We start from the raw sequence: 52,488 nt of genomic DNA on the forward strand, positions 1-52,488 counted from the left end.
TTTATAAGTTTACAAATATGGGTACAAGGTATTAAGGAGGTGTTTGGTTTGACTGTTTTCTGTTTTCATTTTCACTGGAAATAGAAAATGGTGATGAAAATGCGTTTGGTTGGATTTTTGAAAATATTTTCAGGGAAAATATTTTCTCAAACGAACCAAAAATTGGAAACAATAAAATCTCATTTTCAGTATTTTCAGTTGAAACTAGAAACTTCATTTTGGATAAAATGAAAACGTGGTGACAATGAATGTAATTTTAAGCAAATCTAGAAATACATTTCCTTTTGAAAACACATTTTATTTTTTGAAGGCAAAAAATAAGAAATCAAACCAAATATGTTTTCAGAATTCTAATCTTTTGAAAATGAAAATAATTTTTAAAAAATAAAAACAGAAAATGAAAATACAAACCAAACACACCCTAAATTATTCAACCCTACCCATAATCGTAATTATAAGTAGAATTTGAAATCTTTTTCAATGTCTCTTTTTTATATTAACTTTCCATCTTTAACATTATTATTATAACAACTTTTATATTTTATTAGTTAATAACAAAAACATATATAATGAAGAGTCATTCAAAGTACTTAAAACGAGGATAATAAAATATAAATATTCAAGCTGTAAAGACACAAATATTAAAGTTTGTTATCCACGTATATAAGAATTAATATTTTTTTAAACATTAAATATAAGAATTAAGAAGAGATATTATAATTAATGTCCTACTTAAATCCTACCAATTAATATTCCTAAAAACTTGAACAGTGCCTTAAGCTCCATGCATAGCATGCAAAGAAGTATTCACGCCAAGCAGAAATGCAGGTGAGAAATCCCTTCAGGCACCCCTGGGGCCTGAACGAATGAACCCAAAATCTCAAAAAAAAGTCATTAACCTGATCATTCAGATAATATATATGTCACAGTTAGTAAAGACGGTGACTTAAATTCTCCGACCACTATTACACATGTCATCTTTGATAATATTTTTAAAAATTACATGTGTGCTAATGAAAAAATTTTAATTATCAACAAAAAATAAATATTTTATAATATATATATATATATATATATATATATATATATATATGTCCGCAACGGCAATTTTTTTTTATTTATCTTCAATTAAACACGATTAATTTTCACTTCATCTTTCATCTGCTTGATTTCTTTTTTCTTTATCAAAACGACCCTAACCCATTGTTTCTAGGATCCTCCACCTGGATGTACGGAATAACTATTGACTGCATATAGGTGCAAATGATTATCGTTTTGTAGCAGTCGATCTGGTGGTAATCTTTTTAGGCCTCCACTTGAACAATTTTTTTAGTTTAGGTTTAATTACTCATTTAGTTCCTATAGTTTTTAAATTTATTTATTTTAGTTCCTATAGTTAATAAGTGACTTTTTTAGTCCCTGTAATTTATCATTTAATTCTCGATAGGTCCCTATCGTTAAATTTGTTTAACACTGCTAAATTATTGTTGTCGGTCATCCTTTCCCGGAGCTCCCTCTCTTCTAGGAGGCCCCCCGCCTTGCAACGGATACTGCACTTTCACTCCACCCTCACCATCGGCGCCCGCTGCAAAATCTGCGTCGTCGTCGACCTCTTGGACACATGCAAAGGAGTGAAATGGAGAGGAAGGTTTTGACAGCACAATGTACGGCGGGGTTTTCCGTTTGAGACATAGCACTCAACGGTGATGAATCTGAACCCGTGGTTGTTGCCGTCAACTATGAATCTGAACCCATGGTTGTTGTTGTCGTTGGAATCAAATAAGGACTCGAGGTTTATACGTGCAGGGGCCGTGCAAGATGCAAGGCAAATTAGGCATCAGCCTAAGGCCCAAAAAAAAAAAATTTTTAGACCCCTGAAATTTTTTTGTTACTAACTATTAACAAATTTTAACTGATCAAAATAAAATAATTTAGAATCTCTCTCTTCCCTAAAAATTAGTCAATCAATATCATCTTTTTAAAAATTAACCAATATCACAATTAATGTCATTTAAAGTATTTTATTTATCCCAAAAAAGTAAATCCCTATTAACTTTCCTTTAACCCATCCCAATTTCGTGACTAACGTATCTCACTCTCCAGACTCCATTATTCACGTTTTTTCATCTCCTCATCTTCTGTTCATAAAAAAAATCTATTATTCTCCTTCCCTTGAATGAAACCTATTGTCTATTGATCAAACTTTGTCTTCGCGGCTCAACCTTTCTGGATTTGACATCGTCTAGATTCTGAACGCCTATAAACCGCATACATCCCGGCGTCCCCCGTACGGAGTCTTTCATCTCCATCCCGGTGAATTGGTGGAACGATTCATTTCACGGGCATGACTCTGGGTACGCAGCAATACAACACGTATCACGTAGCACTCTTGCGTTTGACACAACATCTAAACAACAAAATCTTTGTCTGTTTCCAATTCCAGGTTCTATCGTTCTATTCATTGATCATCATTTTCTATATTTATTTTAGAGTTTATTTTAGAGTTTAGTTTATTTATATTTCTTTAATATTTAGTTAATTTTTTTATTTTGATTATTTACAAAAGAAAATGTCAAATAGAAAGTATGAATCTGGTTATGAAAAATTGAAGAAAAAATGAAAAGTTGAAAAGCTAATTGAATCTCAACGTGGTGCCCTTGATAAATTTGTTATTATTCATAAAAATGACGCAGAAGCAAGTTCAATAGGTGAAAATGTGATAGAACAATCACTGATAGATCATACTGACAACGAGGAAAATGTTATAGAACAACCACCTATAGATAATACTGACAACGATGTAGAACAACCACCTAGAGATGATACTGACAATGGTGAAAACGTGATAGAACAACCACCTATAAATAATACTGGCAACACAAATAGTCATAATTTCAATCAAGAACTAGAAAAAAATATTTTATAAATAAGAGTAGAAGGGAATGTTGAGCATAATAACACTTCTAGTGAAGTATCTACAAATATTTATGACCCAGGACTATGGAAAAATATTGATGGAAAATTTAGAGATTTAATGATAGAAAAGGGTCCTATCAGACATGACAAGTTTCAATATCCAAAAGATGAAAATAATAGATATTTCTATTCATCATGTTATCAACGAACACTATCAAATAGAGAAAAACATGATAGAAGATGGCTAGTTTATTCTAAAGATTTAGACAAAGTGTATTGTTTTTGCTGTAAGTTATTTGGTTCAACAAATGTTAGTCAACTAGCAAATGAAGGGACTAAAGATTGGAAGAATCTTGGTTCCAAACTTAAGTGTCATGATACAAATCATGAACATATAATTAATATGACCAAGTGGATTGAACTAGAAAAGAGATTGACGACAAAACAAACAATTGATAAGCATATACAAGAACAAATTAACAAAGAAAAGGAACATTGGGAAAATGTTCTACTTAAGATTATAGCTATAGTCAAATATCTTTCTAAAAATATTTTTTTTTTTGGAACAAATGAAAAGATATATGAAAAAGGTAATGGTAATTTTTTGAATTTGATTGAGATGCTTGTGGAATTTGATCCAATTATGCAAGAACATGTTAGGCGCATAAAAAGTAATGAAACTCATAATCATTTCTTGAGTAATACCATACAAAACGAGTTTATAGAAACGACAGTCTTCCAACTTAAAAAGTCAATCATAAAGAAAGTTAAAGATGCAAAATATTTTTCTGTTATTCTTGATTGTACTCCTAATGTAAGTCATCAAGAATAAATGACTCTTATCTTGAGATGCGTTGATACTTCTAAATCTCCAATTAAAATCGAGGAGTATTTTTTAGAATTTTTAAAAGTTGATGACACATCAGGAAAAGGTCTTTTTAATGAGCATGTTAATGTTTTAAAAAAATAAGGCCTTAATATTGATGATATAAGGGGACAAGGTTATCATAATGGTTCCAACATGAAGGGTAAAAATCAAGGAGTGCAAAGAAGATTATTAGACATAAATCCTAGAGCATTTTATACATCGTGTGGGTGTCATAACTTGAACTTAGTTTTATGTGATATGGCTAGTTTGTCTCCTAGAGCTATTTCTTTTTTTGGAGTTCTACAACGTATTTATTTTTTGTTTGCTTCATCTACTAAACGGTGGAAAATTTTGCAAGATAATGTATCTAAATTTTACAATATCCCTCCCCCATACCTTCACATAGCGAAGAGCCTCCGGGCAATGGGGTACGAAGTTTTTTTAGTTTAATGTATCTAAATTTTCTGTTAAATCATTATCTCAAACTCGTTGGGAAAGTAGAATAGAAAGTGTCAAAGCTATTAAGTTTCAAGCTCCAAAGGTAAGAGATGCTTTGACTGAATTATCAAAAAATTGTGAAGATCCTAAATTAAAAAGTGAAGCCATGTCTTTAGCAACTCATGAACTTGAAGATTTTGAATTTTTATTAGGAATGAATATTTGGTATGATATTTTGTTTGCTGTCAATTCTGTTAGCAAGATTCTACAATCAAAAGATATGCATATAGATGTTGCTATAGATCATTTAAAAGGTCTTATCACTTATTTAAAACATTATAGGGAAAATGGGTTTGCATTGACTTTAGAATCCATAGAAAAATGGCTATCGAAATGGATATAGAGCCAAAATTTTGTGAAAAACGTAAAATTCATAAAAAACCTCATTTTGATGAAAATATTAGTAATGAGATCACACATTCATCTGAAGAATCTTTTCGTATTGAGTATTTTTATACATATTAGATCAATCAATTAATTCTATTGAGACACGATTTGAACAATTTTTACAATATGAGACTATTTTTGGTTTTTTATTTGATTCCAAAAAAAATTAAAGCTTTAGATGAGGATGAATTGAAAAAATATTGTATTAATCTTGAAAAGTTTTTAAGGTTCAATGAATACTCTGATATTGATGGTCTTGATTTATTTTCAGAATTGAAAGTACTAAGAGAAGTGTTAAGAGAAGAAATTAGCACACCAATAGAAGTATTGAGTTATATTAAAACTTTAGATTCTTTTCCAAATGTTTACATTGCATATAGAATTTTATGGACAATCCCTCTAACAGTTGCTACTGCTGAAAGAAGTTTTTCAAAATTAAAATTGCTTAAATCATATCTAAAATCAACAATGTTACAAGATAGATTGAATGAGTTAGCTATTTTATCTATTGAAAGTGAAGTGTTAGAATTGCTTGATTATAAAACTCTGATAAATGATTTTGCAGCTAAAAAAGCTAGAAGATTAATATAAAAATTGATATTTTATATAATATACTAAGTCTCTTTAAAATTCTTGTAAAAAAAGACCCCTTTAACATTTTCGCCTTAGGTCCCAAAATGTCTGTACACGGCCCTGTATACGTGGTTGAGGGGTGGTTGAAACCATTGTTGACGGCGTTGGAAGAATAGATCTATGGCGAAAATGAGATGGAGGGGAGCGGTGATGGGGATGAAAAGAAACAAAACATTTGTCATCATCATTGAGTGCTATGTCTCAAACGAAAAATCTCGCCGTACACCGTGCCGTCAAAACCTTCCTCTCCATTTCTCATCTTTGTATGTGTGGGAGAGGTTGATGGCGACGTCGATTTTGCAATAGGCGCCGACGGTGAGGGTGGGGGTGCAAGTGCAGTATCCGTTGCAAGGCGGGGGCCTCCCGGAAGAGAGGGAGCTCCGAGAAAGGACGACCGACAATAATAATTTAACGGTGTTAAACAATTTTAACGGTGGAGACCTATTGAGAATTAAATGGTAAATTATAAGGACTAAAAAAACCACAAGGACTAAAATGAATAAGTTTGAAAACTATAGGGACTAAATGGATAATTAAACATTTTTTTATTACTTCATAAATCGGAAGGAACAAATTAAGAAAGAAATAAATAATAATTTTTTACTGTTTATTTAAAGAAAAGAAAAAAAAACAAGGGCAGGAATTTTTTTGTGGGGTATACAAAAAATTTCCCACATAATTGGTGTAAAATAAAGGAAGAGATGATATAACGTTTTTATTTTTTGTTTTTTTGAGATCCATTATTTTTATAACAAAAAATAAAAAAAATGTTAAAAGGTAATGAAGTAAAAACTTTAGTGTTTTTGCGTTAAATTTAATTATTTTATTTAGTATCAAAATATTTATTATATAATTTGTTTAGTTATTTCCTCTTTCTTTCGTTCATTAAAATAATTGGACAAATTCTTTTTCACCTCTCTTTTCTTCTTTTTATTTCTATTAATTCAAATATATATATAGTTTTCTTTTACTTTGATTCTTCGTATTTCTTTTTCCTCTTCTAATCTATATCCTTCCTAAGTTCTAAGTAATCCTAGATCGTTTGAAGAATAAGATTTTCTACAGTTAAATTTTAACTGCAAAAATCTGAACCTTTAAAATATTCCTTTTCCCATTGAAATAAAGCATATTTTGTTTTTTTTTTTACTTACGAACTCTTGAAATTATAATTGCATGAATTACATGCAGTTTAATCATGGGCTAATTTATTTAAACTTAAAAGAAAAAGTAATTTTAAAGTTTTTTTTATAAAAAAAGATAGGATTTACTTCTTAAAAAACGATAAAAAAAATTTTTAAAGAAAAAACTATTTATTTTGTTAAAAATACACTTTTGTGGGTACTAAGATTAATTTCTTTTAAATTTGAAATGAGAAACTGGTGAATTATTAAGGTCCATACTAAATTTCATAAGATTAATACACTATTTGTTTTGTAACAGGCAAGTGAAGAACCTCAAGAAGTTGGTTTTTGTAAAAAATAAAAACTTGAAATGAAGAATAGTAGTGACCTTAGAAACACCGGAGAACCAATCATCACTATAGGTCCATACCTAACTCAGAACAAAACCACATTTGTTTCATTTTCCTTTTGTGGGTACTAAGATTAATTTCTTTTTTTTAAAAAAAAAAAAAACTAAAGTTGATAAAGAGCTAGCCAAATTCTCCCATCAAAGTCATTTTCTAGATATATGATAGAATCGGGCAAATTGCCCTAAAGGGGCTTCTTTTAGAAACTATTTTTCATAATGGGTCTGTTTCTAAACAAATACCAACATGGTATTGTTTTTCTACCTAAAATCCACGCAAAGACATGCAAATCGTCAGCCCCATTGACGAGTTTTCTTTGGCTACGACACATGGCGTTTGCAGTGGTCTCGCCACTGCCATTGGCGATTTGGCCATGCAAAGGGGTCTAGCCAGTTTGACTGGCGATTTGGCCATGCTTTAAGACTGGGAATCGCCAACACCACTGGCAACTTGTGCTTGGATGGTATCGCCAACACCACTGACGATTTGAGTTCGTTTTATAAATCCCTCCCCCCTAAACACACGACGCACATTCAGTTAAACGCAAGAAGCACATTGACTTGGTGAGAAGCTTTCCCAGAATGTGTTCTTCCAATTTTCTTCCACTTCCAGTTTTCTCAAAAGTTGGTAAGTTATTTAATATTTTTTTATATTTTATTTGCTTAGTTGTTAGTGTTCTGATAATTAAATTAGTTGTTTTAGATATTATAAAATTTGTATATAATCGAATAGTTTTAGGTATTGTAAATTATTAGTATAAGTTATTAGTTTTGTATGTTACCTTAATTTTAGTTCTTAATTTTAAATGGTAAATTAGGTTTAGTTGTTTGTGTTCTGATAATTAAATTAGTTGTTTTAGATATTATAAAATTTGTATATAATCGAATAGTTTTAGGTATCGTAAATTATTAGTGTAAGTTATTAGTTTTGTATGTTACCTTAGTTTTAGTTCTTAGTTTTAAATGGTAAATTATGTTTAATTTTAGTTTGATATACTACGTTCCTTTTAGTTATTGTAATTTATTACTTTGATATCCTATGTTAATTAGTATCAATTGTTAGTTTTATATACTATGTTAGTTAGTTTTAGTTCTTAGTTTTATATATTACATTAGTATTAGTTTTAATTGTAAGTTATTATTTAAATATATTTAAATTTTGTATGCTACGTTAGTTATATGATACCTTAGTTTGTATTAATTTTGTATATATATTATTTTAATTTTTGGCTACAAATATATATATATATATATATATATATATATATATTATGTTATTTATTTAAACTTGTGTTTGTATGTAATTTAATTTATTTATAGAATATATTTAAATAATATTTTATATTTAAATTATGTTATATATTTAAATTTTGTGCTTGGTGGGTATCTAAAATAGTTTTAGTTGTAGGTAGTGTATGTTATTATTTAAATATATTTAAATTTTGCTATGTTATATATATATATATATATATATATATATATTTTTAATTTTATTAGTTGTATAATACATTTTGTTATTTAAATATATATTCTGTTATTTATTCAAATTTTAATTATGTGGTATGCATATTTCATTAATTTTTTGTAAATGTAGTTAATTTTTTTTGTTTACAAATAATGTACAAATTTTATTGTCAATTTATTATATTATATTATATTTTGCAGTATCAATGACATATTCGTCATGTTCATCAAATATACAAATTAAGTCTGGTCCAATTGATGGTGATGTTTTATGGATGCAAACTAAGCATGTTTCAAAACATATTTGGGATAGGGAAGAAGACAGAAAATTACACATCAGACGAGTTGTTCTCACGTATCAAGGGCAATAACAAATACCAGAGAAAATTATTCCTCTACTTCGGCAATATGGTTTTTATTGGATTATGAAGATGAAATACTTAAAATAAATGCGTCACTGATTAGTGCCTTGATTGAAAGATGGAGACCCGAAACACATGTGTTTCACATGAGACGTGGAGAGTGTACTATTACTCTTCAAGATGTGTATGTTTTGTTAGGTCTCCGTATGGATGGGGCACCATTAATTGGTCCACCAAATCTTGATTTGGCTGATTTTTGTGAAGAATTGTTAGGAGTCAGACCACAAGAAGGTGAACTTCAAGGTAGTGTGGTTAAATTAAGTTGGTTGGCTCACCATTTCAAATAACCATGACGGTAACGTACAACAACTACAATGGTTTACCCGTGCATGGATCCTTAGATTCATAGGAGGTGTCCTATTTGTTGACAAAGGCAGTAGCAAAGTTTTCCTAAGGTACTTGCAATTTTTACGTGACTTTGGACAGTGCAGCACGTATGCATGGGGACCTGCCGTGCTTGCTTATTTATATAGAGAGATGTGCAGCGCCGCCGATTACATCTTAATCCAAATGTGGGCATGGGAACGATGCACAACTTTGTCTCCAAAGAGGACTCCTTCCGTAATAGAAAATAAACCACTCGGACACAGGTTAGTCGTTTAGAAAATTTGATTTCATTTAAAGATAATTATGTGTAACGTGCCGGCAATAATGATTTCATAATTTTTTGTAGGTGGTTGCGACGTGGAAATCAACATATTGGCAATGATGATCTGATAGTTTTTTGTCGCAAGTTGGATATCATGAAACGACATGAGGTAAAAACATCGTAATGTATTGGTTAAATAATAAATAATATGTCATGTTTCAGTAAAAATTAATAACTGTGTTGTTATATGCAGTTTCTGTGTGAGCCTTGCACAACAAATGTTATGTCAGCATTGCCTCCAATTTGTTTGGTTGGAAGTGTAGCGTGGTGTGCGGTGATGCCACTCATTTGTTTCCATGTTGTTGAGTAGCACCAACCCGATAGAATTTTGAGACAATTTGGAATGCAACAACCTATTCTCGGGTCCTTCGTAACCCCTGAATATTCATGGCATAATACTAAAAGGCAAACAAGATGAAAATTAGGGGCAACTGTTCACCCTAATGATCATTCAATGGAACAATCAAGCTGATTTTAGGGTCGACGGTTATCCTTGACAAGAGGGCCTATTGAGCTTTAACTCGAACTACATGGTCTGGTATAGGCGAAAAATAAAGATGTTTGTTGACCCAAAAAATGCAAACACATCTACATTGGTATTTTATTGTTTTTTTGAATATTTAACTTCAATTTTTTTTAAATCATGGCCATTAATTTGCTCACCCTAATAATTGCAGGCTGAAGTTGCGGAGACATTACAATACATGGTGTCTCCTCAGGAGAGGAATACATGGACAATTGATGATCTCGTGCCTTATATGGAGAAAATAATAATTTTATCGGAAGATCAATAGAGAATCACTGAGTCTGTGTCACATGGTCCAACATCAGAGCATCAATTTCCAACACAAGAGTTTCATATTCTCCAGTCAAGTGTTGAAACTTAAGGCATAGGCAGGCGAAGGGTGGTTGTTGAAGCGGAAGAATATTCTCAATAAATGATGAAGCGAGGCCATGGAATGTATTACACGTTCACCAACATTTTTTCAATATACGACATAGATGTCACTACTACAAAGTAGGCTTTCTACATCGGTTATAGAAGTCTTTCTACATCGGTTTTGACGCGTCATCATAGGCGGCGATGTAAAAAGTCCGTCATCCTACTACAATGGTTGAAGGACCGTCTTAGAAAGGGTTGGGTTCGAAAACGGGTTTCAGCCGAAACCCGATGTATTCTACATTGGTTATTAGGATAACTGATGTAGAATTCTACATCGGTTATCCTAATAACCGATGTAGAATGGTCATGATGCTACATCGGGTTTGGCGACAAACATCGTAGAAGGCCACCCCTTGGTAAAGCATTCTACATCGGTTTTCGTAGTAACCGATGTAGAAATGTCAAGATACTACATCGGTTTTTCGAATAACCGATTTAGAATTATTTTTTTTAATTTTTTTGCTTTTTTCTACTCTAAAATCACTATCCTTCCCAAAAACTTACAAGGCCCCCTCATGTTATCATAATATAGTAATATGTATATGTTCTTGTATTAATGTGGCAATTAGAATATACAAATGACATGGACTAAACCAATACATGGACTTCAAAATTAAGAACGAACTAAATTGGAATATTAGCAGCATTTAGCTTACTAGCGATAAAATGTTCCACTAACTAAAACTACAGGCCTGTTTCATTATCAATCAAAAGATGAAAAACACATACCTCACAATTTTTTTCTTAAAGAAAAATTTAAATTCAATATGTATACTCCAGACAAGTTCAAAGATCATATTATGGCTTGCCACATCATAATAATGAGATAAATTGTGACTCATGACCATATATAATGCTCCATCAAATGCAACAAATCCAATACTATGATCAGAACGAAATTTGATTAAAACCTTATCATCATCCAAAATGTTTTCTTAGAAAATTGCAAAGCATTATGCACTGATCTTTCTTTAGGGTTGATTTTTTCCTTGACCACAACCCGTTCACTATTGAGCTATGATGTAGCCATCTCTAGAAAAGGCAAAGGTAAATTAGGATTGAACCTGCCAATTGTTAAATAAATTAAATATTAGTGTTTTTTTAGAAAATAATAAGTTAAACTATTTATTTAGTCCCTAGCCTGTAATTGTTTTCATTTTAAGTTTTAGTTTGTAGATGAGAAAACTATAAATTTTAGTCCTTTCACATGCATAAAAGTTCAGTTTTTATTCTTAATGTTTTCATTTTAAGTTTTAGTTTGTACATGAGAAAACTATAAATTTTAGTCCATACACATGCATAGAAGTTCAGTTTTTATTCTTAATACCAAAAAAAGACTTTCTAGCTATGTAAAATTGCTATAAAAACTTTTTGTCGGTGATAAACCACTACAGACAAACTATGTAGAGAGTAGAGACTAAAACACATAATTTTTTGCTCAACTAAAACTTAAAAATAAAAATAAACATACGTACAGATCATGTAAATAGTTTAAACTAAATAATATTTTCACGTTTTCTATATTTTTATTCTTATGGTAAGCGGTAAATATATGTTATTTTTTTTCATATATAGAAATGTTAGAAGTAAGAAGTTCCTATGCAATTTAACGAATGACTTTAATATACTCTGAAGTTGCAATTAACAAAGTTTCTTAACTTTAATATACTCTGAAGTCTCCCCTGTTCCACAATGTTGCCAGCTTGAGAAAGAGCTTCCTGGCTCTTGCCAGAGAGCTTAGCCAAGGTGACAGTGTGAATGCCTCCAATCACAGCTATCATAGGGACAACAGCAAGAGTCACCAAAGCCAATTGCCACACAGCAGTGAAACCCACAACAAAGCCAGAAACAAAGGTGGCCATGTAGTGAATGAAATTCCCCAACTGCACAAGAACCATAAAAAAATGAAAATTGAGAAAAACTAGTCCAAATCTAGTAACAGAAACAAAAAAAAAGGAACTTGTTGAATTTGGCACTGCACCTTCTCACTAATGGCATCCTGGACCATGATAGCATCGGTGTTGATGACAAAAACTATGTCGGATGTCCGAACCTCGGTGTCGAAGAATTGAATGTCCTGGTTCAATACAGCCTCTAGATACTTGATTCTCATCGTGGTTGATTGCCGCTCCCCGCTCCATATCCAACACGAAATCTCTGCAACAACAACAACTACAGTAATAACTTCAAACCCATCAAAATCAAAATCCAAAGCCAGACAAACACAAACAAAGAATCAGTGAGACAATTGAATTGAATTGCAACTCAATTCACTGACCTGCCCATGAAGAAGCCCATATAGCAGCCCCCACCACCAGGAAGTAAAATGCATACTGCAAAAAAAAATAAAAATAAAATATCACACAAATGTTAATTTATTCTGCAAAGTTTTTTTAAGCTTTTTATTTTTTTATTATCAGAAAATATTAATTTGTTAATTTTGTTAGAAATGTCAGTTTGCCCTTTACCATAAGTCAAGTTTTCTAAGTTCAATGGCATCCTGCTTACCCCAACAGTCATATATACATTCAATGTGAATCATAGAAAGTAACCAATTAAGTTTTCTAATCACATACAGACGTACTGAAAACAGAATGAGACAAAATCAGTCAAGTCTTGTCAAGCTCTCTCTCTCCTCATTATATATATATATATATATATATATATATATATATTGTTTGATTGTAATAAAAGCTAAGCTAGTGAGTGAGCAGTTTTTTCCTCACAAAATCAAAGCTTCAAGTATCATCAAAATCAAAATATTTAGATGATGATAACAAAAAAGGTAATTGCATCAGCTATTTAAATAATACAACAAAATCAAACCTGTCAAGTCATCAGCAGGCACATAGATAACTTGGACAGAGGTTTTTAGACACAACTAACATTCATAGATTAGAGAAAGACATTTGAAAAAGCATCATTGAAGGCATGCATATAAGAGTGGAACACAAAACAATCACAAAATTAATATGTTGTTTATAAAAATATCCAATTAATGGAACCAGTACCTTTTTATCTTTAGTTTTCTTAGTTAAATTATGATCATCCTTCCTTCTCTTGCTATTTTCTTTCTTCTACAAGAAAATGGAGAAAAAAATGCCATTATAATAACATATCTCAGAATATAAGTATAAAAGCAATCCCAAAAATAACAGTAAGCTTCTTTATTTCTCTTTGCATAATTAAGGTTGGTGGGGAGTGATTAATCTCTTTAGGAACTTATCAAAAAATGTCATTATAATAAGACATCTCAGAAACTAAGTATAAAGCAATCCCAGAAATAACAGTAAGCTTCTTTTTTTCTTTTTGTATTATTAAGGGTGGTGGGGAGTGATTAGTCTCTTTGAGAAGTTATCAAAAAAAGTGTGTTACACCATTCTAATGGAGGAACCAATCACCATTTACCCTTTTCATTCACAAAGCAAAATTATGATCTAGCACAATTTTTATATTTTTAGTTAATTGATGACAGTTATAACAACAGCAAACCTTTTCACTAAGAACATCTTGAATTACGAGGCTGTCGCTGGAGACGCTAGTGATGATCTCTGAGGTGCTCGTGACATATATGCAAATCAAAGTACTCCACATCTTGTCTGAGTACTGCTTTCAGATACCTGCATCTCATTCTCGCCGCTTGTCTTTCGCTTGTTCTTGTCCAACAATAACCCTCTGAACCAGAATATATAATAATAATAATAATAATAATAATATAATTATTATTATTATTAATTAAAGAAATAAAAAAGATGATACAACAATATCATTACTTTAATTTGCATGGCGTGAATTGAAAGAGAAAAGGAAAAGGAAAAGGAAAAATGATTGCATAATCGAAACTCACCGAGGAAGCAAACCCCAAAAGAGGCACCAGCCAAATATAACCAAGCCACTGCATTCTGCATAACCAATAAAGCCAAGAAAGTTAACAAAGTTATCAGTAAGCTTCTCTTTCGTGTTAAGTTCTTTCCATGTGATGAAAAATTATTAGATAGCTTCAGATCACCGTGTATCTATGGTTTCAATTAATTTCCACATGACATAGAGATTAATTAAGATTATATGATGATATGGAACTATATAATAATTTCTTGTGTGCATAAAGAGAGATATGAAAAATTGAACCTTATTGATGTTATGGATGAAAGTGTTTCCATCCATGTTAGAGGAAATTCCAATGTTATTCATCATGCGGCTACTGATATACAACACTAGAGGGGTGGCCAAGCCTTCCCCAACTGCCCCAATAGTACCTAAAACCATAAGAAACAAATCTTTGCCATCGGCATGCATGAAAATGGACCTAAACCCAAGAGACCCATTTTTCTTGTTTGTTTTTCTCTCCTGGCCAACCATAGCTACCACACTTTTCTGATCCCTGCCCATTTTTAGACACACCCTTTTTCTTGAGAAACAAACAACAGTGAGATTCGGAGACCCACTTTCTTCAAACTAATAGAGCATGTTTTTCTTTTTTCGCTGCCTTCTTGGCTTGCTTCCAAAACCAACTTTTGTTTCATGGCCTTGAACTAAGTTGTTGCGACATTCTGATGAATTTATAGGAATCAGTGTGGGCAAAAGTGTGGTGGGGCAAAACTCATTGGGACCAGAATAGCTAGGGTCAGGGTTATTGGGGGAATTCTTAATAGCATGTGGAGAGGTTTAGTGTGCTGTTGAGGATGGAGGAACATGTGATGTGAGGAGGGGAATTTGCTCCTGTTTGACTTTATAATCATCACACTGCAAAAGCATCGGGACATTTTTCATAGCCATATATATATACTGCTACTACTTTTATAAAAGCATTTTCTCATCTTATACCACTTTCAAAATTATTTCCCAAGATATGCCACTTTTACTGCTTTTGCTGACACAATTCTTCTTCTTCTTTTTTTTTAAATAAAGGATTGGTGAATTTTGGGCCCTTTTTTCCGTATATTTTTATTATTTATTAACTAACATTTGATCTGACCTTTGTTATCGAAAGAAATCCTTAAGTATAAGCTTAAGAAGAACCCATCAGGGGTTGCCCAGAGAAAATTGGCATTTTAAAGCGAAATATTCTTAATACTGTATTGTCTTTAAATTATTCATAAAGTACAAATATAATTTGTTTATATATAACATTTATAAAAAATTGTTTAGATTTTTTTATTTTGCTTTTCAAGATGTGGAGTATATTATTTTCCAATGATCGGTTTACCTAACTTATTAAATCATGTTTGCTTATTTAATAAGATTTAACAAAAAAATCTCTTTTGACTTAATGCTAAAGTTCTAATCATTCTCCATGTGTGAATGAAAGAAAAAGTCTATTTACAGTATGTAATTTCTAAAGCGTGTAATACGGAGATGCTATTTCATGAAAAGCAGTAGAGAAGTATAGAAATCTACATAATGCTGCAGCCATGAGACTAACCTCCACAAGCCAATCAACCAGAATTCGACGCATGCTAGGATTAATATCTTTCTGCAACTTCTCCATGTAGTTGGTCAATGGTTTCCTTTGAAGCTAGAGTGATTTCACCAAAACTCATCGTCAATATTTTTTGTAGTGAAAGTAACCTCTTTTCTCAGCATTATAAGAGTATTACATTGTAAAGTTCTTTTGTGCAGCAATATTAATATTATAATAATACTATTATGTTACAAAACAAAATTAGCTCTCCGCCATCCAAGAACACTTGCTATTTTGCTACCAGTGAATGTTATATTCTGAAAGAACTTTGTTATAAATGCAATCAGACTGTGAAAATAACAGAAAAGGCATAAATAAGATCCTTGAACTTGAAAAAACAGAAAATAACATTTTGCATTCTCCAACTTTTAATCATAAGAAATAAGCAATTCAGTTCAATTAGTTAATAAAAAACAAGCAACTAATATATTTTTGAGAAAGCAGAGCATGTCTGCTAAAAAGTTCAACAACCTCAATGTTAAAGCCTATGTATCAAGTAGCATTTAGTGCTTTGTATGTTCAATCAGAGAGTTACATAAATTTCATTTGCCAATTAGTAATTTAGTATGTCATACTATATGCCTAAAGTCTGTTGCATACTAGTAACATGAGTTATTGAAAAACCTCTGTTTGGAGAGTTCTGGAGTTCATCAGATTTCATAGAGTTTTGCGTTGAAAGTGTGGTGTCTGCTGATACACCTTCTCTTACGGTGTCATTTGATTCAACCATCTTTATTGGATAATTCTTTAGCTAACTTTGGTCCAACATCGTCATGTGAGGATGAAACGTCAGTGGAAACACTTGAGGCAGCAAGCTTGGTGTTTTTCTTTGTACAAACTCCTTTGGCCTACATAATGGATAGTCAACCAGCATCACTAACTACACTAATGATATCTCAGACTTAGGTGTAGATGAATAACAACTTTTTAAAATTATAAAAATCATTTTGTGATGAGAAAAATCAAGATAACGTTAGCTTTCCCCAAGTGTCCCCTAAATATGATACACCAGAATTTTAACAGCCAATCAGCTATGCAATTCCCCAAATGGTTGGCAAAAGAAGAAAAAGAAGCACCGTAGTTGATTTACCTGGTTCAGAAAATGATATCCTGCATGTAAAGTTTGAACCACTGACCTCCTGAAAGGGTTTCAGAATAGAATCATCATAACCATTGTTAGTAGCTGCTGTATTTATATCTGCTATCAACTTCTCTGTGAAACCCCTCTCGGCAAAAAAGGCAGAACAGAAAACACTATATAGCCCAGATAGAGGAAGGTGTCATGATATTTCAATCCCACAAAGTCATATCTGAAAATTGAAATAGAAAAACTTTCCTTTTTTATAAAATGTTGTTTTGCTGAACATCTTTTAAAATAGTAAAAAAATAATAATGTTGAGAAGTGTGTGTGAGTCACTGTAAACCCCCCGGTACCAATGTTCAACTCCTCCCTATGAACAAAAAAAATTGATCTAACCCAATCCTTTGAATATCAAAGCATGAGAGGCCTACCAACAAGTTGAAACAAGATTACAAGCATGAGATCTACATCAAGGCATACATATGAAAAATAATGTTGAAACAAGATTACAAGCATGAACAGATCTTAAAATGAGTAATAAGTAATAACTAATAAGCACCAAAACAGCAGCAGCTATAGAACCCCTTTTCTGCACTTCAACCTCAAATTATGTGTCACTCAAAATGCATACATGCAAAACATAGAATCAATGAAATTAACTTCAGGGTTCAGATAGTTAATTAAATAAAATTTGACAAAACAAACATTCTAGCCAGACATTTGCTACTTCAAATACAACTCCCAGTTATACTTTAATTTAATTTAATTAAATAAAACGCACAGTCTGTTAGTTTAAAAACACTGAATCAAAAAGGGATAATGGCATACCCCTTATCCCTTTTTTTATCAATATCACAAACATTTACCTGAACTATCTCATCAAAATTTGATGCACACACACTGGAACCTTGTCTTTAGGAAGGATCCGAATCTGTGCACCACTCTCAGCTGTCATTCTCTTTATCACACTACCACCCTTTCCTAAAACGCATCCAACTTGAGCAGTAAGAATAAGCAGCCTAAAAAAAAAGGAAGAAGATTTATTACTTTCTTCATCCCCTTCAGTTGTCTCCTCTACTCCCTCAACCATCCAGTCACTACTCCCTCGAAATCTCTGGCAGTTTCCATCATGTTATGAAGGGTTCATAACTACTAGTAGCCAATAAAAATCCAGTCACTACTGATCCAAAATTAGTGTCAGGCCAACCTTTCCCACTTAAAACCTTTTGCAAACATGTCACAACAGCGCAAATTGCTTCTTCCTAAGCTCCAACAACCTCGAACCAGCCGTGTTCTCGGCGTCCAAAGCGGAAATTTCATTCTCCAACTCTAAAATAACCTTCATAGTCTCGGACCTCGGGGCTGCATGGCAATCAACTTCCTAATAGCCTCGCACTCCTCTTTGTGCCTTCTCTCAACCTTGCTCTCCTTAAGCTGCTTATTGAGATCCTCAATGTCATCCTGCGCCTGCAGGATTTGGTGATTCATTTCCTCCTTCAACTCGTTGAATATCCTTCTCCCTAATGTTGGCCTCCACAATCGCCTTGCTCTTCAGAAAAAGAATCTCGAATGTCATTAGCTCCTGCAGAAAGGCTCTGGCGAGCTTCTCGCAGTCGTTGTAGTTGTTGTCTTTGTCCTTGTCGACTTCGGAGACGAACGAGGTGAACTTCTTCTGAAGCTTCTTCAAAGGAGGGTCGCCCCTGGTGGTGGTGGTGCGCGTGAGAAGCCTGTGCTTCATGATTACATCATCTTCGGAGGGACTGAAGGCGTAGTTCGCCGCCACGGAATCGCCACGCGTCGAAACCTTCCTCATCTTTCCCAGCATCTCGATCACTGATGCAAGGCAAAAAGGGGGGAAAGTAGTGTAACGAGTAAGGAGGTCAGAATGGTGGTTGCTGCTGGGGCGGACGGCGCAGGAGCCGTGGCGGGGGAGGGAGCGGGTCCAAGGTGGCGAGGTGGGAGCTGAACTTGGAGCGAGTGAGCGAATGTGTATGAGAGCATCAGAGTGAGAGCGAGGGTCAGCTAAGAAAGTTCGAGAGATGTCAAGGTTGAGTGGAGGCCAGCAGGGAGAGGAAGGTTTAAGAACTAGGGTTCAATACGCGTTTTGTTTTTTTTTTTCCTGAATTACGACGGGTTTTTACTAAAACACGATGTGAATTTAATTACATATAACATTCTAAGGCGGTTTTCAATAACCGTCTTAGAATGTGTGTCGTAAAATACTCTAATTCTTACAATAATTACAAAAATGTCATCGTACCACTTTCTAAGCCGGTTCCTATACAACCGTCGTAGAATGGGTGTCGTAGAAAGCTATTTTTGTAGTAGTGTGTATCAGTATCCTTTTGAAGGTCATCACACTGATACTTCTGCAAGCGAACACTCGGTGGTGTTGCGAAAACACATCCTCATTTTTCATGACTGATTATGACCCCTTCACAGCAACATGATGCCTCAAGTGTGCCAACACCTAACGCCCCATTAGGTACGCAATGGAATGTACTCGGAGCAATACTTGATATGGGTGACTTATTAGGTGTTGATTTGCGTGACCAATTTTTTGCTGAGGCTGATGAAGTAGAAGTGGGGAGACATCGGGGAAGAAGAAATCATGATCGCCAAGCGGGAAGATGGGATCGACCATATGGCATATCCTCACGTCATCACGGATATCATAATGATTGATTTTCATGTCTCTGTTTAAATATGTTGTTGTATGTTTCTCATTTGAATTTGACACTTAATCTATCGTATGCAGTTTATTAAGGCTTACTAATGGATACAGTTTATGTCGCGCATCAAACTATAATAATAAATAATGTTTAATAAAAAACTAAAGTAGACAAACGAAAATAACTAATGTTACTAAGTAACGATTTCATTGAAGACCACAAACTAAATACATTCTTAGAAGGACAGCTTCATTAAAAATTGACTTAGATCATCATTGCCAAAATAACCGGCATGTTAGTAACTAACGATTTCATTGAAGACCACAAACTAAATACATTCAAGAGAACTTCAACCAATACAAGTCACTCGCCTAACATACATAAATCAATTAAATGAACAACTCCCACGATCAGATTGCATTGGACATCGACACCTGTTGTGCCCTTCTGCTCCACATCTACTACATTTTTGTCGGTGCTCAAATGGTTCAAGCCAATCCATCTCATTCCTTATCCTTGTTGATTTTGGCCGACCTTTCGCACGAATTGTAGTTGGGTCAGGGATAAGTGTCCATGCGTCATCAGAAGGAGGAATTGCCGCTTCATTCCTAAGAGGCCACCATTGTGCGGAGTAAGCTTTTAAGATGTGCTCATTTGTGTAAACAACATCTATATATTAGTAGTAGTTCATGCTCACGTAATCACAAGCTGCAATAATGTGTGAACATGGATAGTGAAGCGCAGAATACTTTCCACATTGACAATAATGATCATTCAAGTTAACTGTCCACTTTTGTCCGCCACGTTGCGTTATAGGATTGAAGGTCTCCTCTACTTCAAACCTTGTGGAGTGGATATCATACACACGAACGATGTGCGAACAAGCTTGTTCTTGATTTTTTATTAGTTCTTTAACAAGCTTAGAACAATACATTTGTCCTTCATTTAATTGTCTTTGGGCTTGGCGACCACGATCAACAAAGTACTTTCGACACCTATTATATGTTGATTTCACCAACGCTGTTATCGGTATGTTGCGACAATCCTTCAACACCTTATTTATACATTCAGAGAGGTTGGTTGTCATGTGGCCATATCGACGTCCTTCTTTATCATAAGTCATGGTCCATTTTTCCTTTGAAATGCGATCAATCCATGTTGCTATGGCTGGACTCAGTTGACGAAATTTTTCTAAATTTTGATAAAAAAAAATATGCTTGCAAGGAGTGTAACCTGCATGAAATTAGTTAGCAACAATAATTTTAAGTATACATGAAACTTAAATTAACGCCACCATGATAGATGAAATCTTACCCAATTTCTTCAACATTTCTTTTTGTTTGGTATTATTGAATTTGCGATTGAAATTGCTTACTATGTGTTGAATGCAGTAAACATGATAACCGTGGGGAGGTTGCCAATCAAGTGCTTCGTTAGCCACAACAAACTTTATACTCGCGTGACGATCAGATATGAGACAAATATCATTTTTATCTGTGACGTGTTCACGCAAGTGTGCCAAAAACCATGGCCACGCTGTTAACGTTTCACCTTCGACCACGACGAATGTTAGAGGAAGGACACCACCATTTCCATCTTGTGATGTGGCCATTAAGAGGGTCCCACGGTATTTTCCATATAAATGTGTGTCGTCAACTTGTATGATTGGCTTACAATACTTGAAAGCCTCTTTACATTGACCAAAAGTCCAAAACACTCTATGAAACTGACGGTGTTCGGACTAACCGTATTCCCAATAATAAAATCGTCATGTAGTATTTGAAAATACGATCCAGGAGAATGATTTTGCATGTGTGTTAGCCACGACAAAAGTTTCGCATATGACTCTTCCCAATCGCCATATTCAATTGCAATGGCTTTTTGTTTCACCAACCAAGCTTTTTTGTATGACACCTTATAGGCAAATTCACTGTTTATCCTCTCTTGAATCAAAGAAATTTTTATTGATGAATCTTCTCTAATCATGCCTGTTAATAAAATAACAAAATTTAAATGACAATTAATGCAAAAGTAGCATAATATGAACATAAAAAACGTACCTACTACACAAGTGACAATTGAATCTGAATCAAGCTTCTCGTGATCTTGTGTCATAGTCATATTCAGACATGTGTGTGGTCCACCCCATTGTGTGACTTTCCATGAATCAGTTTTTTTAGATAAAATTGTCCACGTATAGAAAGGGCAAGGACACTCTGCGCTTTTATTCAAGCAACAAATGACATACTTGTTCGATTTACTTTCAACAACTTTGAAACTTTGATGCACCTTCATAACATATTATTTCAGTGCATTTTTTACCGCATCTTTACTATCAAAATCCATGCCAACATATAATTATTGCACAACATTAAAACTCAATGACATCTCCAAACCACAAATGTCCTCCTCATTAGGATGACTTCAATTGATATTGTTATAATGCAAAGCATCATTCCAAAATGAATTTTGAATTCCTTGTACACCTAATAGTTAAAAAAAAAATCAGGTCAATATGACAATCATACTTATTTACCATTAAATACAATTGTCATAAAATGATAAATGTATTCACCTATTTTGTTATTTAATAAATTATACCTTCTACTGGGTGAACAATTCTTACTGGTTGAATCATGTCGGTGACTTCATCGTCTGTATCAGATATACCGTCAACACTATCATCTTCGTCTAAAGACTCTTCAACGTATGAGTTAGACACAAGATCATCATCATCATCATCTTCATCACCATGTAAATTGCTCACATTTCTTGGCGATTGCGCCTCATTATTAGATAAATTATTTTCACATGATGTAAGAGAATTTGCAGAATGAAACATAGAACCACCAGCCACATCCTTTTCTGTGTACAATTCCAGAACTGACATTTGATCTTGTTGTTGAAAACTTTCGAGCATGGCTTCAACATCTTCGTCATCACAAATTTGCAAAGTAACATATTTTCCAAAAACTAAAAATCTACAACTGATAACATAAATAATTTCATTATTTTCTAACTTTACCTTATCTCTTATCTTTTTTCAAAGCATTGAAACTAATTTCACGTTTAATCTGAATTGCTTTTTTATTGCCTTCAAATATTACACCATCATTCTCTTCATATACCCTTCCATTGAAATACAACACTGTTATAACTGAATTCATGATATACATACAAAAACAATATTTTAAATAATTAATCATAATAATAATAAATTCAAAAATAAAAAATCTAATCACAAAAAGCCTCTTTACTGGAACTTCACATTAAAACTTTATTCTAAAGAAAAATTATTAACTTCAAATAAATATGATGACAGAGACTTAAAAAACTTGAACGATTTCAAGGTAGTAATTTTAAAGGCAAAATAAACCATCAACGAAGTTACTATTATAAATAATTAATCTTAACAATAATAACTTAAAAATAAAAAAGGTAATTAATTAAATATGATGCCAGAAACTTAAAAGTAAAAAGTAAAAATTTAAAAAGGTAGAACAAAGCAACGCTTTCAAAGTAGACATTTTAATTACATTATAAAGCATCAACCAAGTTATTATTATAAAGGCACATGAACAAAGCATCAACAGCAAGCTAATCTAATTAAAAAAATACTACACACTTTATATTGAAAAATTTTTCCGCACTCAAAATACTTACTTCAAATAAATATGATGCCAAATTTTTTTTTATTTTAGACACGGTTGAAGTTGAAGGCTCATAAATTTTTAACACACGAACAAACCCATGAACACCAAGCTAATCTAATTAAAAAAAATACTACAACTTCATAATAAAAAAATTTTCCGCACTCAAAATACTTACTTCAAATAAATATGATGCCACAATTTTTTTAATTTTAAACACACTTGAAAATACAAGGCTCATCAATTTTTAACACACTAACAAAGCATCAACACCAACCTAATCTAATTAAAAAATTACTACAAACTTCATATTCAAAATTTTTTCCCGACTCAAAATATTTTTTTCAAATAAATATGATGACACAATTTTTTTAAAAACAGACTTTTACTTTAACCCTCACAAATTTTTAACACGAACAAAGCATCAAATACAAAGCTAATTTAATTAAAAAAAATTATAATAAAAACTTCACACTCAAACTTTATTCCGGCCTAAAAAAAATTACTTCACAAAATAAATTTCATGCCACACACAATTGTTTGATTGCGAACTTCAAACCTTTAAGGTTCACCAATTTCAAAAAACGCAGAGCAAACAATTTTAAAAACGCAAGCAATTTTAAAAACGCACAACAAAGTATGACAGAAGCTGGAATTTAAAGCTGCATGATCTTGTCAGCACCACTGGCTATATCTTTGATCTCGCCAGTAGCACTGGCTATATCCTTGATCTCACCAGTAGCTCTGGCTATACCCATCGTCTGAAAAAGCTGTCTGTTGGGATCTGAAAAAGCAGTGCCAAAATCTAAAAAGCATTGTGCCTTAGCTACACAACCTGTGCAAATCGCCAGTCAAACTGGCTACTCCCGTTGCAGGCCAAATTGTTAATTTGAGTGGCGAGACCAAGCCACGTGTCGCATCCGGGGCAAACTCGCCAATGGGGCTGACGATTTCTTTGGAGTTGCATGCATTTTACGTAGCAAAAGAGACTCATGCTGGAATTTGTTTTAAAATAGCACTATTTGAGGTTTGAGGAATAAGTTTGTAAAAGCAGCCCCTTTAAGACAATTTGCCACAGAATGGAACCCTACAATCTGATTGTGCAAGTTACTTCATTTTCTTCCATATTAACTTAACAGTGATACTGATTAGTACGAAAATCTCTCACACGAATGCACACAAATTCAAAACTAACCAATGACGTAATTTCTTAAAAACATTCAGGTAGTAAAGAGAATAAAACCTACACCAATCAGTTACTGGCTCATAAGATTCGTATGGATTCGTTGAATAACATTTCGTACCTAATATCATTTTCCTTAGCCTAATTAGTAATACTTAATTAGTAATCAAAAACTAGGATTGAAATAGAAACCAAAACAAAACACAAATAAAAAAAGTCCAAAAACAAAATTTAATCAAAACTCAAGATATTCATGGTTGACAATGACACAGCTCCAATCAGCCAAATTACAGACATGGATGAAATCAAAGAAAAGAGCAACAAGGCATACCAAAAGAGGAACTTGTAACCAGCAGCATGAAGGGTCACTACATCAGCAGCATCATGTAGATTTTGCAGAAGGCCACATTGTGGGAAACTCAAATTCTTGAAACTTTAGCTTAATTTCTCGATCTGTAGGAGCTACACATTGCTACCATTATATATCAGTGACAAATATGAGTAACTTCACAAAAAACACACACTTTTCCGGAAATTCCTTATTTGCCTCAACATATTATGGAGTGAAAATGGCAAGTTAATGTACAAACTGTGGTACAGTGCATTCAACAAGAGGGAGAAATGTTAGGTGAGTTTGTTAGATGGAATATTGAAGGGTGGTATGATGTTTTATTGGAGTGAAGTTGGTGATGAGTTGAATTTCAAAGGGAAGAAAATGAAACCAAGTACAAAACCGACTATTAAATGGAGCACGGTATCTGAATTGAAGCAGAGGATAGGAGAGTTATGGCTTGTCAGTTGTGACAGAGGTTTGAGAAGCTAAGAAGAAAACCAAGTACGCTAAAGTTTTCATGTGTCAGAAGTGCATGGATATTCGGGGTTTATTTCCTTCTTTTAAGATATCTTGCACAGATAAAAATAAGTTGTTGCGTTCGTTTTAATATATTAAGGTGAGATTTAATTTTGAAATTAGTTAAACACACGGTATTATTTTTACCTTTTTCTCTATTTATTTTTTCATTTTTTTTATTTCTCTCCAACAAAAATACTTTTTTATTTTTTATTTTATTTCTCACCTATTTCTACTCTCTCTTTTAATTTTCATTTATCGTATTTCATTCATTCTCTCTATCAAACATAGCAACGATGAATACTATATTTTTTCTTGATATTTTATGAATTTACTTATGCTATCTATCAAACATTTTTACTTCGTAACAATGAACTTAGTTTGATGGCGTTTGGGATGTGGACTAATCCGAGCTATTTGCACTCATTCATGGTTTGAACTTAGTTTGGGAGAGAGGCTTTTGCAAAGTTTGTTGCGAAATGGATAGCTTGAATTTAGTTCAGACTCTCATTAATGGAGGTGTTTGTGTTCCTGGCCATCGTCAAGCTTCTTTGATTGTCAAAACGTTGGATCTTCTTAAAAGGGATTGGTGATAGTTTCTGTTAGCCATGTTTGCAGAGAAGTTAATAGTGTAGCTCATTATCTATTATAGCTAGTTATTATGAAGGCACCCAATAGTAAAGCCACCTTTTGTAGCATAAGTCAAAAAGGGGTGGATGAAATTTTCTTAAAACTACATAGCCTGCAAACTTAGTTGGAAGGGTAGAAAAATTTTGCCTTGGCATTTAATGCTCAACACAAAATTTTGCCTATAAATAGCAAGGCATTTTGCTAATTTGATCATCCCATCACAACAAGTAGCATCCTAATTTGAGAGAGATCCTTGAGTAATTTGTGAGGTGTATTCTCCTATTATAAGAGAGTGTGTGTAATTGTTCTCTCTTTATATTTAGAGAGTGGCCGTAATTTTTCTTTTAGTTAGTGAAATTATTTCTTTGGTCTTGTCTGTTGATTTTCCTTTATCCGTTGAGGGTTTTTCACATTAAAATATTGTGTCCATTTTGATTTTTCTCATCTCTTATTTTAGTTATGAGTGATATTATTTTGTTACTCTAATACTCAATAGTGATATTAGAGTCAATAGGTTGTTGATATTATTTCGTTGCGATACATGCTGGTACGCTGGTATAGTGTCGAAGAAAATTCTTAGTATGCTTTGCGGTTGCGATTAGTCTGATCTTCCACATCAACAAAGAATTATTCTTGTTAATGGATATATAGTGAGGTAGTGTGAAAGTGCATGTCTAGGAAAGTTCTGGCTAAGAAAAGACTTGATATATAAGCGTGTCTGTTGGTAACCCACCTTTCTTTCTTGGGAACTTACCTGGTGCATTAGTTCATGGTCTACAGTCATTCTTCCAGTCAGCGGTACTATACAAGGTGGAAGTTGTGTGAAATCATGGTAGCAAAGTATGAGATAAAGAAGTTCAACAGGAGTAAATTTTCCAAGCAAAATGAGCTATTCTTGAAGAAGAATCCAAGCGAAAGAATAAGGAAGAGAGGCTGGAAAACTCCAAGCAAGTAGAGGCTTTAACGATGACGAGAGGCAAATCAACAAAATGTGGCTCTAGTGGGAGTCAAAACCATGGTAGATCAAAGTCTCAAAGAAGGAAGAACCTCAAATGCTATAATTATGGCATGAAAAGACACTTAAAGAAGGATTGTTGGCATAAGAAGAGTGGAGGAGAGAACTCTGGAGTATCAACCTCTCAAGGTTGTGTTGCTATTACCTCAGATAATGCAGATGTCTTGTGTAATGAAGTAGCAATTGGTTCTAGAGGTGGAAGACAACTCCATGATTGTTGGATATTGGATTTAGGTGCACTTGACACATGACTCCATGTCGAGATTGGTTTTATACTTATGAATCTATCTCAGAAGGATGTATGTTCATGGGGAATAATCATGCCTTGGAAATTGTTGGGGTCAGTATTGCCAAATTTAAAATGTATAATGGTACTGTATGCACAATTCAAGGGGTACGACATGTGAAGGGTTTGAAGAAGAATCTATTGTTTATTGAGCAATTGGATGACCATGGGTGCAAAATCCATACTGAAGGTGGAATCTTGAAAGTAGTGAAGAGGGAAATCTTGTAATGATGAAAGTTGAGAAGATCATAGCTAATCTATACATGCTTTTGGGAGATACGTTGCAAGAAGCAGATGCATCAGTTATAACAAGTCAAGAAGAAGCAACGATGATGTGGCATTGTAGACTGGGTCACATGTTAGAGTGAGGTCTGAAAATTCTTGTAGAATGTAATCTTTTACATGGGCTCAAAATAGTTAATTTAGCATTTTGTGAGCACTATGTGATAAGTAAGCAGCATCGGTTGAAGTTTGCCAAAGCAACTGCCAAAAGCAAAAAGATACTAGACTTGATCCATTTTGATGTGTGGGAATTGCCCAAAGTATCCCTAGGAAGAGCAAAGTAATTTGTATCATTCATTGATGATTACTCTAGGAGATTGTGTGTGTACCCCATCAAGAAGTCAAATGAGTTTCCAGTATTCAAGGAATTCAAAGCATAAGTAGAGCTTGAAACTAGTAAAAGAATCAAGTGCTTGAGAACAAATAATGGAGGAGAATATGTAGATGACAATTTTTTGATATTCTACAAGCAAGACGATATTGTGAGACAATTCTCTGTTCTACATACACCTCAACAGAATGGTGTGGTAGAGCAGATGAACATGACTCTCATGGATAAAACAAGAGTTATGCTGAGAACAATAGAATTGCCCAAATCTTTCTAGGTAGAAGCAGTTAAGATCGCTTGTAACTTGATAAATTCTTTGCCATCAACAACGATTGGTTTAAACACACCGATGGGATGTGGAAATGCAAACTAGCTAATTATTCTTCCTTACTTGTATTTGGATTTCTTGTGTACGTGATGTATAACTCCTACGAAAGAACAAAGTTGGATCTAAAATCCAGAAAATGTATATCCTTGGGGATGCTGATAATGTTTAGAGGTATCACCTGTGTGATCCCATTGCCCACATGGTTTTTGTTAACAGGAATGTAGTTTTTGGAGAAAATGAATTGGAAAGTGAGCAGAAAAATGACAACACTAACAAAGACACTACTATAATGCAAATAGAGAAGAAGTTAAGAGAAGATTACTCTTCTGAAATTGAACAGGAGCACAAAAAGTAGGAAAAAGTGAGGCAAATGGTGGACAAGTACTTCAATGATCAACAAGGTCAAAATTTGTACCAGCTCTATACTCAGACTGCGTCATGGTAATCCATGATGTGTACTATCCCCTAATTGAAAAAGGGGAACCATCAACCTTTCAAAAGGCAATGAATAGTTCAGTTGCTTCGCTATGGATGATAGCAATGCCTGAAGAAATGGAAGTCTTTCATAGGAACAAGACTTGGGAACTTGTTGAATTTCCAAAAGGTCGAAAAGCCATAGGGTGCAAATGGGTCTATAAGATCAACGATGACAACAATCAAGTAGAAAAATATCATGCTAGATTGGTGGTCAAGGGTTATGCTTAGAAAAAAGGTATCGACTTCAATGAGATATTCTCTCCAGTTATTAGATTAACCACAATCAGAGTTGTTCTAGTTATGTGTGTTGCATTTGATTTACATCTTAAACGACTTGATGTAAAAATTGCTTTTCTCCATGGAAAACTAGAAGATGAGATAAATATGCTCTAATCGAAAGGCTTTTAAGAACAAGGAAACTTGTTTGTAGGTTGATAAAATCTTTGTACGGTTTGAAGCAGGTGCCAAGATGCTAGTACAAGAGATTTGATTCCATCATTGTTAGCCTTGGATACAACAGAAAAATTACTTTAGACCATTGTACGTGCTACAATGGATTTGAGGATAATGATTTCATCATTTTTCTATTGTATGTGGATGACATGTTGGTGGTAGGCCCTAACAAAGATCGAATCCATGATTTGAAGGCTTAATTGGCTAGGGAGTTTGATGTGAAAGACTTCGAACCTACAAATAAGATTTTAGGGATGCAAATTCACCGAGATAGAAAAGATAGAAAGCTTTGGCTTTCTCAAAAGAATTACTTACTGAAAGTCTTGCGATGCTTCAACATGCAAGACTATAAACCAATTTCTACCCCTCTTCCTATCAATTATAAGTTATCCTCAAGTATAAGTCCTAGCAATGAAGCGGAGAGGATGGAAATTTCTCGAGTATTGTATGCATCAATGCTAAGAAGCCTTATGTACGCCATGATTTGTACTATACCAAACATTGCACAAGTAGTAGGAGTGATTAGTAGGTTCATGGCAGATCTTGGTAGAGAGCACGAGAGTGTTGTGAAGAGGATCCTTAGATACATTAAAAGAACCTCAGGTGTCGCATTATGTTTTGAAGGATCAAAATTTATTGTCACAGGCTATGTCGATTCAGATTTTGTAGGTGATCATGATAAAAGAGAATCTACTAGTGACTATGTGTTTACACTTGTAAAAGGGACAATGAGTTGGTTATCCGAGTCTACTATAGAAGTTAAGTGCATGGCAACTACTTGCAAGGAAGCTATTTGGATTCAAAGGCTATTGGAAAAATTGGGCACAAGCAACAAAATATTATTGTGTATTGTGACAATCAAAGTGCCTTGCATATTACAAGAAATCCAACCTTTCATTCAAGGAAAAAGAACATAGGTGTTCAATATCACTTTGTCAGATAAGTAGTAAAGGAAGGAATTATGGATATGCAAAAGACTCACACTAAAGATAATCTAATAGATGTCATGACCAAGCTGATCAATGCAAACAAGTTTGCATGGTGTTAATCCTCATTTTTCTATAAAAAAATGTAAGCAACAAGGAATTGGCAAGATAGAGATATTTTTGAAAGCACATAAAAGTAGCTTTAAGTGGGAGATTATGAAGGCACCAAATAGTAAAGCCATCTTTTGTGGCATAAGTCAAAAAATGGCGGATGAAATTTTCTTACCACTACATAGCTAGGCCTGCAAACTTAGTTGGAAGGGTATAAAATTTTTTCCTTGGCATTTAATGCTCAACACAAAACTTTGCCTATAAATAGCCATAAACTTTGCTCATTTGATCATCCCATCATAACACGTAGCATCCCAATTTAAGAGAGAGTTCCTTGAGTAATTGGTGAAGTCTATTCTCCTATTATAAGAGAGAATGTGTAATTGTACGTTCTCTCCTTATATTTAGAAAGAGGTTATAATTTTTCTTTCACTTAGTGAAATTATTTATGTGGTCTTGCACATATTTTTCCTTATTTGTTGAAGGTTTTTCACGTTAAAATATTGTGTCCATTTCAATTTTTCTCATTTATTATTTTAGTTGTAAGTGATATTATTTTGTTACTCTAATACCCAATAGTTATGGGGTTAATTAGCATTTAGAAACCTCTATGTATTTGGGGTTCTCCTTCTCCTCCCCTAGACTTTCTCCTCTCTCCTCTTGAAGGATGATAATGTTAGTCGTTATTTACGATTAACTTTTGTATTGAATAATTATATGAAATTAGCATTTTTCCCTCAATTTATGGTTTTTTTTTTGTAGGAATTGTACATATTTTCAAGTTTAGTTTGATTTTATTCAGTAGATACTCTCATTTTGTGAATTAATATTGAAACCACTTTAGTTTCAGGCTAAAAGAAGAGAAGGTCAAGCAGTTGGTGTCTGGCTAAGCGAGGCATATGCACTTAGCAAGTGACATTCACTAAGCGATGCACTCAGCTCACTTAGCGTGATGAGAAACCCTAGAAGAGGATTAGTCAGAGATGTGCTCACCCAGCGTGCCGCAATGCTCGCTCAGCGAGTCGTTTGTCTCTTCTCGCGCTCAGCGCGCCCAGCTCGCTAAGCTAAAATTCACTAACTCGCGCTTAGTGAGCCAATCTCACTAAGCGAGCCTTCAGAATCTGAAACGTCAAGGAGACTTTAGAACACTAAAGTTGGCGGAAACTAAAAGGGGATTAAAAAAACAGAGCCAAGAGAGAAGCTAGAGCAACAGAAACAAGCCTTTAAGAGAGTTTAGGTTAGAGGAGTGAGATCAGGGTTCTAGAGGTTGGAGGAGACATCCGCAACCATTTTTAACCATTTTCTTCCCTCAACATCTATCCTTTGTGCTGAAGTTTCATTACTTGTAATGGAAGGCTAAACCTCTTGTTGGGAAGTTCTGCTGAATCTTTGATGTAAAACTCTCTTACTATCTATTTAATGTTATTTTTATGTGTTCATTGCTTTTATCTATGCTTATTTTTGTATGTTTGTGGCTTGATCACCCATTTGTGTGTATAGTTAGGATTTTTAGTACTGGAAAGTGCTTTAAAACCTTAGAACTTGATAGAGCAAGCTAGAAAATTGTATATCTAGGAATGGAGTGTAGTGATCTAGTCCTTATTATGCTGTAATCGTAATGCAACTCTTTTAGACTAAGTTTGTTGAGGGATCAAGGACAAGGTTTAAATAGAATTAGGCCCATTCACTTGAGGGATCTTTGTTTAGGTAATTTCTTAGCACAAGAACACTAGGATAATATTAAATAAAGAAAAATATTTAACAACATCAAAGGAAATTCAGTAGAACGATCCAACGCTTTTTACTTGACTGTTTTTACTTCTCAACCTCTAGATATTTTAATTTGTGTTTAACTAGATTTTTATACATAAATCCAACTCAACATTTACTTGCTTTACACAAATATTTGCTCATTAAACATATATCTTCTGAGTAAAACAAGTTTCCTGTGAATACGATATTCGGTTTGTACCATTTTATATTACTTTGTACAACTCAGTACACTTGTTGATTAGCATCGCAGAATATTAGTGAATAAGTTTTTGTTGCGAACGAAACATATATAGTCTTGGGTGAATCTTTTGTTCCTTTTCCACTGAATAAAAAAAATAGAGAGAGAGAGAGAGAGAGAAAGAGACGTTGGGGCAATTAATTAGTGTGGATGGAGAAACTATTCCGGAATTGCAAAAGAGTGAGAGTTACATTGCATGTGGTGACAAAAATAAAGGGGGAACGCAAGGGATGGAATATTTGATTTTGCCAAGAGGGGTGCAAGTGAGAGTGTTAAGAAATAGAAAATATTTTTTTAAATACCCTTTTAATCATTTTATGTTTTCAAATTAAAGTTTATAAAAAAAATTGAAAACTTAAAATCACCCAAAAAGAATTAGTTAGATTAATTATATTAGTCTCTTGTTTTTGTCTATTGGATCTAACTTAGTTAAATGATAAGAGTGTGTAAGTTGTTGTAAACTCCCGATTTATTATTCCTATGAATATAAAAAGGTCTCCCACTTTTTTGTAAACGCACTTAGAGTACTTAGGAAACATTTGAATATAGAGTAGCTAAAACTAAAAGACATGAAAATAAATAAATAAAGGGAAATAAATGTTTTAAATAAACCAAGGTGCATTGAAAAGGAATCATCCTCATACATAATCCTCCAAATCCATTTTTTTTTATTAAATGTATTTTTTATTCAAATTTTTATGTTAAAAAGATTTCAAACATCCAAATAACAAAGAATTTGTGAAACTCTATTAGCAAGCAACTCGTTCTCTTGCTTTGTCTCTCCTTTTTTTTGTATTTTTCTACTTTGATTTTTCCACTTTTTTCCCATATATAGAGAATTCTTTTCATGGGGAGGTAAGGAAGAGATACACGCATATACACATAGGTTCAAGCATCAAAGTTAAAAACAATAGCATTACTTTAACATATAGTTAAACCATTGTCTGTACTTGTGTCCAATTACAGAAAGTGCTAAACAAGTCTGCAACTTTTCTGGTCACAAAGTTACATTTAACAACATCCAAAACACAAATCTAAAAAGCATATAGACAATAAGGTAAATCATCATATACTTAATTCAATAAGATTGATCAAAGGATCCATCCCTGCATGAAATTAGTTTCACAAGCCATGCTCTTTGGAACATTAGAAGCCTCAGCTTGAACATATTGATGGTACCTGCTCAAAGTAAGAGGTCAAATTAGAATTTGTGATCATGGAAAAGCCTATGATTTGCATTTCTGTTTTGGGATACCACCTACACAAGTTTGAAACTTTTCATGGCATAAAGTTCATATTTCATTTGATCAGGGTTTTAATTTGCATAAGTTTGTTTAAGGGTTTGAAGTGTGACCCAGTTAGTTGTTGGACAAATAACCACGCCTGTTCTTGAAATGTTAATTTTATTTCACATTACCTTTGCTAACAAAATTATGAACACTAGAGACCATAGTATGTTTGTCTATTTAACTTTTGGTGTAACTATCATCTGCTTAAAAGAAATTTTCATTAATTACCCTATTTGCAAAAAGGGTTCTGCCTGCTGGTAATCCATAGGATTGGTTTGAGGAGGCTGCTGAAAGTGAAAGCCACTATTTCCAGCTTCTGAAGTAGAGCTCAACAAGCTTTCCATAGCTTTAAGATTAAATCCCTCTGCTTCAAGCTGAAAAGGGAAATTCAATTGATAAAGAAATTAGAATATATGTGTTAATTAATTGAGAAAAAATGTGTCAAGACATTATCCTGCACTAAAATGGTGCGCATCGATCTACGCTTAAATTGTTAGGTGCTACATTGTAAAACCTTGAGTCTCAGTTGCTTATTCATGTCTCCAAGATGGCGCTCCTGCAAGATGGTTGAAAAATATCAAAATTGAGTAAATTAACGAACACGGATCCATAATGTATATTAAGATTTCAATTTGTCTTACAAAAACATACTTGGACAGTAATTGACTTGTTAAAAAGTTAATTTGACTATATATAGAGTATAGACAAAAGTAAAATTATAAGGCCAAAATAAGTGTGCAAGTAACATTTCTCACCCTTCTGCGAAGCTCTTCCATTTGTTCAATCATGATTTGTGTCTGCAATTGAAATGAAATTTAAGTAATGTCATCCAAAATTCTTTCTTTCTAGCGTCTCAGCTGGCAGTACAACTTATAGTGTGTAAAACAGATTGAAACTAGTTCGTCGTATGAAATACACAAAAACCTCTATTGAGATTTTCATTTAAAGCTTCAAACAAATTAAAATTAAAGCTTGTTTAGAAACTTGGTCATTACCAAGATTGCTTCCCATTTAGTTAATGCTATCTGTCTCTGAAGTCTCAAAATTGGTTGTTTAATTTGGCACACACATCTAAATCAAAGTATATTTTACTGAATATTAGAAATTAACTAGATATTGACATGTTTGTTGCACGGTTAAGAAATGCATCTTTTATTTTGAAGAGATTTAAATTATATAAATAAATAAATTTTACCTTGAATTTTTACATTCATTAATGGCTACATTCATCAATATTAAGATTTCCTCTCTTTTTTGAAAGGCAAAATCATATATATTATGTAAAAAGAAAGGATTTACACATGTTTGTAACCTGTACAAGATGTTAGTAACATGTATCAAGATTTCCTCTATATATCTTGAAGTTGGGATTTTAGTAAAAAATGAGATAAATACTTTGAAGGAAGTATATGGTTTGTTTAATTTTCATAAATTTAATTTTCTTCCCTTGAATGTTTTGATATTAACTCATTGTAGAAGTACAAATTAGGGCTTTGACACCAAAAATAAAAAACTAGCTAACTTTACAAATCTTTTGGCAAGTAAACTCCTTCCTCTATATCCTTTTTTCCCCTTACCTCAGCCTTATATCATGTGGAAACAGTAATTATACGTACACATACACTTATATATATGATCACAAACAGTATGATGCATAGTCTAGTTAAAGTACTGGAAAGATTGCTGTCAGTTCTTGTATATAGGCACATGCGTTACAACCTAATTAAGGTATAGTACCATCAAGAATCCATAGAGCAATAAAGAGAAATTCTACAAATATTTGTTCGCACCTTCCTTTGCCTTGCTTGTGCTAAAGCCCCTTCAAGCTGTTTCTCAAGATTCTGCAGCTCCTTTATGTTCAATGGTCCAAGATCTTCCCCAAGCAAATGCCTAAAACAACAATACATTGGAAAGTTAATTAACTTTACATGGGTGGTTATGATTTTCTAACCTTTGTTACTATATTAATTAACTCCTTTTGTTTGTGATTAAGATACATATGCATGTGACTGCTGAAAACATGATAATATATTCATCAGAAGGTATTAGATATTAGATATATATTAAAACAAGTCTATTCTTTAGAAGAGGCATAAGTGATTACCTCTGGGTCCTTTGAAGAGAATCATACTTTGCCTTTAGCTTTGATACCTCTTGGTACCAGCTCTGATTACCAAAACAAAAAATTCATAAATATTCACTAACAAGAACAAATTAATTAACTGCTGTTATATATAGAGATGTATCATATCATTAAGACTTAGATTAATATATATACTATATTGTTGTAGACAGGGCTATCTTTTTGCATTAATTCTTTCTAAGAAAAATAATTCACTACTAATGGATGGAAGAATGAAGTGTGCTTAATTTTACAAGCATGCAACATTGCAACAACAAGAACAAAGCCTTGTCTTATATACTAGGTTAATTAATTTCACAAGCTTTCTGGAAAAAAAAAAGTTTTGTACAAATTAATATTGATTATTGTCCTTTGTCACCCTTGTTATTTTTGTTTTATAGGATCATAGATCAAATTATACCACGTAGCTGTAAAAAAAAATCTCACGTAGGAATTTAAAAAATTTAGAAAGCATGAGTAGCAGACAAATAGTTTTAGAAGACACAAGGCAAAACTGTTTAATTGAACTTGAGTTAGTGAACACATGCGTACCTGAGTTTCACATTCAACGTGTTCGTCTTGAGGAGTAAAAGAGCTACGATGGTATCGCTCAATAGTTTTGGTAGTCCTGCAAATTAAGGGAAACTGATTGGTCAATATTAGTACAAAGCAAATTATGTAGTTGTGTAAATGTTGACACTTGATGTTTTACATAGGAGATTAAAATGGTGAAAAATAATTATGAATCATTGAAAATTATATTTAAACAAAACTACGTGTTTTGAAATACAATTATTATTTTAGCATTAGAAGTTAAAGACTTCAATTTTTTTCATATGCTTCGGTTTAAATTTGAAGGATTCGCACAGGTGAACTGGTTAGCAATTAAAGTTTAATACAGAAGATATATACGTGGATTATAAAGTCCAAATTCTAAATTACAAAGTTTAATACGCAGAACATATTATGACCCACAAAATAATTTTGAGGCTAATAAAATTGATGTTTGGAAAACATTTTTTAATTTTTTTAGAAACTTATTATGTAAATTATTTTTTAATATAATTTATCAATTAATTATTTTTCCTCTTTAAAAAATGTCTCTGTACACAAAAGACAACTATTTTTTTGGTTATTTCACACAAAACTATTTAAACAACTTATTCTTATATATTCGATCGCTTTTATGTGACATATAAACAAAATTTGATCGAAAATAAAAAAATCATTAAACCTTAGTATTCCATATAAGTGTTTAATTATACATGGTATCAAAACTGATTTCAGACAAATTACCCAAATATGCCCATAGCCTGCAGACATGTTCTATATATCAAACCAAATATCCATACAAAGCCAATGTCCACGAATAACTTATTTTTTTCTCAAATATTTTACGAAATTTAACTAATTTGCTTTTCAAAATCATTTTTCTTTCATTCGGTGTATTATGAACATATATATAATTAATGTATAGATTAATTTGTAATTGCAACGAATGAAGATCAATTCTTGTATTTTTGAAAAAAAAAATGGAGAAATTATAGCAAGTGTTTCAAATCAAGTGCCACTGTACCAGTATAGTATGCCTTTCCACAAAGCACGAACAATTTTACTTATACTTAATACCCGGAATAAATCTATTTCCATGACAAATATGGTTAAGATTACAAAATGAGATATCTACAAAAATATGAAATTAATGACTCTCCTAGTAGATTCAAAAAGAGTTTATCTTTGCAAAAAATAAATAAATAAATAAAAGATAATACATATATCATTAAGCTATTTTCTATTCAAGACAAAGGTAGAGGTAAACAACCAAATTAAGCTGACCAAAACGAAAAATCTAAACGTGAGCATCATTTCCGATGGATTTTCTAAGACGGACATATGCAAGAACACCTAAATAATTGTTTTCAGAGAAAATTAAATGCTGGAATAAGAGAGAAGGAAACACGCAATCCAACAAACAGCAAAAAAGAAGAAAAAAGGGGAATTTCTCTTTCTCAATCCCTAACTATCACCATATAAACTTAAACATTTCAGCCAAACATGCGAAATTTTTGCCACAGATGTCCTCGATCATATTCACAATATGTTAGTATGTCAGAAATTGTAATTGTAATTTTAGGTTAAATCTAAAAACAAGATATACAGAAACGTATTTAGTCTTTTTATTATATTTTTTTTCCTTTTTCATATTTTCAACAAGTCGTGGCTTAACCAGACTCAAACAATACCTCTTAGGGCTAGCAAGCAAAGGAAGAAAAAAAAACTGTTCAACGTTTTTTATAAAAAAAAAAAAAAAGACCAATTGGTAAAACGTAATCATTAATCATCATGCAAGATGAAAATATAAACCTAATTAAACTAACTGCAATGTTGGATAAGCTATCATTCCTTCATAAACATGAAAAAAAAAGCACTCAACATTACAGGTTTATTATTTAAGGAGATTCCCTGGAAGAGAGAGAAAGAAAGAGAGAGAGAGTCAATTGATCATCTAAAAAGACCTAAGAGTAAAAGACAACAAGAGAAGCAGCACCTATCTGTGATTGCTAAGTCCAAATTGAGCAAAACACCCCATATATATATGATGATCAATCCCCTCAAGAAATGAAGACACAGCAATTGCTTTTGGGACACATAACATAAGATAGAGCAATCTCTGAGAAGATACAATGATAGAACCGAAAGATCAAAGGACAAAGGTTAAGAACCAGATTCTTGAGTGTTAAAAAGTTCAAGGCTTTCAAGCCATAATAAATAAATAAAATTATATATATTATATTGTTCCCGTATAGAGAAAGATGTTGTGAAAGCCCTAGATCTTGCACAACGGTACAAGAGAGTTATCACTTATCAACAGCCTTGGACTTTACCTCACCACCACCATGTCCATTTTAATTACACTATGTTACAAAACTGGGTACATATGATTGCTTTTTTCCTTTTCAGTTTTTTCTTGTTTCTTCTTTTCCTTGTGATAAAGAAGGAAAATAGATATGTACTGTTCCATCAGTATACGTAGCTAGATCAGTGCGCAAAGCTGAAACCTTTAACTCACAATAGAGAGATATCAGGTGGAAGGATGATGAAACGTGTCGATCCGTGATTGGGATGAAGCAAAACCTCATGATATTTTTTCCTCTCTAATAACCTTGCCATGAAAGCTCCTAATAGAACCCCACAATTGCAAAATAATAATAATAATAAATAAATAAAAAGAAAGAAAAAAGGAGAATAAATCGTAGAGGGCACAAGATCCACTGATCCAGAAAGAAGGTGTCAGGTGCATGTGTTAGAGAAAGAAGCTAAACAAAGAACGGTGACTGATAGAAAGAAGAAGAACACAAGGGACAAAAGAAAATTGATTAAAAAAATAAAATAAAATAAAGGGTGGAAAGTGAGTGATGAAAGATGTGTGTAGGTTGAATCTTAAATACATCAAATTCAGTCGTGGCAAAGTAAAGGAAGCCAGAAGCAGAAACCAGTGACCATTTTGGTGAAAGAAGCTGATGCAAAGAAGAAAGTGTGTTTGCTCAGAGAAGAAGGTATCTATCTATCTCAGCACCACCACACACACACTCAGAAAAAAAATCTAAAATTTTAATACCTATTGGGATTTGCACCTCACAAAAATGGACACAAAAACTTTCAAAAAAAAAACAAACAAAACAGACACAAAAATACGTGCACAAATTAAAGCAATAAGTGTAGGCTAAGATTTTCGCGGTTCATAGATAGATAGATAAAGAGAGAAAGAGAGAGATAATACCCAACACTTCCAAATTCATAGAGCTTGCCACGGCTTGAGAAAATGATGAGAGCAACCTCAGCATCACAGAGAACTGAGAGCTCATAGGCTTTCTTGAGCAAACCGTTCCTTCTTTTTGAGAAAGTTACTTGGCGGTTGATTTTGTTCTCTATCCTCTTCAGCTCAACTCTCCCTCTACCCATATCTCTCTCTCTCTCTTTTTCTTTGTCTCGAAACAATAACTCAAACTTTATCAATTATTATTAGAAATATATTGAGGTTCTGTGATCAACCCTTGATATAGAAGAGAGAGTGAAGTTTAGCGCAAAAGGGGAGAGAGAGAAAAGAAAAAAGAAAGAGAAGCTAGGCAAAGTAGTAGTACGTAGCTAGTAGTTGTTGTGATGAGATAATTGTGTGTGTTGTGTGTTCCAGAGAAGTGAAGTTAGTGTGCTATATAGAAATAGACAATGAACACAGAAAAGGGGCACACTTGATCTTCTTTTACAAAAAAAATGGAAACCCCAGTTATTCTTATTTCTATCTCATTCTCTTTTCCCAATTTAATTTTAGTAAATATATATATATATGGTCCCTTCCTTATACCTTCTCACTTTCTGCATAGTCTTAATTTTTTGCTGCAGTTTAGGGCAAGTGAAAGGAAAGTTCCACTCTCACGCGCCAGTGCCTTCCACGCGCCCCATGTGAAGGCTTCTCACACTTTACAACTCATAGCAGTATTTGTGGAAATGCACTAACCACTTGCTGCTAACTCTGTTTACCCCAAAACTGGTTACCATTGTGATATCATCATGAAACCCTTTGCAGGTTGATCAATAACTTGGTACAGTTATATCAGGGAGATAAGATAGTCGTCCTCATGGATTTTACACCATCATATAATAAATTAAAATTCACCAACAAAACAAAATTGTTGAGGTTCTAATTAATTATTTTATGTCCATATGTCACTTACTCCCATAAACATGATTGTGTAAATCAGTTTTGTATTTTGAAGAGAAAAAAAGAAAGAGAGCACAAGGGTATAACTTTGAAGCCACGTTACTGTCATCATTAAATATTGTTTTGCTTGGGATGATTGTACTCTGCTATGAGTCAATTATCAATTAAATGATTATTAGGTATATATTCATGTTGATGTATTTAATTATAGCTTAATTACTACTATATTGTTTCTCAAATATGAGAAATAACTAATTAGTATGAGCCATCAAGTTCTTCATGAAGGTCTTCTAATGAAAGAGATTAAACTTTTTTTTCTTAATTATGACAGTGTGATCTTGAGTTTGATGTTTTTATTTATTTATAAAGGTTAGTTGGTTAATTTTGTTAAAAATATAATCAGATAAATGAAAAAAAAAATTGGGAGAAAATATTAGTAACAGCTTTTGAAAAAGTTAAGGAAGACAAAACCTTTGTACTTTATCCCTATGATAAAGAGACATGATGTTGATCGATGCGATTATACACGTTCTAGCTAGAACATAAATTCTATTACCGGGAATTTTGTGCACGTTTTCCTCTCAGTAAATTAATTAAGTTAAATTGAACCCAAATTTCATGTTCCAAAAGTTTGTCTTCTCCACTTTAGGATACACGGACATGACCTTCTACCATAGACCAATATATAGTGGTCACTAGATAATCAATAGATTACAATATATAGTAACATTATTTGAAATGTGGTCATGACCTCACAATATATATACTCTGATTGATCATAGTCTAATGTTACTTTTTTAATGTGATACACTAATAACAAACAATAATTTTAAGACCCATTAAAATAAAATACTGATTAATATTTTTGTCTGAGATTTTTTTTAAGGGATGACTCTGCCGTTAGATGAAATTCGAGAGTCATTTAAAATGTTCGACAATGTATATTAACAAAAAAAGAAAAAAAAACGGCATAATGATAAACAAAAAAGCTAAAACACATCCTAAACTTCAACAACAAAAATAGAAAAACGCGTTGATGTGTGTACAAATGAAACTGTTTCTCGCATAATAGCTAGCAAAATCAAATTTCTAGTGACAAAGCATATATATGACGATCCTCTCGGAAATTACATTAAGAGTATTTTTGGATAAAAAATTTTAACTAAGGAAAATAATTTATCAGAAAATTTGAATTTCTGTAATCTAGAATTCATTGTTTGGATGTTTTTTTGTGAAGAATTTAAAATTTTAGAATTTTAAAACAGAATTTTAAACAACTAAAAATCTGGAATTTCAATTCCTTTCTAAAAGATGAGAAATTGAAATTTTCTTCTTACCGTCTTCTTCAAGAAACACCTTCGAAGATTATGGAACATCAATCGAACTTGAGAGCGTAGAAGAACACATATAACTAGTACATCAATCATATCTTTTCTTTTTTTTCATTCATTTTTTTTTTCACCTCATAATTTTAACTTTTTTTATCCAAATACAAAATTTTGAAAATAAAAGAATTTCAATTGAAGTATTTAAAATTTTTAAAATTTAAAATTTCTCAAAATTTAAAATTACTCAATCCAAGTAACATTTATATTTCGGCTAAAATTGCAACTGAAATAATGTTACTCAACGTCAACACAGATTAAACAAATTAAACGTGTTATACGAGAGTAGCCATGAGGTCTCTTTCAGACATTGAAAAGGGAATTTGTTGGCATCGTTGATGGTAATTAATCACTTCAAGTACCCCTCCAAACCCTTACATAAAGGCATTGAAAGCAATTTGAAAGATGTTCAATTGGCTTCAAAAGCATCACACTATAGACCGCTACTCATACGTATACATAACCCTATATTCGCGAACTGACAACACCTATGCATTCATAACATGTATCATATGTGTGTGAGTAGCTTTTCAAGAATCTCATGTGCAATGAACCCTATCAATTTAAGACCAATTCCTTCTGCCCCTATCCTTTAGAATAACCTTGTTGTCGTGCACATCTGACCCCTTAATATTCACCTAATGGGTAGACTACGTACTATAGCTATATCACACCCTCAAAATGTAACGGATTTGGTAAATGTGAATTTCCATCTATACATTAATTGGTATTATTGTTGTTACTTGTTAGTGTTTGTTGCTTTCACCCCGGACATAAAGAAATAGTACATTTGGGTACGAATGGGCATTCATTTTGAACAATGCACATAAAAGAGGATGAAAAGTGACAACAAATGGGAAGACGGAAAATTAAGTAGCATACATCTTCGGTTGGGAAAGTGTACACATAATCTTCTTGGGAAATCACTAAGCACTGTTTTTCTGCATATATATATATATATATATATAGTAGCAAGTGTCAAAGTAAAATTTAAAAATTAAATTAAAAATAATATTGAAATAAATTAGTTAAAAATATAATAAATTGATAAAAAATATAGTTCATATAAATTAAAAAAATAAAATTATAAGAATATAGTATTTAAATCATTTTATAGATAAATTAAAATGAAATATGTAATTTATTAAAGGAGACTAGACTTATTTACAAGATAACGTACTTAAATCTATAAATTATTTATCATATATTTAAAATATAATTTATATGTTCAAAACAATATTTATTGCAAATTTTAATTATAATATAAATTATATATTTAAAATATTTATTTAGCATAAATTTATACAAAATAAATATTTATTGTGCGCACAGATTAAAATACTAGGCTTTTTAACACGCGTATATAAAGGGAGATTAAGCTCTTGAGTCTGGAGTGTTCCTTGCCCAGCCCATTCAGAAAAAAAAACAATTAAAGGGAGATTAATATGCTTAATTACTATTTTGTAGCAAACAAAATGGAAAGACCACCAAAGGCGGCTAACAAGTGATGCTGCTATAGCATGTGTCAAACTCAAAGGCATATTCCAGAGAGTTTAAGATTGTCTGTTTTCATTTTTTAAGCATTGACTCAGGCTTATGGTTCCATGCCATAATCGTACCCGGTTTACGAATTTAAATTGTAATAATTAAGAACTTATGGCTTTTGGCTAGCTAGAAAGGTTTTTTTTTATATATAAATCACATGTATATTTTTTTATTGAAGACAATCTTATTTAAATGGGATAAAATTATTATGGGTGTAAGAAGGTTTTTATATTCATGTTTCTTGTGTATAAGGGGTTTTTATATTTTCACGCAGATTTTGGAAGATAAGATGATCTTCTGAAGGAGAGTGTATATAGTGTTAGAGAGAGTTGTTTACCTAAGACTTCTTAAGCTTATTATAAGAGTTTTATTGAGCTTATTAATTAGAGCAGTGTTTCTTGTGTGATGAGACATGGGAGATGCTTTGGAGGTGAATCGCTTGATTTGTAGTGTCTCTTATTAACATATTGTGTGTTTCTCATAGTTACTAAAGGGACTCTAGTATGCAAGAGAATGGTATACTCGAGTGTGGGAAACATTGAGTTGTAGTAAGATGATTGTTAATACAAATTTACAATGTTTATATTAATAGTTATTATAATCTAATTTCTATTAAACAAAATTTATATCGACAAGAACAACCCTAAGATTAAACTACTAATAAATTATTCTTTATAATGAAATAAATTTTAAAAACTTTTAGACCATCATTTACTTTTATAAATTGAAATAATCTCTTTCTCATCTAGAATGATACAATCTTTGAATGACTTCAACATTTTGCAAATTGAATATCGTTTAAACTATATTTCTGAGTAACAAAAACTTCTGCCCCTTGAGTTCCTTTGCCCGTCTCATAATTAATATCTGATATGCGTACGTGGACGCAGAAAGTTCACAATCGTCCCTCCTTATTGTCTCAGTGTCTGCATCTCTGTTAGTTAAACATTTAGGGTTATAAAATAAAGTCTAGTGCAAAAAGGATTACGCATTTATGGGATTGATGCCTGCAGCTGATAGGTCTCAAAATGTTCTCTTATATATATACAAGTTTCTTTTTATAACTTTAATTTATTGTATTTTTAGCTGACTTTGTATAAACCTCTAATTATAATAAGGACACCTAATTTTACATTTTTATTTTATTTTTTTCTAAATAAAAATAAGAGAAATTTATTAAAATTTAAAAATAAAATATATTTTTAGTCTTTATAATTTCTGTCAAATGTGATCAAAAGTCTCTATACTTTTTGTATCCATAAAATTGGTTGTCAAACGTTAAAAAATATGCGAATAATTATTCTCTAAGAATTTATTATGTGTTTTTTTATTTTAAAATGATTAGATTCACATTTCTTTTTAGTTTGAGAACAAAATTTATCAATATGAAAATATAAGAATCTTGATAGATCATGTTTGACCGAAAATTGAGAACTTAGAATTAGAACACATTCCCCCCCCCAAAAAAAAAAATACTATATATGATGAAACAATTGTTACAAGGAGGTTTGAAAGTATTTTAGCATGATGTTTGAGTGCTGTTTATTATGCTGAATTAATTAGCTAACCTAGTTAACTCAAGCAAAAGAATAATGTTCGAATTGGCTTGGGTCTTCGTTTTTTTTTTTTTACTGCAATTGGTTTGGGTCTTAATCACCTAATAAGTAATAGGCTACCTTTAAGAATTTTACCAAGCAAAATCATTCAATTTAAGAAATCGCTAATTGTTTTATAATAACTGCTAATAAATAACCTTTTCTTTATCGTAACTTGATCAGGGTAATTTATCTAAGCTTTAAAAGGGAATTGTATAACTTGTTAGAATTCTTTTTCTCACATTACTACTTTTAACTTACGAAATAGTACTCAAATATTTTTAGTTTTATTTTTTAAATAAAGTTATATAATTATGATTTTTTTTGTGTGCGTGTTTTGTAAGACCTGCCGAAAATATATATTGTAATTGAGAAAAACATTTAACAAAAAACACAAAAATGAATGTATTTCTCAGTTGAAAATGCTTTTTTTGTTAGTGGGTAATTGGAAAGGAAAAAACGAGAATTGCAAGTTAAGTCTTGATTTTGGGAGCATCATATTCAACTTGAATCAATTGGAAACAAATAATTGAAAATTTCCTCCGGTCCCCGTTAGCTTAAAGTTTTTATAGGACACATCTTCCATTTTCCTAAAAAGGTCACTTGACTATTGACGAATAGGGCAATCTTATCATATAAAGTGAACCAGCAATTAATTTTTAGATTCTAGAGATTGTGTTCCTATTGGAGTTTTCCATAAAAGGTTAAGAACCCTCAAATTTTCAACATTGTATTAGGAACTTAATTAACAAGTGTCCCAGTCCATAAAAACGTCTGAAAAACATACAAAGGGCTACATTTAAAACCAAATCATAATCCAAGCATAAATAGTTTTAGCTTTTGCTTTGGACGATGACAATGCACTGCACCCATTTGTAGCCATCTTGCAGCCTTTTGTAAGATTCTTGACCACCAATTTACCGTGATGTTGGTAAAACTTTCGACTCATTATGAGCGAATTTTTCATTATTGAGTGAGATAGGTATGATTAACTGTTACTAGGTGATCGACTTCTTTTTTATTTTTTAATCATTACGTGACCTGTGATATATATATATATATAAATTTATTCTATGTGTTTGTTTTGAAAGTTAATGGTAAAAATGATTAAAAATTATATGCAGTAAACATGCATTTGAGGACGCACAAATAAATGCTTACTCATAAATTCTTACTATATGAGAGTTTATATCAGAAATTTTATTATTAAACTTATTAAAATAAGCTTAAAAGAACTTATTTTAGTAAATTTCACTAATAAATTTATTGAAAGAAGTTTAAAAAAGTTTAAGTCATTTTTTAAGTTGAAATGGTTAGTTTCATGAAAAAATCTCAACATTCCTTGAGTAATTGTCAATTTTAATTTTTTAAATCTTCAAAAACTTTAAACTTACACACCGATTATTTATAAGTAGACAAAGTCCGCAGTCAAAAATAAGTAGACAAAGTCTATATGCTGCAACTTTTTTTTAAAACGATTAAGACATCATATTATTTAACACGGTTTGATTGAGTAAGTTTGACATAAAATAATTCAGTAAAACTATTGCTATTGTAGTTTATCTCAAAACTAGAATATCACCTGTGAAAAAGTTGACAACAGATGTTAATCTCAACGTGAATACACATAAAATCTTTACGCGATTAAAAAAAATCTTATTATTTCATAAACACACATCCAACTACATAAACTTATTTTTTTTATTGTTATATATTTTTAAATATAAAATAGATCATAATTTTTAGTTAAGTGTGACAACATTTCTATATAACTATAGTAAGTCACTTGCTTTCAATACATTACTTCTTTGTAGGGTGTCACATGGTTGGACACATTTGCTGTGCCTTTCAAAATTGGCATGACCATAATTCATAAACATTATCATTTCCAATCCACGGGAACACCATAAACCAACAAGCTCCAAGAAGAAGGATTTACCACAAAGGGTGTGAGAATATGAAGAGAGTTGAAAAGGATAAAAGGGGGAGGGGGGAGGGGGGGGGGGGGGGGGTGTGAAATGAAATAAAGTGAGAATTGAAGTCACATGACATTAATAATTTTTCTACACATGTGGGGTCCAATGATATATTCCACACAACATCACCAATAACTTATTATCCCCTTAGGCTTTTAGGGTGGGTAGTTTAGGGCTTCTAGTTGGAGAAAGCTTTCATGGGTGTGGAAAGGGACATTAATGCCAGTCTCCATTTTTGGGGTGTGGCCCCCTCTCACTGTTGCCATCAGCCACTTGAGCTTTCAAGTCCTCTCATCTCATCACCACTACTGAGCGTGCTTGCTGGCTTTGCATTGCTTCCCTTTGCAGTGAATAGGGAACAAAGAGTACGCAGTTTTTTGGAATTGTAGTTTGTCTCTTACTTGAAAATTTAATTCATTTCATTTGATTTTTCCCTAACTTTGCGACCTGAATGGTTGTGGATATTAGGTGGGGAAATGCATGATGATGATGATGATAGTTGCGAGACATGACACTGCACCTTGTTCCCAGCATCGAGCGTTGAACTTTAAAAGAGGCCACTTTCATAGCACTGCACCTCATGTGCACCGTGGGGCTAGCTACCCTTTGCATGTTTTCCAATCCCCCCTTTCATGTAGAATTTGTGGTAATTTGATCGTGTCCTACTCATTTAATGGAAATTAACTTTCTTTTCGTACTAGGTCATTAATTTGAAGAATCCATCAATAAAATTAATAATTATTTTTTGTCAAAAAAAACTTAATTGATAATATTTAGTAAAGTTTCTCTTTTTAACTAGGTGATTTTTTTATCTACGAGATCTAAATTTAAGATCTTAACAAATTTGAACTCAATTTTACTTAAATTAATAATATGTTGGCTAGTGGAAATTAATTTAAAATTATATGAATGAAATTCAAAAATAGAAATTTATTTTGTGTGCATATCTGTAAATAATGAAAGTGAGATTGAAATATCTTTAATCATATATGACATATTTAAATATATTTAAGGTATTATAAAAAATAATTTAATTAATTAAAATATAAAAAATAAGAGAAAAAAAGGAAAAAATTAAGAATTGAATCAAAATTGTAAATTTAACAAAATAAATAACGAGACTATAGTTATATTTTAGTCAATATAATATGCAAAATTATGTCAGAGAAAATTAAACAAACTTTATATACCTACGTCTTCTTTTATTTGAAAATTATACATAACTTCTTCGAATTATTATGATATGCTATATTTACACCCAAATTAAGGAAATGTTAATCATTTAACAAACACATGTCAAACACATGACTTTTATTTTTAAGAATATTTTAAAAACTAAAATGTGTTTTAATTTACTAATAAATCCTTTGCAATTAGCATGGTTTCAACATTTTTCTCATCCATCCACTACAACAACATGATCAAGCTACACAACCAACTCCATTCATTGTAGCAACCATGCTTTAGCCATCATATATTGAATCGCCTCCAACCCCTTAATATCTTCCATTGATCACATCTAACCCATGACTCGCTAAATTAATCCACCCTTAACAACTGCCACCATGCCACCACCCTCATCCCCTCAAAACCACACCAATTCATTGTTTATATTCTTCCCATCCTGTTAAAACCTATAACAAATCCACCACAGTAGAGTTATGTTGTGGTGTTCTACTTAAGAGATCAAAAGTTGTGAGAAGAAATGGGATTGTATTTGGTAGCTAGGATGACTTTTACACATTCACAATCACGGCACATGAAGAAATGAAAATTTGCAAATACAGGGTTCGAGCTAGGATCCCAGAGAAGAGGGGGATGGTGGGAAAAGGCCAGGTTTAATTTATGGGGTTATTTTACAACTCACAGTAACGGAGAAAGAAAAAATGTGTGTGTGGGTGCATGTAATGTATATATCTCAATAATGCAGAGGAGACGTGTGTAATTGCATGAATGACTTATGTGTATGTTTACTCAAAAGCAAAGTGTATTAACAATAATTTATAAGTAGTAAATTTAAATCTATTCAAAATCTCACTTTGTAGGCATTTCTCTTGGTCTCAAGGGAGTTCCTTGGCCACCCGATAATTAGATAAAATTACTTGCAATCTGAACTTACAATAATCCTTTGAATTTGATCACTTCTTGTTTTTCCAACATACAAGTGAATCTGAGGGTATCTTCCATTCTTCCCTTTCTTGTCAATTTTTGTACCTAAAAATGTATAGTCACTTATACAAATTAAACCCAATCCTGATCGATCAATCATACACCTATTTTTGGGCCATGTACTGGCAAATAACCGAATATTATTACTAGCAAAATATCTCTCTTGATTTGAAATTTTTTAATTTTTAATTTTAGAAAATAAATGTTAAATTATATTTTTTTTCAATATTTTTATAGGAAAACAAAAACAAAAAAACAAGGTAAAAAACCATATTTTTATAAATAAAAGTAAAAGATACATAAATTGAAAATATTTTTTCAAACAAAATAACCCTCACCAAAGGGCTTTGCATTCCGTATATAGAGAGAGTAATTTTACTTACATGACCACATTCACTAGTAAATTAATTATGTTCTACCATTTTTACTTTAGATTTTTTTTCTTGTTTTTTTATAAATATATAAGTTTATCTTTCATTCAAAGCAATTTTATTGAAAGTATGTTCCTATCCTAACCGCATGTTTAGGTCTGCATCTTTTGAGTTTTGACAATTTGATTCACAGGGGGCCTTTTGTAGAAGGAAAAAAAATGTGTGCACGGTAATCATGAATCCTAAATATTATAAATATTATGATTCTTAAGAATGATTAAATGTGTTGGATTAATCATAAATAATATTATATAAGTTTCATGCGAAAGTAAAATAATATATTTACTATAATCTTCAAAAGGAAAATATTTACTATAATCTTTAATTATTTACCTTATTAGATAATTTAATTAGAATATTGTGATATTTTTATCGTAATTAAACTTATTTTTTAATTAGAGAAACTTAGATTTCTTTCTCCTCTCATGATAATATTGTGGTGTAAACTTTGACCAAAATTTTTTTGGGGAAAAATTGTTTCATGATAACATTATTTTTTAAAAATCACACCAAACATGAAAAATTAACATTTCCAACTTTAGATTCTTTAAAAACTAAATTTTTTTATTCATAGGAATTGATCGAAGAATTTATAAATGTACACTCCTCACATTGATTTGATGCTGAGCTTGTTTTTCATTGAAAAAAACGTAAAGTCGTTGGGGCTGCATCCTGAACAGATTTTAGTTGTCACAACTTGAAAGGAAAAATTTATTTTCCTATTAGTTCTCTTCCAAGATTATGTCTTTTTGTAAAAAAAAAATATAATTTTATTTCATCTTTTCAAAAAGTATTTTTTAAAAATTATCTTCATAAAATGTCATTTTTAAATATAATTTTTTTCTTTAATTTTTTTACTCAAATCTAAACTTAACGGACACATAAATAAGCATCTTATGCATTTTAGTAAAATAAACATTACTATTACAAAATACCAAGAAATTTGAAGGCCATAGTGCAAGAATTAATTGAGGTGTCATATAAGTTCAAATAACACCAAATATTTCAGTATTAATTGCGAACTGTTAGGGGTTTTTTTTTTTCATGAATACATTCTTTCTTTCTTTTGTTTTTTTTCAAATGTACACTACTTTGTAATTTGATTTCTAATATTATATTATATAATATTTTTAATTGGTTTTAAAATTACTTATTTATTAAATTAAATTTATAATTTTGTTTTTTATTTTTTATTTTTTATTTTTTTAAAGAAAAATATAAAGATAAAGAAAAATAAAAAATATTGGATAAAATTAGAGTATAATTTTTTAGCTACGTTGTATATAATTTTGTAGTTAAATTTATGTACTGTTGATATTTTTTTGTTATGTTCGTTAATTAAAAAATAAGAAAATTAGTTATTAGTATTAAAACAAATTAAAAAACAGATTGAAAAAATAATTAATATAATCACACTTTTATTATAACAGAGACTCAATCTCCACTTCAAACACGACCACTTAGAAGGTAGATAGAGTAAATGTTACAATCCCCCAAAGCTGTGTGATTATGGTGAATATCAGACTAGTGTTTTCACGTTATGGCTGTCGATAAATCTATCCATCTTGATATCATGAACTGTGTTGATGTTATTCACTTTACAACATATTTTGTGCGTTTAGGAGAACTCTTTTGATTTACTATCACACGAATCAAATCAATGTGACAAGGATATGAATGAGATCAGTGGGGTCCTGATATCCAAGGAAAAAGAGGACGGTAAAAAGGTTGTTCTATTTCAACTCGCTTTCCTACTTAAATAGATGAAGAAGAAAATGAACGAAAAAATAGAAAAAAATGTGAAATTTGATCATAACAGAAACAATTGTTCTATCATATCTTCATTTTAAGTTTTTTCTTGTCCAAGTATAATTGTTTAAGTATTTTATTGATAATACAATATAATATTCTTCTATAAATAAATTGTTAAACAAAGAGTCTTATCATTTTTAATTAAATCTAATTACATAAATAAACTAATTATATTTAGTAATATAATTATATTAAAAATAATTATATTAGAAAATTCAGATATTAAATGAAAATATTCACCTAAAAAATATATTAAGTAAATTAAATAATAAAATAAAAAATAATTATATTTAATAATATCATTTTCTTTAAAAAAAATAAAATTATAAAATTTAATTTAACAAATAAGTAATTTTAAAACCAATTAAAAAATTGTATAATATAATATTTATACTTTATAATATTTTAAATTTAAAAAAAAACAAAAAAGAAAGAAAGTGTATTTACATTTTTTTGAATTTGCAGCTGTAAGATCTCTTTGGTCAAATATGAATCAAAACACAAAGTCCAAAATAGTGTAGATTGGGAATTAAATTACAAAAGTAGTATATATTGAGAGAAAAAAAAAACAAGAGAGAAGATATATTCACACAAAAAAAACCAACAAACCAACTGTTAGGCGCCGGACCTCTCTAAGTAATCCGTGTAACCTTCACTTTCTCCTGTTAGTTATGAATGGGAAAAGTGAAGAGAAACAATGCATGAAAAAAATGTGCAAATGTTCTTTTCGGTATGATGTTGAATTGGTGGTAATGGCTTAGAAAAACATGTTTGGATCCCCATGACATGGATCACTAACACTATGTTCAAAAACATTGAGAATAGAATAATCATGTAAATTAATTTCTACAAATTATATTCGAAATGTAAAACTAATAACCTATAAAACAACTTGTGTTTGGATTCACATTGTTTATGTGTGTATCATCATTTTTTTATGTCAAATTTATTGTAGATGTAGAAGTTATTAAGAGTTGTTTTTCACTTGACGTGTGTTTTAACATCCGATAATTTAAATTGAACACGCTCTTATAGTTAGTTGCTTTTATGACAAACGTGGATTGATGGCGCTCAACTAAACACGCATGAAATGTTGTATGATTTGCTGTTTAACTTGTTAGAAAATAAAAATGATGGGGGAAGGAATTGAAAAAAAAAATGGTTGATTTAACATGCTACTAAGTACTAATTGTTTTCTACAAAACTCGCTCGAAATAAGTAGGCTCACATAGTCTTGTAAGTTATAGACTGATTGTCTGAGTTTCAAACCAAAATGACAAGATTTTTTAGGCATTTTGAAGTGCAATTTAATCATCTGCACACTTTATTTTTATGACAATTTAATCTCACCCCCAGCTGAAAATTTTCATGAGTTTGGTCTTAATATATTCTT

The 52,488-nt window shown here is 31.9% G+C and overlaps 2 protein-coding genes and 1 pseudogene across 9 annotated transcripts; all 3 read right to left on the reverse strand.

Moving 5' to 3' along the window:
• Positions 1-11,043: 11,043 nt before the first annotated feature.
• LOC114418514 (ABC transporter B family member 1-like) lies at positions 11,044-18,004 on the reverse strand. 8 transcript variants are annotated; one of them, XM_028383900.1, is made up of 12 exons: positions 17,716-18,004; positions 16,859-16,907; positions 16,393-16,616; positions 15,730-15,822; positions 14,436-15,050; positions 14,155-14,209; positions 13,800-13,982; positions 13,319-13,384; positions 12,586-12,640; positions 12,289-12,479; positions 11,967-12,190; positions 11,044-11,371 (listed from the first exon to the last, which is right to left on the reverse strand). In XM_028383900.1, exons 7-12 carry the CDS (start codon positions 13,899-13,901, stop codon positions 11,323-11,325), a joined length of 687 nt encoding a protein of 228 aa, XP_028239701.1. In that variant the 5' UTR covers positions 13,902-13,982; positions 14,155-14,209; positions 14,436-15,050; positions 15,730-15,822; positions 16,393-16,616; positions 16,859-16,907; positions 17,716-18,004; the 3' UTR covers positions 11,044-11,322. The 8 variants fall into 8 exon arrangements, with proteins under 8 accessions (XP_028239701.1, XP_028239706.1, XP_028239700.1 ...); XM_028383905.1 differs by lacking the exon at positions 14,436-15,050 and having other exon boundaries at positions 12,289-12,464; XM_028383899.1 differs by lacking the exon at positions 14,436-15,050.
• LOC114419662 lies at positions 16,491-18,968 on the reverse strand (annotated as a pseudogene).
• Positions 18,969-32,934: 13,966 nt separating this feature from the next.
• LOC114418513 (MADS-box transcription factor 6-like) lies at positions 32,935-39,652 on the reverse strand. Its single transcript, XM_028383898.1, has 8 exons — positions 39,244-39,652; positions 36,015-36,090; positions 35,445-35,506; positions 35,131-35,230; positions 34,096-34,137; positions 33,855-33,896; positions 33,569-33,714; positions 32,935-33,230 (listed from the first exon to the last, which is right to left on the reverse strand). Exons 1-8 carry the CDS (start codon positions 39,423-39,425, stop codon positions 33,143-33,145), a joined length of 738 nt encoding a protein of 245 aa, XP_028239699.1. The 5' UTR covers positions 39,426-39,652; the 3' UTR covers positions 32,935-33,142.
• Positions 39,653-52,488: the final 12,836 nt, after the last annotated feature.

Source organism: Glycine soja, chromosome 7 (assembly GCF_004193775.1).
Source record: "Glycine soja cultivar W05 chromosome 7, ASM419377v2, whole genome shotgun sequence".
NCBI lineage: Eukaryota > Viridiplantae > Streptophyta > Magnoliopsida > Fabales > Fabaceae > Glycine > Glycine soja.

Bases quoted from the DNA above. Each gene is read 5' to 3' on its own strand.
- LOC114418514 (XM_028383899.1), bottom strand. From the start codon at position 13,901: ATGTGGAGTACTTTGATTTGCATATATGTCACGAGCACCTCAGAGATC. The intron at 12,480-12,585 runs GTCAGTGAATTG...TTATTACTGTAG, and splicing joins ATGGGCTTCTTCATGGGCAG to TTGTTGTTGTTGCAGAGATT. The intron at 12,191-12,288 runs GTGCAGTGCCAA...GTTCTTGTGCAG, and splicing joins AGGATGCCATTAGTGAGAAG to TTGGGGAATTTCATTCACTA.
- LOC114418513 (XM_028383898.1), bottom strand. From the start codon at position 39,425: ATGGGTAGAGGGAGAGTTGAGCTGAAGAGGATAGAGAACAAAATCAAC. The intron at 36,091-39,243 runs GTATTATCTCTC...CTTAATTTGCAG, and splicing joins TATGAATTTGGAAGTGTTGG to GACTACCAAAACTATTGAGC. The intron at 35,507-36,014 runs GTACGCATGTGT...TTTGGTAATCAG, and splicing joins ACGTTGAATGTGAAACTCAG to AGCTGGTACCAAGAGGTATC.